General features: G+C 44.4%; 2 protein-coding genes and 1 long non-coding RNA gene across 5 annotated transcripts; 2 read left to right on the top strand and 1 right to left on the bottom strand.

Moving 5' to 3' along the window:
- Positions 1–15809: 15809 nt before the first annotated feature.
- Positions 15810–22109, top strand: LOC144706141 (zinc ion binding/nucleic acid binding/hydrolase). Of its 2 annotated transcripts, XM_078579038.1 has the most exons (14): positions 15810–16136; positions 16389–16942; positions 17016–17120; positions 17236–17497; positions 17574–17636; positions 18168–18242; positions 18319–18440; positions 19200–19270; positions 19366–19453; positions 19531–19671; positions 19734–19939; positions 20401–20674; positions 20771–21004; positions 21529–22109. In XM_078579038.1, exons 1-14 carry the CDS (start codon positions 15923–15925, stop codon positions 21976–21978), a joined length of 2859 nt encoding a protein of 952 aa, XP_078435164.1. In that variant the 5' UTR covers positions 15810–15922; the 3' UTR covers positions 21979–22109. The 2 variants fall into 2 exon arrangements, with proteins under 2 accessions (XP_078435164.1, XP_078435165.1); XM_078579039.1 differs by lacking the exon at positions 18168–18242.
- A 39-nt stretch (positions 22110–22148) lies between these two features.
- Positions 22149–25368, bottom strand: LOC144706142 (uncharacterized). The gene is made up of 2 exons (XR_013582181.1): positions 24930–25368; positions 22149–22589 (listed from the first exon to the last, which is right to left on the bottom strand). It is a non-coding gene; the product is annotated as an uncharacterized LOC144706142 (long non-coding RNA).
- Positions 25369–26836: 1468 nt separating this feature from the next.
- On the top strand, positions 26837–48273 carry LOC144705764 (uncharacterized). Of its 2 annotated transcripts, XM_078578578.1 has the most exons (8): positions 27286–27452; positions 27526–29231; positions 30595–30681; positions 47232–47294; positions 47369–47439; positions 47572–47644; positions 47723–47828; positions 47968–48273. In XM_078578578.1, exons 1-2 carry the CDS (start codon positions 27422–27424, stop codon positions 29121–29123), a joined length of 1629 nt encoding a protein of 542 aa, XP_078434704.1. In that variant the 5' UTR covers positions 27286–27421; the 3' UTR covers positions 29124–29231; positions 30595–30681; positions 47232–47294; positions 47369–47439; positions 47572–47644; positions 47723–47828; positions 47968–48273. The 2 variants fall into 2 exon arrangements, with proteins under 2 accessions (XP_078434703.1, XP_078434704.1); XM_078578577.1 differs by having other exon boundaries at positions 26837–29231.
- Positions 48274–70695: the final 22422 nt, after the last annotated feature.

Here is a 70695-nt window from a genome sequence, read left to right as displayed (position 1 = left end):
TTTTATCAGTGGGCCTCCTCCAAATTAGGAGAGCCCCCGTAAATATCTCCCACCAAGCATCTGTGAAGAATGCTATTGCATCTTCTTGCGCTTTAGCGAGTGGCTGGTCCACTTGATGGTCTTTAGTTCGGATCAACTGCTCTGTCTGAGCATTTGTTCCATCATCTTTTCCCTCCCCTTGACGACAGTTTGCTTGGCGATGGCCTGCCCCAATTGCATCTACGACAAATCACAGGCTCTCTGCACTCACATGCGTGACATCCTAGTACTAAGCACCTGAAACATCTGTTGGCCTCGCCGAATGATCCCGAGGGGAGCAGCGTGTTCATGGTATGTGTCTTCTTAGAGCGTCGGGGTCTTATGGTCAACCAACCTTACTCATCCTCCATCATGCCGCATCCGTTGTCCACCCACGCGCGCTCCATCGCTCCCTCATGTGTTGTCGACACCGGCCAGCTTGAATTGGCAGTGACTTGCTTGACTTCAACCCGCCGAAGCCCTTCTTTTATGGAACTTGCATGGACACCGCGATGAGAATCATGGAATAAGTCCACGCGATGGCCTTCATGGCAGAGCTGCGCGTCGCGCCGAGGCGTTCTCTCATCTTCTTTGCAATGACAGTTACGTCGGGTTGGCCTCCAATTCTCATCAACACCGTCGTCGCGTCATCCTTTCACAACATTGCGCCAGGGGGAAGTGTGTGGGACAACATGGCGGGACCTTCTGCCTTGGTCGCGGTGGGACCTTCCGCATAGATGAAGACTTGTCGGACAAGCACCTGGACAGGTAGTCCCTTCCGCCTAGGTCACGGGAGGACCTTCCACCTTGATCGTGGTGAGACTTTCCGTCTTGGTGATTGCATGTCGGACAATTGTCGCAATGCTCTTCGTCGCCTCGCAATGTTCATCTCGCCATCAATTGGGTTATTGATCTTTAATTTTAAAGGATAAGCACTGAGTGATTAGTCAATACATTGGACTTTCTGTTCTAGAGGAAGCATTTAGTTCATGTTTGTATTTGAAGAGTGGAAGCTTCAGCATTTTTTGTGATTCCAATTCTCTCGTAGTCTTTGATGGAATGCTCATTTTTTTCTGGTGCTAATGAGCAAAATAGAATTTCAAACCAATATTCTATTCTCATTGTATTTATTTTGAAATATATTAGTTACAAACTCTTTTCAAAGAAAGATAGGGGAAATCACACAAAATCGGTGAGCCTTTCGATGTTATAAATAAATATGATATTATGGTATAAAAACAAATCGATGATCACACATAATCGCCACTGGTTGTACAATATCATCCATTCATGCTTCCCCTCCGTTGAAGATGACCTCATTCTTGTGCAGCCACATTTTCCAGAGCACTACCAAGGTTCGAGCATGCCCCTCTCACCCCATGGTGTAGCACCTTGTATAGAATGCCAAAAAGACCTCTGAGGAGTCATCCACCCCTGTGGTAGTCTGGTGAGTCCATAGAGCTCCGAAAAAGATCATTGGAAGAAGAGATGGGTGCAGACTTCTTCGCGGTCATGCACATAACACACTGCACCAAGGGTTATGGAAGCCACCTCTTCTTAAGGACCTTCGTCACTAGTCTTAGTCGAAGAAGTAGCCAACAGAAAAACTTCACCTGAAAGGTGGTCTTTGTCTCTAAATGGTGTGGCACGCATTGAGGATCCTGGATTCTTCACATTTGTGTCTGTGACTGAGCCTCGCATTAGCATCCCAAACAGAGAAGGATGTGCCGATCCACCCACATCTGTCATGTGTCGCTCCTAATGGACATAGTTGGATTAGGGTCTGCTGCATCCTCATATATTACTCAACTCTTTTGTCGGACAGGGTGTGGACAAAGCATAGATTTCGCATGCCATCTCCACACTCTCAAACTGTGATATGAAGACTCTATGGAAGGGCAAACGTGTGTTGTTTGTCGGAATGCTGTTTGTCCCATAGTTGGGCTATGAATGGAGGAAACACACAACTTAAATCCTTCCAGAACACAAAGAACACATGGATCAAAGCCACGCGACTCCCCAGTCAAAGCTAAGTTCATAGATGTCCGACCTGTGTAAGTATAACTATCTCCGTTCCCGTAAGTCTGCTCCCCCACTTGGCCATTAATATAATGTTTGCCTCTTACATTTAAATACCCCTAGACCCCAAATGGACTGGTTTGCACACTGTCTTAGGATACAAGAGCCATCCTCCCTCCTCCTTTCCAGAGCTTTTCCATAGTAATCTTTTCATCATACCTTCCAGGCACTCGCCAAGCCCTACTAGTAATTTCAACACCAAGAAGTAGAAGATGGGTATCGCAGTGAGCATGTGCCGCGGCAACATCAATCACCCCCCACCTTCAACAGCACTCTAGATCGCCATCCCTCTAAGTTTTGTTCTACCTTCTATAGTACTCTTTGCCGTTCTATGTTCTTGATGCGAACTCCCATCAATGGCAGACCCAAATATTTCAGGAGTAGTGTACCACTCGACATCCCCGAGGCTCTAGAGTATACACCTTCCTCTCGTGATAATCCAAAGCCAACTAAGGTTGTCTTGGCTTGGTTAATGTGTAGTCCCAACAGTCTACAAAAAGATCTAGTATGGATAGATTGTTGCCCTCCTCCTTTGAAATCCTCCATGAAAAATGCGGTATCGTTCGCATACTGTAGTAGAAGGATACCCGCTGGAAAACTAGGAGTCTGAAATCATTTCAGTGGGCCATTGGAGCAAGCCTTTGTTGTGCTTATGGCATGGGCATCCAGGGACAAGAGAGAGCAGCACGCTTGAGGGCATCCCCATCTTACCCCTTGTTGTGGTTGAATTCAGCCCCCTTTGGGCACCATTCACCATCACCAAAAAAGAGGTGAGATGTAATATATTTTACTCCACCCCACCCATTCAGTTGGAAAGTCTCAACGTTCCAAAGATGCCCATAGGAAACCCGGTCAAGGCGGTCGTACTCCTCTGAATCCGTCTTCCACAAAAACCCTTTACCTTTGTTCTTTTCTACATCGTCAAGATTTCTGATGCAACAAATGCGCCATCAACCTGTTTTCGTCCTTCAATAAAGGGGAGAGAACGAGATAGAGAGAAGTGGAGAGGGAGATCAGGAGAGAGGATGAGAGAGAGAGAGGGAGAGAACAAGATAGAGAGAGGAGGAGAGGGAAATTGGGAGAGAAGGTGAGAGAGAGGGGGAGAGAACAAGATAGAGAGAGGGATGGAGGGAAAGAAAATGAGTGGAAGAGAATGAGAACGGGAGCAATGGAAAGAGGGAGCGAGGGATGGAGAGTGAACGAGAGAGAGAGAGAGAGAGGGAGAGGGAGGGAGTGAGAGAGGAAGAGCAGGTGAAAGAGTGAGGAAGAGAGGAAGGAGAGTGGGAGAGACGTCAAGAGAAAGAGAGGGAGAAAATGAGATAGAGAGACGGATAGAGGGAAAGAAAATGAGAGGGAGAGAGTGAGAACGGGACAGAGGGCAAAAGAGATGGACGGGGGGAGGGAGAGCGACCAGGAGGGAGAGCGACCAGAACAGAGGGAGAGAAAGAGAGGGAGAGAGTGATAGAGAACGAGCGGGAGAGAGGGAGAAACAACGAGAGATCAAGAGAGAGAGATAGAGGGAGAGAGAAAGCGCAGGTGAGAGGGAAAGAGGATGACAGAGAGAGAGAGAGCGAACGGGAGTGAGGATGAAAGAGAGAGAGAATGCTTCTGCAAGAAGATGCATTTAAGTCGATTCATTACGACCAGCATGGTTGTTCGTCTTTCATTTTTTTTCTTCCAATCCAAGCCCTAAAAGAAAGCACTCACTGAATGACTTACGGAGTCTCAAATCTCTCTAAATGCCAATAAATTTTTATGTATGTGTCCAGGTCAATCAGAGGTTCGGCTTGCTTCTCCCCCACCCTTTTTAGCATTTTGGGGAACGCTAAAAAGATGGAGAGAGGGGGAGGGGGAGAGGGAGAGGGAGAGAAAATGGGAGAGAGAACAGAGGGAGATAGGGGGAGAGGGAGAGGGAACAGGTGAGAGAGAGAGAGAGAGTAATGGTCTTCGGTCCGGTTCGATGTGCGAACCGGACCCGGACCGGAAGGCTTGGTCAGCCCTAAAAGGGCTGACCCACGGTCAGGTCCGATCTGACCGAACTTTGGTCAGACTGTGTCCTTCCCTACATGTGGATGCTCCAAATTTTGATTATCTCACTTTTGAGCATGATCATTGATAGCTCAGTGGTTTTCTACTTGCAGACCTTAAAAAATCTCATTTCCATCTAAAAGAGCCCTCTATCCTAAAATGCATGATCTCACTTCTGGGTTGTGAACTATTTTTTCTTTGTCCATGATATTTTTATGTTGGTTAACATACTATAATGGCCGGCAGTCCATATTCAAATATCTGTCTTCTGGATTGTCATGCTGGTATAGAAGAGGAGATACATGTCTTACATAAAAAGTGATAACAATCTGGTTACTACTTAAATCAGAGCTAAATCTTTTACTGTGAGCTTTAATTAATCATCAATAATTTAACTCTCAGAATCACTTCAAGAATTTCTCTACTTTGTGCTTAGTAAATTGAGATCAATAAACAGTAATATTAGCACATTATTAGCTTATCTTAAATAGATTTTTAGCTTGATTCCTTTGTGAATGTGCAAGGGATGTAACCTAATAAAGACAAAATTTTGGGAGTCAATCGAAGGTATTTCAATCACCCATAAGTCCAAGTTTTATAAATGATGAAAAATCAAGAAACTGGGGTTAAACGATGAACCTAATCTTTTTTTCTATGTTCAAATATGATCGCAAATAGGGTAGGGAAGTTCGTGTTTCGTCAACGGGCGAACACTGTTCGTTGACAAACAAACAGCCGAAAAATCATTTTCGTGTTAGCGTTCGGTTCATGTTAGTTCGCGAACGAACACTAACAGGATGAAAATTTAATAAAGAAAAAGGGGGGCACTCTTTGGGAGGGGGGCAGCAGAGAGAGAGAGAGAGAGAGAGAGAGAGAGAGAGAGAGAGGGGTGGAGGTCAGAGGGGAGCGGAGCGAGAGAGAAAGAGGTGGAGATCGGAGGGGCAGTGGAGAGAGAGAGAGGTGGAGGTCAGGGGTAGCGGAGGGGGAGAGAGTTTTGGAGGTCGGAGGGGGGAAGCAGAGAGAGAGAGAGAGGTGGAGGTCGGAGGAGGTGGAGGTTGTTGACGAACGAACAGCCGAAAAATCATTTTCGTGTTAATGTTCGGTTCATGTTAATTCACGAACGAACACTAACAGGACGAAAATTTAATAAAGAAAAGGGGGGGCACTCTTTGGGAGGGGGCAGCGGAGAGAGAGAGAGAGAGAGAGAGAGAGAGAGAGAGAGGTGGAGATCCGAGGGGGGGCAGCAGAGAGAGAGGTGGAGGTCGGAGGGGGGGCAGTGGAGAGAGAGAGAGAGGGGCAGGAAGAGAGAGAGGGGGCACGGTCACACGGGAGATAGGGGCGAGGAGAGAGAGGGGGGAGGCCACACGGTAGAAAGGGGTTCGGGGAGAGAGAGAGGGGGACACGGGAGAGGGAGCCGGGAGAGTGAGTGAGGGAGGGAGGGAGGGAGAGGGCAGGTAGAGAGAGGGAAATCCCCGTTCTCCCTCTTTCTTTCTCTTTATTTAAGTGTAAAAATAATAATTCATATTACATTACTTCGGGAATGCCACCTGTTCGTGAAGGATTCGTCTGTTCGCGAACATGTTCGTGTCCAATTTGGACCATTCGTGTTCATTCGTGTTCATTCGTGTTCATTCGCATGTTCACGAACGAACGAAAAAAATTTTCCCAACCCTAATTGCAACCAAAGTGGGAATGACTACCTGACCTGCTTTCCTTCTGAAGACATCCGTCTTTTGATGGATTTTTGGATTTAAAAAACTGTCCTATAGAAAAATATATGCTGGGTTCAAGCAGTGATATCTCCTTCATGTACTCTTGGATTCAATGGACTTTCATGGATATCACATTTTTAAAGCCTATAATAATATGATACGGCATAGTGCGTACATCTTGCACGGTTAAAATTCCTGGAGCCAATTGATAAAATTTCCTTAAGACAGGCCCTATCTTTAGAAAGAATCACCTGAGGAGGATTGACGCCAGAAGCTGTTGATCAAAAGAAGAGGCCGAAGAAGAGGCGAAAGGCAAGAAGCGGAAGAGAGGATTTAGAGAATAGAGAAACGCCATATCAATTCATTAGGGGAAAATGCCAAATATAAGGTACATATTAGGTTGGGATCTTAAGATTTGAACCCAATAATTACAACGGTCTTATTTGTAGCTGTTAGAAGGAGATACGTGCAAATATCAAGCAATATAGGGGTGCGACATTAATTTGAGATTTTAACACCAATAATAAAGGAGGACATTAAAATATTAAGAATTAATATGGTTGTCTTATCGAAACTTACGGTATTCTTCATGGGACATGGCTAAGATGGTCCTCTCTGTCTTAAGTTATAAACAACAGGCCTTATCTCCAGATCTATCTTGCCAGCTTTTGAAACCCTCTAGCATATTCTCGTTATCCATGACCTGCCAAGCTGACAATGCATCCCTCAATTCCCAATCCAATAAGCCCAAAATCATGAAATAAATAAATATACTCCATTTAAAAAATAATTCAGTTTAAATTAATTCCAATAGCTATGGGAAACTTCTAAAAATCTAGAAAATCTTTATTCCAAAATTATTTTTATTTTTTGAGATTATTTATTTGTCTTTTACAAAAAAAATAAAGCAGGAATGGAGATGATCATGCTCGCAAAATGTAAACATGTATACAATAAATAATAGCACGAATTATTTCAACCATTTATATCTATGATAACATGTAAATGCAAAATATTTGTTGCCTAGAAGTGTATGAGCATAATGAATATTTGCTTGATGGTTGTTATAGACCAGCTTAAACATACTTTGGCTTCGAATAGGTGAATATTACATGCAGTCCATCTAATTAGTGGATTAACATTACATGTTTTTTGTCTCAACCACTTGTTTTGTGATTGTTGTAAAAAGTGGACATAAAAACAGTCTACTTAATGGTGAATTTGATGAAGACATCATAATGGTAAACCATCAAGTTTCATCTAATTGTAAACTCCTTATATACTTCATCATATTTACATTTGAGCTATATTGTTATATAATTTGTTCATTGTCGTTGTAACAGACACTTGGCTATTTTTCCTGAGAAGCTTTTTATATCTGAGTTGAGCGATGAATATTATGTGGCTGTTAAGTCAAATCACATCAGCATGTTTTATTTAAGTTCATTCAATAAAATATTACATTCATTATTATTCTAGTGTGATGTTTATCATGAAGTCTATGAATATGTGGAATGACCTAGTGAATTATGATGATATCATGATACAGTGATCACTAGTCTTTAAACATCTATTCTAAATATTCCTATTTGGTGGATAGTTGAGATGGACATCGAATTATTTGGATATAATAACACTAATGGATTTTACTTGTAGAATAAGTATAGTTGATCATGTAGCTATTAGTGTGGTGACACTAAGGACATATAGTGGGTCCTCTTTGGACCCCCTCCCTTTCTCCTTTGATGTTTCCTTTTCTCTTATTTTGTTGTAATGGGGGCCCATTATATAAGGCCCTCTCCCCCTCCCCCCCTAATGGACCAGTTCCACCCTTTTGGACTTCCTAGGGCCCATTTGAACCCCACCCCCTTCTTTATAAGGGAAGAGGTGGCACCCTAGGAAGAGTTAGACCAGGAATAATATCGTGTGAAGTGTTTTGTTTCTTGGTCTCGCCGTAGAGAAAAGAAATAAAGAGAGAGGAATGAACGAGGAGAGGAGAAGAGGCCACAGAGGCTGAGGACGGCCGCGAGATACCTAGCTGCCAACTAAGCTGGACTGCGGTCCTCGCTGACCCTCAAGACAATTCGTGCACCCCGCGGTGCATTGGTGGTTCGTTCATCCTCCTACAACGTCCCCGTTTGCACACCGTGAGCTCACAATGCCGCCGGGAAGATTAGGAGTTCCCGAATTCGGGTACCCGCCATACGTGCGACTGGTCCATGACGTACCCCACCCCACAGTAAATTTAATTCTGCGATCCCTCTTGCGGATTGACTTCGACCTGGGATTGAGGCACACGCTCTCAACCATGCGATGACCGGCTCCCACCACGCCTAAGTGACCATGCGGAGGTCAACTAGGCCCCAAATCGATGCTCGGATAGTATCCTGTGGGCCCATCGAACATACGATCCACCGTGAAGCTTGGCTGTGCATTTTTCAGGGGGAGACTGGATAGCATGCCGACCTTCCGACCATCGGAGTGCTCTTCTGGGCCAGTCAACGGGTCACCGCCCGCTTCACCGACGCAGGTCACAATGCTACCTCTTACCACGAGAGCCTGACCGAGCCGCTCGTGAGCCACGTTGAGCCACCGCATGGCTGCTCGAAGGAACCATACGACCTTGGTCTTGCTCCCTATGCCAACCATCAACGGTTCTGAGAGGGTCGCCTCGCGCACTGTCTCCGCACCATCCGACACGTGTGCTCGCCATGCACCACCGTCCACGTTGAACTCTTTCAGGCAGCCCCATGCTGGATCCGTCCGGGTGTTCAAGCCGACATCCCATTCACTCCTCTCACCCGCTCTTTTCGTCGTAGCTCCTGCGCTACGCCACCAGACAAGCACGCCGACCCTCTCCAGCTCCTCTCCATCGCAACCCACACCGGCTGCCGCTATTGAAGAAGAATCTGCACAACATCGAACGGATAGTCACGTCGGGCAAACCAGACCAAGTAAAAAAGCAACAGAAACCCAAGCCGGCACTCGTATCCATTTCGCCTATCCTTTGCGTCTGTTTTCCCGATTTTAAGAAATCGCAATTATCGCTTTAGCTGCAAGAATTTAAAACTCCAAAAGTGCCGAAGAAAACTACCCGAACCTGTTTTCTAAGCCACGCGCCGACGAGGTACGGTGTTCTCCCGGCCCCTTGTTATATTATTCTATGCAGTATATTGTCAATCGTCTCCACCATGCTCGGGCTAGATAGGTGAGAGAGGAATAGAGAGATACCTACGATACTTGAGCATCTTACCAGTACGGGTTGAGCCCGTTCATTTTGTACGAGCCCCAACGGATTGATTTCGTTCGGCGCCGTAGAAACCCTCGTGATAACTTGCAAATTAACATCATTAATTAATGTATTTTTCATTATATTTGTGTGTTTTAATGACTATATTTGCATGTTATCATATTAAAATAAAGATAAATCACTTACACTTTCATTTTACTATTATTTCTGATTTTTTTATCATTTTTACATGGAATTTAACCTCATTTCAGTGAATAAATATTTTTTTCAGGGCTTTAAATACTTGGCTAAAGGTTGGTAAGTGTTTTTCTGATTTTTCTGGAATTTTTCCATATTTTTATATAATTTTTTGACCATTATAAAGCCAAGAAATGATTTTTATATATTTAAATAATACATATTTAATTTATTTGGCATTTATATATATATATATATTAAAGGGCATCCACGTCATTAGCCCAAAATTCGGGCGAATGAGTGGATAATTATTATTAAATAATAAGAGAGAGAGAGAGAGAGATTATTTTTTTAAAATACGCCCACCGACATGCACGTGCGCAGCGTGCATACGGCGTCGAGTTGCCACGTGCATTTAACGCACGCGGCAACCGACACACTTTATGCAAAAGAAAAAAATCAAATATTGCGGCTATTTTTGTCTTCTTCCGTGTACTTTACAAAAGAAAAAAATAATAAAAAATTGAAACAGGGCGACGTGGCCTCTTTCTGACCATTTAAAAGGGTTTCAAATACCCAATGATTGCGCGCAGACATGGATATCGACGATGAAAATGTCAAAAATTGTGGTGACTTTTGTTTTTTTAATTATTTATTTTATTTAGAAAGTGACGTGGCTTCTTTGTAGCCATTCAAATAGAAGCATTATTCTCCAATCATTGCGGGCGGCGGACGCGCACCACGATGTGTCAGAGCACGATCCGAGAAGGTGGAAAACGAGAAAAAATATGCCGACCAATAGAAAAATGCCACTTCCAAACTTCTTGGAGGAGAGAGAAATAAATCCAACGGCCTAGATTAATCCTCACTAAAACATTGATATCTAGACGTCCGATTGGGCTGAAATTTTGAGGGTATGTTCGTCTTTTCTCCCTCTATAATCCAGATGGTTGGATGTTTAAATGGAGGTCTGGAAATGGGCGAAAATCACTTTTGGAGGCTCTCCCAAGCATTTGGCCAGGAAGGACACAGGAGTGGTTCTTGAAGTCGACAGATCTTGCTTCTGCACTCAAATTTGTAAGTTTTTGATTTGTATTTCAATCATCTTCTTGAACGATTCTAAAACACCAAGGCATGGGCGAAATGTACATGCCCTAGAAGTTTGTTTTGAATGAAATTAGAACTTCATTTTGATTCTGATTCAAAATCTGATTTTTGATCCTTAATTCTACATCAATTTTAAACATTTCTGCTTCATTAGATTTTTAATTTAGGGTCGGATTTCATCTTTTCCCTAAATTCTTCACTTTCTCTCTCTAGATCAATTTGTTTAGTTTCTCTCTCTAGATTTCGATTTTTATTGTTTAAGAATTTAATTTAATATATAAAAAATCTAAAATGAAATTTGATTCGAAAATTGATCCAGATTGAAGTCCAATTTAAAAATCCCTTTCTTGATTATTTAATTCCCAATTTTAATTCATAAAAATTGTTTTAAAGTTTTATAATAATTGGGAAATTAATAATCTGAATTAATCTGATCTTAAAATTAAAATATTCTTATCTTGAATTTTCTGACCGAAATATTTAAAATCAAAATTAAGTCTTACTTAATTTTGATTAATTAAAGAATATTATCAAGCATAATTAAGATTTATTAATTGCAAAATTAATTCATCTTTGAAATAATTCATTGAAATTGGATAAAAAATCTTATTTGTTGCCTCCCTGTGGTTCGACCCCTTGCTTGCTCTATATTCTCTATATTTAGTGATTAAGTCGAAACGTCAAATCAACGACAAAATTACGTGTGTTTTTAGGCTTATCACCTCATCCCTCCAACGAGGCTCGAGAGGCCACCGTCGCCGTCACCCGGTGATTGGTCAAAACTAAGGGTAAAAATTGATCTCAAGTCGTTTGTAAGGATAGTTAAGTACCAATCAATAATTTTATTTCCTTACTAGTAGTATTTTAGTAAGGGTCGATCCCTCAGGGAGCTAGGTAACTAGCTAGGATGAATTTCAATTAGTATTTCAAGTTCAAGATTTGTATAAACCTCTTTTGTAATGTTTTTAGTGATTAAGCAGGTTTATGTTCAACTAATAAAGATGATATGAATTTTAGCAAGTGTGAAAAATTTTCCGTAAAAAGCTTAGACCGAGAATGATTTTTGAGAAATTTTTTCAGAATTTTTTATCGTCTCTAGGGAGAGATAAAAAATTCTGAATTTAATTGAGTGAGAAAAGGAGAGTAAGAGAGAGATAGTGCACAATGTGGGCGCTTCCGCCGCTGAATGGGTGGGCGGAAGGGCCTCTTGTGCGCTGATGCTTCAGCGCTGATGCTGGTCACGCAGGCGGAGGTCCTCTCACGTGTGGTGGACCAAAACGACGATATCTGGAGTTCCAGATATCTGTTTGACACGTGTGAGTAGGCGTTGGAAAGCTTGAGATGTTGGCTATCTGCCTAAGGATAGCCAAGAAGCTTAGGAAAATTTCAGGAGGAGATAGGATGAGAAGAAGCATGTAACCTTTTTGTCACACCCCAAAGGGCCCAAGGTTGTTTCTCCAGCTCCCTACCAACTGGCTTGAGATCCAGGACGCTCCTAGAAGATCCTTGCACCTCCAGAATGAAGGTGGACCCAAGAACAAGCTCAGAAAAGAAAGAAAGTGAACAAAACAATACTGAATTCTTGGATGCCCTCAAGGAGGGTGAGGGGGGCCCTTTTATAGGGATACATGTGTTTGTTTCAGCCATTCTTGGTGGTTGGATTATGGATGAACGTCCAGGATTGAGTTCTTGAGGCCTCAATCCAGGTGATCAGGCCCCAACCAACTAGATTACAACTGGCTATAGTTAGTTACAACTAACTCTAACCAATGGGAAGGGAAAAGAACAAGTTGGTTAGAGTTAGTTACAAGTCATCTCTAGCCCTTGGATTCGGGCTGGAATGGATGGGTGGATGGGTTCCACCTCATGGATCCTGGGCTGGATCTCGACCCTGGGCTCTCACCCAAACAGGATCTGCCAGCTGGAGTCACCCTCATGTGTCTTGATCAACCTGGAAGCCTCCAAGGACGTTCTAGAAGGTCTCCTTCAAGCTCTTTCATACCAAGCCTATCGATTGAGTCAACTCCACTGGTTAGCATTCATCTTTTTATTCATTGCTCCTTTTGACTTGAAATTTTTTCCCAAGCCTCAAGACTCCTTTCTTGACTTCCCCATAAAATTTTGTAATTTTATGACCATCAAAAGTCAACCTTGACCTGAAGAGTCAACGCACTAGGGAAATCGTTAGATTCATATCCCACTTGACCCAATGAGTCAAGTGGGGGTTAGAAATATCCCTCAAATCCTCTTAAAGGTAAATCCCAATCTGTGTAACTTGTGAAATGCATGTCAAAGCATTGATGGAAACATTAATTAAGTAGAAAATGTAAGCTTTTTAATCATTGGGAAAGTGAAAAGGCATGATCTCATTACTATGCAAAATAAGCATTTTTGGCAATGTTGTACTTACTTTTACGAGATTTAAGATGAATAATACTTGGAAATGACTACCCTTATTTGAGTTTATCACCCGGCGACCCCTCGGAGCTCAGAGCTCGACATTCTCATCGAATCGGGGCCCGCAAGTACGACCACGTAGGCGCATTTACTCATTCGTAGTTACACACCCATTAGGGTTTATCCATCAGATGACGTCGTTGACGATGTCCGACCCCACTATCTTGGTAACCGAGCATCAACTCAGTACCGACCTGACGACATCCTAGGCAATGTCCGTCATCAACCTATTTGTTGGGTTTAGTCGATCCTTAATTAAATAATCTATATGTTGATATAGTTAATTAATAGCGTTGGCCAATAATTATTATTGTGCCACTAAAGTTATTAACAAGAATAATACATGGGCATAGAGGGTCACACGCATAAGATCATAGGGGCATTGGTAAATATATTTCACTTTATGGGTTTTTGATAAAAACTTAAGTGAAATATAAATCGGTAAGGTGCGCTCCTTTAAGCACCCAGGCCAGCCTGAATTGGGAGCCCCCCTTTATCCACTCTGAGCTTCTCTCCACTCAACCAAGAAAAGCGTCTTCATGGTGAGAAGATCTTCAATACTTTCAAGGAGAGTTGAAGAAAACGTGGAGATCCAAGAACAACATGATCACGTGGATACTTCTAGAGGTTGAGCATGTGAACGATTTCAGAAAAATCTCAGAGTGAGCAAGTCAAGGGTGGAACATGTTTCCCACAAGGTACATGTGATGTATGATTTTAAATATTAATTATATTAATTAATAATCAGTAATCGCTTCCGCATTCATGGAAAAACCTATTTTCATGATTGAAACAAGGCACAAACCCAATATTTTCCAGCAATATTTCCTTGAATAAACATTACATTACCAATGGATGTTGAATTATTGAGTTTCAAATACCGTAAATTCATTGTTGGCAGAAGCCAATTTCTCGGGTCCCTGGGACCCTATATTTCACTGTTGGCAAAAAACAACTTTAAAATCCAAAATTTCTGGTTCAACATTTAAAGACACACCTCATTCTTTCATTCAAAACTCAATAATTTCTGTGGGTTTTGTTAAATTACAAAGTAAATGAAGGGAGTCGGGTAAAGAAAAATCCCATCTTGGACGAGCATGGAGCTTAGTCAAGTAGAATGGTAAATTCTTTGATCTTCAGCACATTGAGACCAATGAAGATAAACCTTAAAGGGCCCCTAGCCAATATCACCCAGCTGATGAGTCCGTTGAGCTGCCACAATTGGCGGGCGGAATTATCCTAAGAAACAAGTCCACACCATGCATTGCACAAAACTGCACATAGGAGATCATTCTTATATATAACTAGGGGGGCCTGCTCGTAATGCTCGCTTGACTGTCTCAGTCTATTGTCAGCCAATCAGCCTCACTCTCTTATCTGTGTACTGCGACGTGGGGTGAATAGACAACAGCTGGCTCAAGTCCCCCCTGCATCCCCCCACCCGTAGTAGGCTCAGCCCTTCCACACACACAGATAGAGTGAGAGAATAAAGAAAAAGTCAATGAAGCGAGCCCGAGATGTTGACTTACTCGTAGTGAGTCTCCTTGTCAACGATAATGTTCCAGCTCTCCCCCGTCATGCTCTTCCCGTATTGATGAACATTCTGCAAACGGAGAAGCGTTGTGACTAACTAAAAACGTAATCAAGGATAGCGAGCCAAGGAGCTACCCCTTTCCGAGGTGCTCTTCTCCCCAAGCTCTCGTCCATCCTAGAGATACTAAATATTCATGAACCAGTGGTTGCGGGCATCGGTGGGGGATGTATGCCACGTGGGCACCGACGCTAGAGAAGAATCTCTCTTCCCACTTGTCCCCCCACTTAGAGCTGATTTCTGTTTCAACTCCTCTGTAATCAGGGAGCTTGATCTTTGTTTCCGTCTGCTAGGGGGGCCCGCTCGCAATGCTCGCTTGGGGTAGAGAGAGAAAATGGTGAGTGAGAAAGAATTTCTTCAGCACCGAAGATTGAATTTAGTGATTAGAGGCATTCAGGCTAATCATGTGTAAGACGAACAATAAAAATTGAGGGAAGAGCATCCAAGAGTTCTGAAAGAAAAAGTGAATTTTAGGAATATTATGTAGAGAGTGAAAAACAGAAATTTTGTTAGAGCTATTCAGGAACTTCAGCAGAATGATGGAAAACATTGATGGAATAATAGATGAATAAAGAGGCCTAATTGATCTTCAAACTGAAATATCTTTGATTTTTTTTCTTTTCTTTTTTACGAAATATCTTAGATTTCTAAGGGGCGTTGTTTCTCAGATACTCCCTATAGAGAGTGGAGTTTTGAGATGTAGAAAAACATGATGAAAAAAATTAAATCAGAGCATGAAATTCGTGAGAGAAAGACATAATTGACTCACTTAGGGAAGGGAAGCTATCGACTAATAGAGGGTGTTATACTGGTGGATGTCTTTTTTCTGAGTGAGGAGGCATTCGAGGATGCACTCCTTGCAGAAGACGTGTCCCTTGGGGCAGCAGAGAGGGAAGACGAAGGGCTTCAGGCAGAAGCCACACACATCGAAGGGCTTGATCGAGTCTTTGCCGAGTCGTTCCTTATGCCTGCCGTACCCGAGTTTCCTCTTCTTGTCGTATGTGAAGAACACGAGGTTGTTGTTGTTCTTCGAGAAAGAAACCGTACACCGTCACAAATTTCAGGATCGAAGAACGGGAAGGATACACGGAGCGAGAAAGGATACACAAAGCGGGAAGGATACGCGGGCCCCCTCTTCTCTCTCACTCTCTTGTCAGCCAATCAGCGTCCAGAAGGGTACACTAATTCCTAGTAGTAGTATAGTAGAGATATTAATAGTATAAAACTGCCCTAAAATGGAGAGAGAGAGAGAGAGAGAGAAGGGGAGGGAAAGAGAGGGATACAAAAATATTATATATAAAATATAAATGCAAATAAACATATAAATGTATATAAATAAGAAGTAAACTAAAGAGTGAGAGGAAATAAAATGAAAAACCTCTGCTGTCAACTCCAAGGGGGTGGGAAATCGCCGAAGAAGTTCGCCTTCAGAGGTCGTAAATATGCGGCGAAGGCAGGCGGGGGGGGGGGGGTCTCCTTCTCTCTCCGTCCGCCGCCATCGCAATGTTAGTCGGACGGGAGAGCCTCTCTCGGCTCGTGGGGAAGAGGAAAAGGACGCTCGCCTCCCCTGCCGCCGCCTCTCTCCTTCACAATATCGAAAAGCTCGAGCCTGATTGCCATGCCCTAAACGACGGCGATGTCGGCGGCCGTGAATCGTCTAAGCGTCATGAATTCTCATCTGTTTTCGGCTCCAACTCCCCCAAGAATTCTCATCTGGGTACTCTTTTTCTTCTTGTTTTGTCCGGTTCATTGCTTCGGATTGCTCTCACTGATCGGATATTAAGGAGAAGAGTTCCCCATCTATTTATTTTGGACGTTCTTTGTTTCGAGTTGGCTTCTTGTCCAGGTCTAGTGTTCTTTGTTTCTTGTGCCTTCTATGTCAGTCAAATAGTTGCATTTAACATTTCTTATCATATGCCTTTCTATCTTTTTTACGAACTTGACGTTTATTTCTGCTATGTATTAACAGATATTTGTCTCTCGAGTGTCAGAAAGCGAAAAACATGTCAGCAAACTCTCCTCCAATTCAATTTTTTCGCAAAACAAAGCAAAAAACCATGTTCAAGTGGTTCACAGATACCTAATAAGCATGCTGAAGAATGTGAAACTGCTGTTGACGAAGAAGGGAAAATATCTGGTTATTTTGTATCTGAAATGCTTTTTGATCGTTCTTCTGAAGTTACCACATGTTCATCTGAATCGGAAATCTACCCTCCCAACAATGGGATGATGCATGATTATCATCCAAATGAGAGTAATGATGAAAACATGCGTGAGTTTACAAGCAGCCCGACTTTAGGAGCAGAAGGTTCCGAAGTTCTTTCAAGACCAGATGCCAACGTTTTGCCCAAAGACAAAGTTTGGAAAGGTGAAAAGTGTGTGGCTGGTTATGATGAGGAAGTGATTGTTTTAGACACATATATTGTTGGCCACAGATTCTATAATTTTGCTGATTTATGGCCTGGAGCCTGCGTTTCAGTTTCAAGGGAACCAGAAAATATTGTTGATCAGCACGCAATCAAGGTTTGCTTCTAAGGGTTCAAATAATATATAAGTTTGTTTCTTTTTTGATTGGTTTTTTTTTTTTTTGAACTAGGTTGTTTATGCTTTGTCCGGCCGGGAGCAGACTATTGGGTACCTTCCTCGTCAGCTGGCCAGATGTCTCTCACCTCTAATTGATAACTTTGGCTTGAAAGTTGAGGTATTGTGGATAAAAATTTTACCTGGATTTGACTTCAATGTTTACCAAAGTTGACCTTGTTTCTAAATTTTATATTGTCCTCGGTCTGATAGCGTATCCTTACCGTGCTTTGCAGGGATTTGTGACTTCACTGCCAACACATGCTCATGATGTGTTTCGCATAGACCTTGTTTGCCAGCAAACGATGACATACTGTGAGATGGATACTGAAAATATCCAGATTTTCCAATCCCTCTGGGAAAATTCTATCCACATCGCTGAATCTGAGAAATTTCTGCCAAACAGAACAAAGTATCAGCAAAACTTTCGTTTGATGATCAATGAAGTTAGAGGACAGTACCACCAGTTGTTAACTGATGAGGAGAAACGCTTATTGGGTATATTCTCATGTTGCTTCTCGCTATTTAATATTTGGGAGCTTTGTTATCATACTAAAGACTTCTCTTTGTTTAGATTCCTTTGGCGCATTGTCTGACGACAGTCAGAGGCTTTTTATACGTTTATATTCTCGAAAGGGTATGATCTAAAATTTTGTTTTTATAAGGGATGATTTCCCTCGTTTAATCTCTTTCATACATTATTCAGTCTAGTATATTTCCTTTGAAAAATATGGTGATGTGATTCATAGATATGTATCAGTTCTTGCTTTGAAGAGAAATCTTGAAGAAGAATGATCAATGTGGCAGAATTCAGAGTCCAAATCTTATCCATAGTAGCTGCAATCTCTAAGAGTTTGATAGAGGTAGAGAGAGAGAATCTGCAAATGACAGAGGCGTCCTTGGTAGATTCCTCCAGCCGCAGTGCCGTCCTGCTGCTCCAGCCTCCGATTTTTTCGACTGCCGATCTGGTTCGAGTCTTGAAAAATATCTGAGTCTACCTTCCTGTGCAGGACAGTCTATTGAAAAGTGGTCGGTCCTGTGACCGTCCGCTGATGGCTCGAGCAGCTGGCCATTTCCCTTGAGCTTTCTATAATTCGTTCTTGTGAAGAATGTATCATGATGTTATGAAGGTTCTGATCAGAACTGAGGTAGTAAATTCCTTATGTAGGTCCATGGTTTCGGCTATGCAACGTTTCTTACGCCGAGGTGGCAGATTCTAAGAAAGCAGTTGAGGAATTACAGTGTAATCATCTCTGAAAATGTGATGCACCTGGCGATCTATTTTGTCTTAATACATTACGCTGATGTTTCATTTGCAGCTGCCGGCTACGTTTCCCTATTTCAAAATGATCAAAATCTAGACAGAAGCGATCTAAAGGAAGTTATTTGCACGTTGACCGTACTCGAATTGCGAGAAATTTTGAGAATGATGTTGTTAAAGGTAGGTACCTTCGTCATGGCCAGAAATTTCACACTCTGAGTTGATTTATCCCATCTCCGGCTAGAGTTGGGGGCTTGCAAGAGTACTTCAAAGCCGTTTATATCATTTTTCCTTGTTTTTGGGCCCAGGGCATATCCACAGTTATTGGTCCTTTTTTCTCTCCACTGCTTTTCACAATTTCAGGGAGCATTTTGGATGACCCTTCCTTGATATGGATGTTGATCATAGAGCTGCTCCTACATTGATTCTTTTGGCTTCTGGTGACCGTGCATCATGAGTTATACTGCACGGACAGATACGGGTCAAACAATATCATACCCCCTCAGGAAAAGTATAGTTCTTTACTAATCTGATATGTGACTTGATCCCCAATCCTACGTGAGGGCAAACTCGCATTTTCTCTTCTACATATTCCCTTTAAATAGTGTGTCCCGCCCTTTAGGACGGCAGCCAGGAAGTATTTGAAGAAGTTTAAGCTCCTTGTCTCTTATCCTCTCAGCATCTCACTCCTGTCTCTCCTATGACATTCATCCTTATCATCGTCTTCAGATTGCTCATCCCTGGTCAACCCCTACCTCCTCCGTTTGGCCTCTCCCCTGACCATTCTCATGCCTCTTCATCCCAGGAACTCTCTTGCTCGTATCCCTCTTGAACTGCGTCCATCTCTATCCAATTGAGGTTTTCATTATTGGAATTACATCAAAGACGATACTACCAGCTGGTATGTACCAATATGTTCTAAGATGTATTGTTTTTCAGAAAGGCCCAAGGAATCGCAATAAAGATGACCTAATAGATATCCTCTGCACTTCATATGACGGGGGAATTTGGTAGGTTATACATATTTGTCTGGCCCATGTTCTTTGGTTTCCTAGCAGATGAACTGCTGAAGTACTTCTCAAGGGTTTTTATCTGGTCAGCACAGCCCTTCACTTCCTGGAGCAGTTTCAGAGATGGCAGGCAATTGTGTGAGGATATCTTCAATTGCCGACTCACTTTTATGGCGGGTTCAGGTAATTTGTAAAAAATATTAATCCAAAGTTGTTGAATGTTCATCCACTAATAGTTACTTTTTTTATTTTCTATACAGCGTCTTTTCTTCCTTAATGGCGAGCAGGATCTCTCATCTTTTCTTTTAGCTGATTTGGGGCTGGTGAAATACCCTACATACACTTGCAACATCTCCCTACCCATTTTTCACAGCCGAAATGATTTCATAGCATATGAAGAGGTAAATATTCTCTTAGAAACTCGTCAATGTTGTCAATAGTGTACTAAAAACGATGTCAACAGGCCATTGAAGTTGCTCAGATAATAGACGAGTCCCTAGAGAAAAACAACGTCGATATAGTAAACAGATGCATCGAGTTGGCTGAGGCATACCTGTTGAGGGGGTATGAAGCAGAAAATCAGAAGCAGTATCTGTACCATTTTTCGGCCTCATGGGTCTACGCGAAGGTCATCACTTTGGGGGTTTCATTTCTGGAGAGTGAGAAGAGGTATGAATATCTTCTGAAGCTGCCATAAGAGACTGGATCGGATCTATCCAATCTTTGCCAAATATTTCATGATCAAGAAAATCGATCGATCAGATTGACATGATCGTGATCTCTTACTGGCCCAGTTGATCACTTCAACAATCAGATGGTTTAAGAGATTGAAGATGGAAGATCTGTATTCTCCCTCTCCCCACAATCCTCTATTTTGGGGTCCTCGATTTGATAAGCGATCGGACCACTGATGGACGGATCACGTCATGTAAGCTGATCACTCATGGCGATTGATCAGTCATCATGATCCATAATCTAATCATTCATTATTGTTTTTCTCCGTATCAGTTCCGGATACCCAATCATGACCTATCCAAACTGATCTCGTAGATCCATGATCGGATATCCGTACCTTGCCATGATACATTATCTCCTCTTTCAACCTTTTCCGAATACTTCTGACTATACAGGTATGAAGATGCCGTAAAGCTCCTGAAGAGCCTCTTGCAAAACTGCCGACATGACAGAAAAAGAGGTTACTGGGCTCTCAGATTATCCGTTGATCTGGAGCACTTGGGTTTGGCCCACGAGAGTCTTTCAGTCGCTGAAGAAGCCATTCTTGATCCACTTGTGCGCGCTGGATCAAGACTTGCACTTCAAAAGAGAGTGCTGCGCTTGGGAAAGCCGCCCAGACGCTGGAAAGTACCTGCATTTTCTTCTGTTATTAGAAGAAAACTCCCCGAAGTAATCTCCACTTGGTTAAACTGATCGTAATTCTCTGACCCATGAATGGAAACTTATCTTTCGAAGACCAGCTAATGCTTTAGAACTTGGCATCAGGTGCATATTGAGGGCAGGCCGTTGAACTGTAAAACAGGAGCAAAGAACAGGTATTATGGATACAACGGTGAGCAATGCGGCGTGGAGCAACTGGCCTTGCAGTACTATGCTGCTGAGGGAGGGGGCTGGCGTGGCGTGCATACTGAAAGTGGAATCTGGTTGACCATCTTCGGATTGATAATGTGGGATATACTGTTCACGGATATACCTGATGCTTTTTGCACAAGATTCCAGGTATGATCAGACTTAATGTTGAGAATGGACTATGGAACAGGACAGAACGGTCTTCCGTTCTGTTGTCCGTCACAGGGCTTGTTGTTTTGTGCTGCTTGTAAGGGGTTGAATGGTGCGAAAATGAAGAGTATGACTAATTTAGTGGAGTTTGAGTCTGACGGAATGGAACAGGGCAAAACTGGACAGACCTGTAGTTTGTAAGGGTTTCATTCCATTGCCGTTACAAGGTGAGGACGGATGACCATTGCAGATTGGGTTTTGGCCGGACCCCTTTGTCATCTGTCCGCAAACTTGAAGATTCAAACTCAAAGCTTACTAAAAATTAGTTTAATGGCTTATGTTTCCCGTTGATCTCTGAAAGAATCGGAGGCCGTCAATAACTTTAGCTTTCATCTCTTCTGTAGAACGATGCTTTTGTTTGCTGATATTATCAGTTCTTAGTCTTGCTTTCCAATCTAGAAACTGTGAAGCCAACTTCTGCCATACTTCATATGGAAGAAAGTTAACTGATTTTTCTTGTCCAGACTGCTCCACTTGATCTCGAATCAGACAACTTTTACTCATCTAGGAGGGATTTGATCGAGTCTCATCTCCAGAAGATCCAGGACGGCATGGCAGAAGAAATCTTGATAATATCTTGGGAGTGCCACCGCAGCACAGCCTGCCGGGGTGTGAACTGGGACCGTCACGAGCTGTCCGATCTTCGTGCTGCAGTTTCATGCATTGGAGGGCGCAGCCTGGCCGCCATCTGCCGCCTTCTGGCTACCGATTACAAGACCTGGTCCAGTGGGATGCCGGATCTTCTTCTGTGGCGCTTCCACGAAGGTGTCAATGGCGGGGAAGCAAAGCTTGTCGAGGTGAAGGGGCCTAGAGACAAGCTCTCTGAGCAGCAGCTTGCATGGATGCTCTTCCTCTTGGACTCTGGAGTCAACGCCGAGATCTGTTGGGTTCGTCCGACGATCAAAGCTATTTAAAGCTCCCTACTTATCATTTCCAGCCGTCCGATTAAATCATCACGAACTTCTTCCCTCAGCCTCTCAATTTCAAATTTAATTCCTTTTTGAACTTTCCAGCCATTTTTAATACCATATGATTTTTTTTACTACTTTAGCCATTTTTTGTAAGACAACAAAAGGCAGTGAGCAGCAAGCAGCAGGTGAAATTTCACTAATATTTATTAATAAATATTTACATTGTCGTTTTATCAGATTTTTATATAATTTTGAAATCTGAGACTAGATAACAGGAATCCAACCACTATGAAATTAAGTTCCCTTAATTGACCTCCCTTTTCTATTCGCAATCTTCAGTCTATATATTCTTGACCACATATTTCTTTTATGATGAATTGACACTTATTTTTAATCTGCTGGAATCAGAATTGTGATATTTTCTCAATTCATGTACCAAATTGCATGATTCTAAATCCCGTTGACTCTTCTGGCCGCTGGAGACAAGTTTTTCTTCAATCTGATTCCTGAAAGTCAAAAATTGACCTGTAAAAAAACTATAAGTTACTGCATCGGTTGAGTTGACCGTAGGATTTGTCATGGGCGGTCGTTGTGTTCCTTCAACTTATTCTATCCTGCAAAAAGTTGAACCATTCTAAATGATATGGATTTAAAATTAACAATTTCATAGCTAGTAACATCTTGAATGGTCAATAAGCTCTTAAAAGATATTCATATTGAATAATTTCATCAAACGATCTTCCTACAAATTTATTAATCTCGCATCAAAAGACATGATATTAAATTCTATGGATTCATGCTGAACTTAAGAATAACTTCTATGTTTCAATAAAAACCTCAAACTTGTTAGTAACTAGCACCATGATATTATCTTCTCTCAAAGGTTTATGACCATACAAATCTGCAAAAAGTATTCATGCCCCCCTGTATCTTCTAAAAAATTACACAAAATGTAATAACTATGGATCCTATGGATTTGGGCCAATGTTAACAAGAATAATCGAGTTGGGTAAAAACACAAGGAGGCCTGCAGATTGCTTCGATGAGTGAGGTATCTCCCTTGATGTTTGATTGTCATTTTACATAGAGAGAAAAGGATGGGAGAGCCTCAAAATTAGTTCAAATTAGCCTTCAAATACCAGATGGGTTAGTCTATAATTTCTACAAATAGCAGACAATAAATGCATTACACATAAGACATAAACTAAGATGGGGTAACTCTAACTTTGAACTTGCATAATTGCAACTTGATCACTCATTTCATTAGCCATAAAAGATAAGACCAATCATTGATTTTTCTCTAGGAATTTAACAGTGACAATTCATGAACATTTCTGGAAGATATCTGACATCATCTTATTCAATATATTAAAATGTTTAAGTTTATTCATCTATATCGAAGCTCTATGAGATAATCCACTAAGACAGGTAGATAGGTCCACATTGGACATCAGGTTTCACTGGCTAAGTGAGGTTTGAGAGGCATACACATTTTACCAACATTATAAAATATGGTTATCTACAAGATGTATGATTACAGATAGTCTTAAATCAATGACGTCCCATTGACCATAATGTCAATTGTTAGGTGTCTGCAAATACATGAAAACAACCATAATATGCAAAAATTGGAATTTCTAGCTAATGCATATATATTTGGTTAATTTAAATAATAACATGATAAATTCTAAATTAATAATACCAAAAACATCTAAAATGTATGGAAATATACATTCATTTATCATGTTATCAGAGGCGGACCGGATCAGCGGGCGTGGTGTGGCCTGTATAGGGCTGACTAGTGGGTCAGCCCAATTGGGCTTGGCCCAGCTAAAAACATGATTTTTTAAAAAACATTTTAAAGGGGCTTGTTCGACCAGGTCAGACCGGTTCAACCCAGTCTACCCCCTCCTGGACTTAGCAGATTTTCAGCAAAGTCTCATAGTGGGCACCACTGTGCTTGTAGGGCGCAGCGGCGGCACACGCACGACCGGCAGTCAAATGCACTTGCTGGCGCACACGCGCTGCCGTGCAACTGATGTAACACGAACGCCAAGAACGGATGAAACATGTACACCGCAGGGGACAGACCCAGAACATGATGCAATGCGATGTAAATGACGAGTTAAAGAGTTAACGGGAAATATGTCATAAGTCAGGTGATACGAGATGTAATCAATTGACAACATGTGACGGGTTTTGACACGATCAAGCTCCCAATGACCCGTGTGTCAGTTCAAATGATCCAACGTAATAGGGAACGAAGGTTGTCCAAAAACGTCCACATTGTGAAGTAATGAATCCAATCAGGCACTGTCAAAGAAACTTACTACTATGATAATTGATGGCTATTTCTCAACAGGAATAGATTCGCTCAGGGCAAAGGAGCAGTTGGAGACCTATATTGAAAAATGTAATAAATAGTGTAAAATAATTAGGGAATGAACGAGATCTGCAGTCGTGGCCTGGAGTCTTTAGCGTTCGTTGTGGCTGATCAGGAAGTCTGAGGAGAGACACGGGCGCGAGTCGAATGCAGCAGGGCCCGGGAATGTCACCAAAGCAATGATGGTGGGAGGAGCTGAAGATTGCCACACACCAGACCAGAGGTTCTAGCACACAAACCCATAATAGTGAACACTGAAAATATCGGTGGCAGCAGAGATCCACGGATCCACATCAAATAGAACAGTCCAACCAGCCAGATCGGCTGGATCGGTAGGGCCGAGTGCGGTAGGAGGGCGGTCGAAAGATTCCGGCAAAATCACAGTAGGGTTGATCGCAAGGTGCGGACGGTGGGAAATTAACACAAAGTAAAGATAGCACGTAGGGGCTTGAAGTTCGTGTAGCGGTGAAGATCGCTAGCCGTTTGTTGGAAAATCAGAACATCGTCAATTGCCTAATTCAGAGTGATCCAAGGCTGGAGGCTGCGAACAGAGTGGAGATCGAACACTTACTTTCCAGAGAGGCCAGCGATGCACGGCAGAATGAACGATAGTGGAGCACGACCAGATGAGAAGAAGTCGCCGGAAAATACACTGTGTTCGTCAATCGTAGGCGGGAATCCAGTCGGCAAATCTTTCTTCGACTAATTGGGGCTAGAAGATGATCGGCGATTCCTCCGTTGAATAAGAAGGGAGAAGACGAACCATGACCCCGTTGCTATGGCAATGTCGACAACAGTTTTTTAGTTTGATGAGGTCGACACTGTGGGGCGAATCAGCGCCGTAGTTAAACACCAACACAATGATCAAATCGAGTCACAACTCTGACTGAGATAACTTCAGCGATCTCTTCTTCTTCTTTTGAAAAATCTTATTGAGAAAAGAGAAAAAAACAGAACAAACAGATAACTTCCGATAACACAAATGAGATATGGATTTTTCAACAAAGATAAGCATGCCTTCCCAGTTCCCACGTCCACCCCTCCCCCTTCTTTGTAGAGGAAGAGTGTCAGTTGTGGGAAAGCCCAATAGGCTTTCCTAAAAGGGCCCAATTAGGCAATTGAGTTTTTTAGGCAATTTTTTGGGATTTGAAGAAGGAAATGATGGGAATCTATAGAGAGATAGGAATGGATATTAGAGAGAGAAAGAATGAGTTTAGAGAGAGAAAATAACTAAAATGAAGAGATAGATGGAGAAAATGAAGAGAGAGTGTAGGAGTTTGATATGGAATTTGAAGGTGTAAATGAAGGATAAAATATGGATATGGATGAAGGTTTAGAGATAGAAAGAATCATTCTAGAGAAGTAAAGTAAGGAGAATCGGTGTTTAGAGTAAGAAAGTGATATTATTAAAGGGAAAATAGATAGATAATGATGGGAAAATGTAGATCTAGGTTCTTAAAACCTCAATGCAAGTTTATTGAGCCCTCAATCCAAGTTTACTGAGTCCTCAATGTAAGTTTACTTGATCCTTATATTTCACTAGGATCAGGCATTTTTCAATGCAAATAAGAGATGGGATTAACAGAAAACTCCAATGAACTTACATTAAACAGGTTGAACAACCTGGATTCTGAAATATGCCTTGTCCTACTGGCCAGCGACTTGCTAGAGCACGTCCAGAATAAGGGGAAATGAGGGAGAAAAATATTATTTATACATTTGAAAAATTACTAAAAATACCCTTTTAGGTATTTTTTATTCTCTTTTCTTGCCATTTTGACTCTTTTTCTCCATTGGTTGAGAGCTTTGCCTTGTAACTTTCAGCTTCTTTCTCTTTGCAAGGTGTTTGAAGTTCCAATAGGTAGGTCAGGTCGTGGCCCAACCCCCTCTGATTTCTCTTTTAGAAGCCCACAACACCATTTCGACCCATTTTCATAATCACTAAGCTCCCAAAAATTCTCCGACTCCTTAAGAATTGTATCTCCTCATTCCAGTAAATTTCTGCATAGTTGGAACTGCAAACTACTCATCAGTAATCAAACTGGTTGACTTCGAAGAAGTCAAGGAAGTTAGTTAAAAAAATAACCATAATGTGCAAATTTGGAATTTATAGCCAGTGCAGAAATATTTTGTTAATTCAAATGATACATGATAAATTCTAAATTAATAATACCAAAAAATCTTAAATTTGTGGAAATATACATGCATTTATCATGTTATCAATATGCAAGTATAATCTTCCCTTTGCCTCTAAATTTCGAATGAACTCTTTAATTGAACTTTCCTCGGCCTCAAAATCTTCCCCCAGCCCTTTAGTTCTATTCATTTTTTAGACTTTTTAAGCAGTCATAAAGACTTTATTCATCTGGCAGGGTTTAAAAAAATACTAAGTGAAATGGTGGTAGAGACTATAAGACTTTCTGATTTTGACTTTAATAAATGGTCAAACACTGACCTCCGTATAGCTGGCTTGACCAGTGTAGTTTGTCGATCAAACATGGGCCCACCTCAACAGACAAAGGCTCGAAATATATATTTTTGAAATGAAAACTTGAAAAAAAGAAATAGATTCGAAATATATATAACTGTAGATCTCTTCGTGATTTTCGATCGTTATGTAGAAGATCGATCGTTAGCTGTAATCCTGGCGGCGGAAGTCCCGGGCGAGCTGTAGATGCTACCAGCAGCGAGATCAATGGTGAAACGGAAGAGAATCGTCTGCCCTAGCGCATCTGATCGGTTCTTCGCCGGACCAGACGGCGGCGCGGCGGCGGCGGAATGCCCCGGTTGCCGACCAACTCCGGCTGAAGTCGGACTCGGACTACTCGGGAAGATCATCAAGAATGGACATCGCCCTCGCGAGCCGTTTTGCAGCAAGCTGATCAGAAACCTGTTTATCGAAGATTGCATTGCCGACGCACGCAATTTGTTCGACCGAATGCCTGAAATAGGATGCAATCATGATCGATTATGCTATAGCTCTATGGTTTGGGGGCTATGCAGAGAGCGGGAGGTTGAGGAAGCTGCGTGCCTTGCCAGACGGATGATCACCACGCGAGGTGGATGCCGAGGAGATGGGGTTATCTTCAACATGGTAATTGATGGTCTCTGCGAGAGGGGATCCATGGCTGACGCTCTATCACTGATTTTAGAAATGGACATTGCAGGCGTTCCCCCGACTGCGGTCACTTACACTGTACTTGTTAAGGGGCTCTGCGCGCTGGGGTTTGTGGAAATGGCCGACCAATTGTTAAGGGAGATGAACAGGCCTGAGAGTTGTTGCAAGCCAGACGTCATCACTTATAATACGATCATTAACGGGATGTGCAGGAGGGGATCTGTAGATGATGCTCTGGCTTTGACAGAGCAGATGAATGCCTCTGGGATTTCTCCTAATGTTGTCACATACACAACTTTGATTAATGGACTGTGCAAAAGAGGGGATTCTGATGCAGGATTTCGGCTTTTCGAGGAGATGTTTGAGCGGGAAGGTTCATGTAAGCCCGATGTTGTTGCTTATACTACCGTAATCGGTGGGCTCAGTGCGATGGGATCTTCTGATGATGCGATGAGGCTGATTGATAAGATGAACGCTGAAGAGGTGCCGCCAAATATCATGACTTTTGGTTTGCTTATCAAAGGCTTATCAAGAACAGGAAAGGTTGAGATGGGTCTTAATATTATGCGAGACATGGGTATGAATGATGCGGATCTGAAACCCAATGTTGTCATCTACAGCATGTTAATTGATGGTCTCTGCAAACAGAGTTCCATTGAGGAAGCTATGAAAGTATTTCAAGAAATGAAGGACGCAGGCATCTCACCAAACACTATCACATACAACGTTCTCATCAATGGCTTACTTAGCTCTGGGAATATAACAATGGCCTTTGTACTTCTGCGAGAGCTGGAGGCGTTTGGAAATTTCTTCAAGCCCGACATCATCACATATTGCACAGTGATGAATGGGCTGTGTAAAGAAGGCCTTTTTAGGGAGGCATTGTGTGTGTTTGAAGAAATGAATGTGCGGGGCGTGTACCCAAACATTATTGTGTATAGAACGCTTATCTATGGTCTCTGTAAGAGGGGGAAAACAAATATAGCTCTTGCAGTACTGCGGCAGATAGTGTCCCTGGACAAAAACTGCAAGCCTGATGTCTTTGTGTATGGCATGTTGATCAATGATCTCTGTAAAAGGGGGTTCATTGGCGATGCCCATAAATTAGTTGAAGAAATGGGCCAAGTGGGAATTTCCCCAAATACGGTTATACATAATATGCTTGTTAAGGGGCTGTGCAGAAAGGGAGATATTGGGATGGCACTTCGGCTTCTTCGGCAGATGGAAGCAGCTGACAGTTGGTGCAAGCCTAACGTTATTACCTACACGACAATTATTTCTGCACTTTGCAGGGAGGGTTATGTAACTGATGCTTTCCGGCTGTTTCGAGAGATGAATGTTGGGGGAATTTCTCCTAATTCTTTCACGTTTAACTCACTCGTAAAGGGCCTGTGTAAGATGGGCGACACGGTTATGGCCTACAGATTGCTCAGGAAGATGGAGATGTTGGGGTGTGAGCCTGAGATTGTGACGTACAGTATGATAATCTGCAGTCTATGTCGAGATGGGTTTGTAAATGATGCTGTGAGGCTATTTGTTGATATGGAGGAGAAGGGGTTTTCTCCTGATCCATCCCTTTCACACGTGGTTATCTATGCTTTGAAGAAATGGGATGCTGCCCCAGTGAACGTGGATAGCCAGCCGTGATTTCTTCTGTTGGTACTAGGTGCCTCATTTTGACTATATCTTGCTCACGAAGTTATGGACATGGGATTTGGTTCCTCTTGTTACGGACACTTCAGCACTATGTTACAGGTGAATCATTGTTTTAAGCCTATTCAATTCAAACCATCTCTCATGACTAGTGTTGAGTAGTATTTTTATAAACTTCTTTCTTCACATTCTGAGAAAATGTCACAAACAAAGATCCTGAGACTCTTGATGTGTATTTTTATCTACCAGAGCTTTCCTTCTGCTGTTATTATTAGCCAGCTATTTTATTTCATTGACACCATGTTTCTAATTTTCCTTTCTGTCCTTTTATTTGTATATGGGCCATATTCTATAGGTGGACCCTGTTATCAATCCTCAGCTTCGGATGAAGATGAGACTGATAAAGGATTCACAATGCGATGAATACAGATTTAGCAATCGAAGAATGTTGAGAGAGAATTCTCCAATACAATGTCAGAAGGAAGGAATGGAAGAATCAGTGATCAAGATAGAAAAAAAAGAAAGAAAAAGGAGAGGACTCCATGCCCTATCTCCCCGATCTGGATGGCAGGCCTGATCCTGCTTCCTCAGCCTCTGCCACTCTTGGCAACCAGTTCTTGAAGATGACCGATGTCCCCCTGGTCACCTCCTTCAGTTTATTTATATCTGACTCACACGTGCATAGTCAACGCTGAGTCTTCACACGTGCCGCCGTCTCTTCCGTTGATATTTCTTGGAGAAGAAACGTTGTGTATCAGACCCACATGGATATGTTACTTATTCTCTCACGTGAGAGAATAAATAACCTAAGGTTGGTGGGCCTAGCCCATTTAACTGTACTAGCTGGTATTAAACCAGCAACATAAGAAATCGAAAATATCCTTTTTCCCTATTCATAAACTGATAAGTTCTTTTCAAGAACTTATAAAAGATGGAAGATCAGCCGCTCCAACCACGCCACGTCAGCATGGAGATACTAACGGGGTCAAGGGCCCTATAAATAAAGACGGGAGCTATCACAAGGGGAGGACCATTTTTTCAAGAAGTGTCAAGGCCCATCAGCGCGCGGGAAGGGCTGGAGAGCGGGAGAAGCCTGCATCCAGAAGGGGATCGCAAGATAATGGTGCTATAGTATCGTTTCTTTTCTCAATTGTTTTCGACATTGTTCTCTTTGGTGGAGTCCTCTCTCGATCCACCTAACTTTGATACGTCATTGCTACTCTGAATTTTGCCTGAATCCGAGAATATCGCTATTCTACTTTGATTTGGTTCAAGAATCCTATCATAAACCCTAGCTACACAACGCAGAGAGGCTGAAGGAGCTGCTTAGAAAGGGCGATTTTCAACAATAATTATTATTTATTATTTCGGTTGACTCTTCCTTCTTCTCACATTAGTGGTTTAAGTCAGTTCTGTTCTCGTTATGTGGGGTAGTTTTTGTAAACAGATTTTGATTTACTTTCAGCCAAGAGAACCATGGAAAGGCCTTCAATTATTGCTTGATGCACAAGACGATGGACAATTAGAATTCTGCGCACTGGAAACAAAACATGTGAGTTTGAAGTTTCTCAGTTTTTGTTAGCAGAGATTCTATTTTTAGTGCTTTCTTTCTTTATCCTTTCTTTCTTTCCTTATGTGTACTCTCTATACTTAAACTGGCCTTTTACATTAGGCCCAATACTGTACAGCCCATATTAACATCTATATAGATATAGATGTGTGGGCGTCAGAGTAAGGATGTTGTTGCTTTGTTCCTTCTGTTGACCTATTGTCGGTCTAGGGTTTCTGCCGTCCAACCACAACATGGTATCAGAGCAGACGTGGAACTGATCGAGCCTTTGGAGCGTCGGGTTGCTGGATCGATCGCAGTGTGAATCACCAGCGTCGGGTTGCCGTATCGGGCGTCAGGTTGACGTCGTATTGGCCGTTGGTTCTATCAAGCCCTAAAGCGTCGGGTAACGTAAAAGTCTGAAGTTGTTTGGAGCGTTGTGGGACGCTGGTGAGTTCGTACCTTTTGGCCAAGGTCGTGTCTTAGTTGTTGCCATTTGCCTAGTGTGTTGCAGTGGCATATTCTATAAAACCAAGTTGCAGTTGCATATGGATTGTAGTGAAGATGGCTTCAGCAAATTCCAGCACTGTGGATTCTTCACGAGGAACAGAAGAAGAACGAGGCATCACCGCTTACACAGTGTCATCAGTCATACCCCCAGTGGCCAAACCTCTTCGGTATAATGGGCGTAACTTCGATCAGTGGGGGCAGATAGTTGAGCTCACACTTCTTGGCAGAGGGCTGGATGACCACTTGACCACTGAGGTTGATCCCAATGACCCAACATACAAGGTGTGGAAGCGGGATGACGCCAATGTTCATGTATTCTTGCTGGGAAGCATGACTAAAGACATGCTCCCCAAGTTGTCCTTTTTGAAGACTGCCAAACAGATCTGGGACTATGTTCGGAAGACAGCCCTGAAACGAAGTACTGTGTGGAGGACTTATGACTTGGTTGTGAAGGCCTGGAGCGTCCAACAACAAGAGCGCCTGAACTTAAAGTTGGTCTGTAATTGAATATGTAAATGAACTACAATCTATATGGTTAGAACTGGATTACTACAGGTCAACTTTAAGTTCAGGCGAGTGGGAATATACACTTCGCGATCGGATGTTTAAATTTCTGATGGGACTAAATGCTGAATATGAGACATTGCGAGGACAGATTCTCAACTTCGAGCGAGTACCTGATCTGGAACAGGCAATTAGTATTGTGCTGGAGGAGGAGAGTCGCCGGCAACAAGCAGTCTCAGGAACCTCCAAGGAAGAGAATGGAGCAGGGTTGATGGTTAAGTCCAAAGAACAGAAGCATACAACAGAGCAAAATCAGAGTGGTACCAGTCGGATCAATACGCAAGGAACTCATGATGCACATCGCAAGGAGAAGTCTTATCAAGGGAAAGGCTATCGGAACAATGTGGTGTGCCATTATTGCAAGCGGAAGGGACATACAAAAGAGAATTGCTGGAATCTACATGGTCGGCCGCCGAGGATGCAGGCGCACTCTGTCTCTGCTCAAGAAGATCATAAGAGAGAAAAGGAGATATGCGACTCCAGCTCAGGAGGATCCAGTGGTACTGGCGTTGAGTTCAAGCAAGACAAGGATGAAGTGAATATTCTCCGAGAAGATTTAAAGAAGTTGAAAGCACTAGTGGGATCTACATCCATGGCAAAATCCAACTGCTGGTCCAGTAAGCACATAAACTCTAACAATCATCTTTACTCGGACTGGATCTTAGACTCCGGAGCTACTGATCATATGACACCATATCGATCAAAGTTCCATTCCTACACCCCGTATGAAGGGAGCAGAAAGGTGTTCACTGCTGGAGGTGAAGTCCTACCTGTCGTTGGTATCGGTGATATTCATCTTGATACTTTGGGAGTACTTAAAAATGTTTTACATGTGCCTAATTTGAAGGCTCAATTGGTGTCTCCCCAGCGCTTAGTGCAGGATGTCAAGTGTTCACTAACTATTGATTGTGCTGGCTGTTTTGCATATGATAAGGCAAGGAACTTGAAGATTTCACCTTTTAAGGAGCGGAATGGACTTATTTACATGACGGATGAAGCAAAGGCAGGAATGATGGTGAATGCTCAAGCTCCAGGAAGGAATCATGACAAACAGATAGAAGACTTTAAAGTTTTACATTTCCAATTGGGACATCCATCTTTTGGTTTGATGAAACAAATATTTCCTTCGTATGCAAAGAATCTTGATATTTCGAAAATAATGTGTGAATCATGTCAATGTGCTAAACACAAAAGAGCCTCGTATAGTGGGAATGGAGAAAGAAGTAGAATTCCCTTTGAGTGTATTCATGCAGATGTGTGGGGACCAGCACCTGTAAATTCCCTCACTGGTGCATGGTGGTTCCTTATCCTGGTAGATGACTGCACCAGGTTGTCATGGGTGCATTTACTTAAACACAAATCAGAAGTAACAAGTGTGGTACAAGATTTCTGTGCCAGGGTTAAAAATCAATTTGATGTTACAGTTAAAAAGTTTCGTTCTGACAATGCTAAAGATTTTTTTAATGAGAGGTTGGCCTCCTTTTTCCGGGTGAATGGAATTGTACAAGAATCTGATATGATTCTAACCAAATCAAGAAACGAATTCTTGGAAATATAGAATTGACTCACAATGTAGTATATGGCCGGATAATTCTTCAGATAGAGAGTAAGATCCAGATCCGTGGCGCCTCCTCAAGCTCCCGCAGCCAAATACAGCTTAAGCTTCACGACGGCTCCCAATCTCCCGGCCTTCTCTCCAAAAATGATCGATGCCCCCTCCTGCCAGAGGGGTTATTCTTTATATAGGAGCAAGGTGTCCTTGCTCCTAGCCCAGGCAGTTAGTTACTGCCCTGGGCAGTTACCCTTCACTTTGGACTACATGGACTCCACACATGTGGGCCCTACTGTGGTCCCACGTGCAGAGTTATCCCCTCTTTCACCTCCTTTCTTCTTTCTCTTATATGTAATCCAAGGTATCGTAACATTACCCCCCCCTCCATCCACTATCACCTTGTCCCCAAGGTGAAAAATCTGGAAACCGTTCTTTGATTGTAGATAGTGGTTCCCATGAAGAGTCCTTGTAATTTCCGGGAGATTGAAGAGGAGATTTAGGAAGAAGAAGAAAGAATTTTTATTCACTCAAAAATGCCCCCCCCTTCAGTACATTTTCAATTGTCCCTTTTAAAAGGACTACATATTCGACCGTTGGGGCTTTCACGATTGAAGAGGAATATGACCGTTGGAATCAACGGTCGTATCTTATGACTGTCTAACGGATCAGTCATAAGAAGCCTCTGATCAGGCCCAATAATACATGACACAATGTCTAATAATGGGCCTCATTTGGACCACATGATCTAACACCCCCCCTCAAGTTGGGTATAGATGTTGATCATGCCCAACTTGGACACCAAGGCTTGGAACTGCAGGCCAGGAATGCCTTTGGTGAAAATGTCTGCAATCTGCTCCAGAGAAGGAATGTGTGAGGAATAATGAATCCCTCATCGATGCTTTGCTTGATATAGTGTTGTGCCACCCGTGTATGCTTTGTCCTTTCATGCTGGACTGGATTTTTGGCCATAGCAATTGCTGATTTACTATCGGAGTACAGAATCATCCCTCTGCCAGGGAACACCTTCAAATCCTGTAAGATACCCTTAAGCCACATCCCTTCACATACTCCCTTCTTCAATGCTCGGAGCTCAGCTTCTGCGCTTGACAAAGAAACCTCCTTTTGCTTCTTACTACGCCATGTAACTAGGTTCCCTCCTATGAGACTGCAATAACCAGATGTAGACCGGCTATCCTCAAAAGATCCTGCATAGTCAGAATCCGTGTAGAGGACCACACTTGGCTCATTTCCTCTGTTAAATAGTAGGCCAAGTCCGATTGACCCCTTCAGGTATGTTAAGATGCGATCTGCTGCATTCTGATGTGATTCCCGAGGGTCATTCGTAAACTGACTCAGAGAATCGACTGCGAAAGCGATATCCGGCCGAGTGTGGTTGAGATAAAGCAGCTTGCCAATGAGTCTTTGAAATGAAGTCTTGTTTACTGGTGTGTCTTTTTCATCTTGTTCTGCCTTTAACTTAACATTATTATCCACTGGCGTAGCTGCTGGTCGACAATCCAATTTTCCGGTTTCTTTTAACAGGTCAAGGATGTACTTATGCTGAGAAAGTACGATCCCTGACCGAGAATAGGCCACTTCAATTCCCAGGAAATACGTCATTAGACCTAGGGCCTTTATGTCAAAGGATGATGAAAGGTGCCTTTCCAGATTCTGAATTTCAGTGTGGTCATCCCCAGTGATGATAATGTCGTCAACATACACAATTAGGATTGCAATCTTCCCATCCTTGCCATGCTTTATAAACAATGTGTGGTCGCCCTCACTTTGGAAGAATCCCACTGCTAACATTACCTTTGAAAATCTCCCAAACCACGCTCTCGGGGATTGTTTCAGTCCATATAAGGATTTCTTGAGGTGACATACGTCCCCTGAATTTTGACTTAAACAGTACCCAGGAGGAGGTGCCATATACACTTCTTCTTTCAATTCTCCATGTAAGAACGCATTTTTCACATCATATTGGTAGAGTTTCCAATCAAATATTGCTGCAAGTGCTATTAAGACCCGAACTGTATTTAGCTTTGCAACTGGGGCAAAGGTCTCATTGTAGTCAATTCCATAAGACTGGGTATATCCTTGTGCCACCAACCGAGCTTTGTGTCTGGCAATTGACCCGTCTGAATGATATTTAACAGTGAACACCCATCTACTTCCCACTAACTTTTTTCCGGGTGGGAGTGGGCCCATCTCCCAAGTGCCATTCCTCTTTAGTGCTGCCATTTCTTCTTCCATAGCTATCTTCCATGCTGCAGATGACATAGCTTCCGTCACATTCTTTGGAATAGATACTGTCATCAGGGCTTGAACCACCTGATTATATTCTGGAAAGAGCCGGGAATAAGATATGTAATTTCTGACTGGATAGAGTTTGGTCTTCGTACAGCTACGAATTCCCTTGCTAATAACAATGGGCCAACCATCGTTTCCTGAGTTTTCTTCACCTGCTGGCAGTTTTTCTTCACTTGAATCATCTTGTGGTCTGTAAGGCTCCTCCTCCTCAAGAGGACTCGGAGGAGTGCTTATAGCCATTTCCTTATCACGAGTTTCTGATTCTGATGCTGAAGAGATGCTTCGCTGCATACTGTCATTTTCTGGCTCAGTGGACTCTAAATACGCTTCTGATCGTTCTGAATGGGCATGGAACATTCTGATTTCGTCAAACTTTACGTCTGCAGTGATGAAGATCTTCCTGGAGCCTGGGTGGTAACATTTATAGCCTTTCTGGGTTGGCGAATATCCCAGAAACACACATTTCAGGGCTCGATGGTCCAATTTCCCTGCATGATGTACTTGAATATACACAATACAGCCAAACACCTTGGCTGGGAGGTTAGTTCTTAAAGATAAATGTGGAAACTCAGCAGATAAGAGATCAATAGGAGCATGATAATTTAGTATCTTTGAAGCCATCCTATTTATGAGGTGAGTGGCTGTTGCGACTGCCTCAGTCCAGTAATTCTTGGGACAATTTCCTTGAAATAAAAGAGCCCTGGCTGAAGACATTATATGGCCAATTTTCCTCTCAGCAAGACCATTTTGCTGAGGGGTATTTACACATGATGACTGGTGTATTATCCCCTTTTCCTCCATGTAATTATTTACTTCTCCACAAAAAAATTCTGTCGCATTATCTGATCTGAACATCCTTACTTTCTTCCCGAATTGAGTATGAATCATTTCACAAAATTTAATGATAACAGATGGAATTTCAGTCTTGGATTTCAGTAGATATACCCATGTATATCTAGAGAAATCATCCACAAATAAGATGAACCATTTATGATGGGATAGTCCAAGTATGGAGCAGGGCCCCCATACATCACTATGAATACATTCAAATGCCGATTGAGTTCTGTGATCTGAAACTGGGAAGGAGGATCGTTTGTGTTTAGCAAACTGGCAACTTTCACAATTTAAATGATAAAAAATAATCCCTTTAAACAAGTTGGGATGTGAATGTTTCAAAATATGGAAGGAGGGGTGTCCTAATCTCCTATGTAGGAGGGTGATCCGTTCTTCACTCTGGGCAGTATAGGTGGCTTTCTGTTTTTCATCCTCCTCCAATCCATCTAGCAAGAGAAGCCCTCCCTTCCTCTTAACAGATGAAATCTTCCGTCCGGTTTCCTTAAGACATAGGAAACAAGAATCTGAGTCCAGGATAAATCGCCATCCAGTATCATTAACTAACTGAATTAAGGACAGCAAATTCGCTCTTAGTTCAGGTACATGTAATACACCTTTCAACAATTTTCCTTTGATCTCAATTGATCCCCTTCCTGCCACTTCTAATATTCCCCCATTAGCAGTAAAAACTCTGAGATTATTAGTTTCTGGTTTGTAATTTTTAAATAGCATTTTGTGGGGTGACATATGGTCTGTCGCCCCAGAATCTAAAATCCAAAAAACTGAAGTGGGTGTATTATTAGTAGAAGCAGTAAAGGCAAACTTTTTACCTGACTGCACGAGTGATGTGGAGCTAAATTTTTGAAGAATCTTGTTCATTTCCGACTGAATGAGTTTCTGAATTTCACCTCTGTCCTCCCCCTTCCTTGTAGCAGACGGTTCCTCTCCTTCACTGGCCACATAGGCCTTCTTGTGCTGCCCTGGGTTCCATGTACCTTTTCTGATTTGTTCTTCCTTCCAGGCCAACTTTCTGCAGTCCCTTTTTAGGTGGCCCGGTTTCCTGCAGTAGCCACAGATAAGTTCTGAGGAGTTACCTTCCTGTGGAGTGGACTTCGGGTGCTGGGAAATGGGAGAGGATGTGGCTGCAGGATTCAAATTGCTCCTTGGTTCTCCCTTCTTGGCCAAGTGAGCCACTGAGACGGGTAGATGCCTCGCCATCTTTGGAGTTAAGCTTCTTTCGCTGCTCTGCCCCCTGTAATTCAGAGATAGCCTCTGCCAAGGTGGGGAACCTCTCCCTGTGCAGCAATTGACTTCGAAGATTTTCATATTCCGAATTCAGCCCCATCAGAAAAGTGAGGGTTCTGAATTTGGTCTCTCTGAGAAAAGACGGGGAGTTCTTGTCACCTGTGGGCCAGAGAAGGTCGAGCTCCCTCCATATGGCCTTTAATTTTGCAGAATAAGAAGAAATTGATAAACTGCCCTGTTTCAAAGTTTTTTCTTGTTCTCGAAGATCATGGACCCGGTAGTCGCTGTGGGTTTCTGCACATGATCTTTGAACTTCTTGCCACAAGTCTCGTACGCAGTCAATAAGGAGATAGTCGTCTGCCTGATCTGGTTCCATATTCTTGATCATCCAGTTGGTGATAAAGGCTTCCTCAGATTCCCAAATTACTCTTTCAAGCTTGGGAGCGTCTTCCGAAGGGGCATCTTCTGTCAAGTGATTCCCCAAGTAGATAGCTTTAAGGGATCTTTGGGCCAAACTTATCCACTTTTGCCCATTGATCCCATTTTACTTGATATCAAGGTCTGGTAAGATCAACCTTGGCTGGGCAGGTGTCTCAGCAGCCTTAACGGTGGTTGAGGAGGTGATCTCGGATTCCTTCTCAACCATCCTTGTTCTGGACTTTCCCATCGGAAGAAAAGTAAGAGCAACACAGACTGCCAATAAGAACTGCTAATAAGAAGTTGACGGAGCGAGTCTTCACCGGAGTAGAAACTTCTCCGAAAAATTCGCCCAAAAAAAAGCGATGATCGGGCGATTCCGAGATGTGAAGATTCGGAAGGAAAAAAATGCCGATCAAGCACAATCCTTCCCTATTCGTCTGCACAGATCGCAAATTGCCCCAAAAACGGAGTTTCTTTCTGAAACGCGTGGATCGCGAATCAACGGACACTCCAGGAACGAACAAATACTTCCGGAAACGCGGGAGTTCGCGAATCACGGAAATACCAGGAACTATTCTTTCCGGAAACGCGGGAGTCGCGAATCAACGGAAAAAGAACCGTAGAGGGATAGCCGAAGAAGAAAGGAAGAAATCGTCGCCCTTTGATGCGCCTACGATCGATGCTCTGATACCATGTAATTGAGATTGAAGAGGAGATTTAGGAAGAAAAAGAAAGAATTTTTATTCACTCAAAAATGCCCCCCCCTTCAGTACATTTTCAATTGTCCCTTTTAAAAGGACTACATATTCGACCATTGGGGCTTTCACGATCGAAGAGGAATATGACCGTTGGAATCAACGGTCGTATCTTATGACTGTCTAACGGATCAGTCATAAGAAGCCTCTGATCGGGCCCAATAATACATGACACAATGTCTAATAATGGGCCTCATTTGGACCACATGATCTAACAGTCTTCAATAGGTAGGCCTGCCCATTTGATACACACCTCCACAAAACCATTAGACTCTCTGACATTCAACACTTTAGCTGGGGTTAATTGCCATTCCATCTGTGGTGAGAGAGGAGTTAACACAACTGTTTGATCCTTCGACCCAAGGGTTTTGCGCAACTGAGATACATGGAATACTGGATGTAACCCACAAGAAGCTGGTAGATGTAATTTGTAGGCAACTGATCCAACTTTCTCTAAGATTTCAAAAGGTCCAAAAAACTTGGGGGTCAATTTTTCATTCACACGTTTGGCCAATGATCTCATTCTGTATGGTCGCAACCTTAGATATACCATATCACCAATACTAAAATTTATGTCTCTCCTGTGTCTGTCTGCCTTCTCTTTCATCACTGCTTGGGCATCTGCTAGTCTTTGTCACAGAGTTGTCAACATTTGATCACGCTCCAATAACAAAGTATCCACCGCTGCAATAGGAGAAGGGGGACTACCATAGTGTAACAATTTGGGCGGATCTCTGCCATATACCACATTAAAAGGGGTAGTCTTCAATGAAGAATGATATGATGTATTGTAAGAAAATTCTGCCCAATGCAACCACTTGGACCAAATGCTGGGTGTTTCGGACGTAAAGCATCGTAAGTACCCTTCTAAGCATCGATTCACAACTTCTGTTTGACCATCAGTTTGTGGGTGATACGAGGAGCTCATCCGTAAACTAGTACCCTGGAGTTTGAATAATTCTTTCCAAAAAGTACTTGTAAACACTTCGTCCCTATCCGAAAAAATGGAAGTGGGAATGCCATGGAGGCGGACTACTTCTTTGACAAATTTGTCAGCGACCACTGACGCAGAAAAAGGATGTTTCAGAGGAATAAAATGGCCATATTTACTTAGTCTGTCAACTACCACCATAATACAATTGTAACCGTGCGACTGAGGAAGTCCCTCAATAAAGTCCATTGAAATATTGTCACAAATTTTCTCTGGAATAGGTAATGGTTGCAGCAATCCTGCTGGGGAAAGACTTGAAATCTTGTGCGTTTGACAAATGTGACATTGGTCTATATATGCTTTCACTTCTTTCTTCATGCCTGGCCAATAAAGATCTTTTATGATTCGGTTGTAAGTCCTTAAGAACCCCGTGTGTCCACCCATGGCTGAATCATGGTATTCTCTCAGGATGTGAGGTATAAGTGACGATTTAGCTGCTAGTACCAAACGGTCTTTATAGAATAAGCGGCCATGTGTGAGGGAAAAATTTGGATGAGACTCAGCTTTGACTGCTAATTCCTCCTGAATTTTATTCAAACTGGAATCAGATCTTATTTCTTCTTGAATAACCTGATGATCCAAAAATCGAATCCGGGAAGTAGACAAGTTGGACAAATTCCCAAATAAGGGGGACCTCGATAAGGCATCAGCTACTTGGTTATGCTTACCCGGTTTATATTCAATGTCAAAGTTAAAACCCAACAGCTTATAGGCCCACTTGTTGTAGGGTTCCTGGACTTGCTTTTGGTCAAGTAAAAATTTGAGGCTGTACTGGTCTGTTCTGATCAGAAATGGGAGGTGTATGAGATAGTGTTTCCACTTCTGCACTGCCAATACGATAGCCATCAACTCTCGTTCATAGGCTGACTTTACTTGACTCCTTCTTGGTAAAGCCTGACTGAAAATGCGATTGGTCGGCCATTTTGCATGAGAACTGCTCCAATTCCGACTCCTGATGCATCTGTCTCAATTATGAATCTAGAATTGAAATCTGGTAAAGCTAACACTGGTGTTGTACTCATGACTTCCTTCAAGTTTTCAAATACCCTTTGTGTGAGATCTGACCAAAGGAATGCATCCTTTTTAAGTAAGGCTGTTAAAGGAGATGCAAGGAGTGCATAATTCTTCACAAATCTTCTGTAGTAACTCGTGAGTCCCATAAATCCCCTTAGTTCTTTAAGAGTTTTAGGAACTGGCCAGCTACGCATGGCCTCAACTTTTACCGAATCTGCCATGACCCCATTCTGAGAAATCCAGTGGCCTAGGAACTCCAATTGGGAGCACCCAAATCGGCACTTCTTAGGGTTAATGTGCAGTGAGTTTGATGTTAATATTTGGAAGACTTGATGCAAGTGGCTATAGTGATCTTCCACAGTCTTGCTATAAATCAAAATGTCATAAAAAAAGGCTAGTAAAAATCGTCTCATATGAGGTCGGAAGAGGTGATTCATCAGTGATTGAAAAGTAGCAGGCGCATTCATTAGTCCGAATGGCATCACTCTGAACTCGTAATGACCTTCATGAGTTTTGAATGCAGTCTTAGCAATGTCTTCTTCTTTCATACGAATTTGATGATACCCTGATTTTAAATCCAATTTGGAAAAAATAGTGGAGCCATGCAACTCATCAAGCAATTCTTCAACTACTGGGATAGGATATCTATTTGGGACTGTAATTTTATTTAATGCTCGGTAGTCAACACAGAAACGCCAGCCTGAATCCTTCTTTTTGACCAACAGCACTGGGCTTGCAAAAGGGCTGTGAGACGGTCGTATGAATTCAGATTCTAGCAACTCTTGAACGAGCTTCTCAATCTCATCTTTCTGGATATACGAGTATCTGTAAGGTCAGAGGTTCACTGGTTGTGAATTTGGTAAAAGATGGATGGGGTGATCAATCTCACGGGAGGGAGGTAGGGTAGATGGGGTTTGAAACACTGATGGATAAGTGGACCTTAAACTGACTTCCAGTTCCTTGTTATCCTCGTCAGAATTTTGAATAGTAACCCCTTCCAGTCGATATAATTCCATCATCATCACTTGCTTTTGTTTCAATGATTTGTTTGCAGATTTTGGGGCTAAATTTCCTCTGGATAATTCTTGGTCTCCTTTGAGCGTTATGACACGGTTATCTGTCTTGAACTTGATTATAAGTTTTTCCCAGTGAATATGAGTCCATCCCAATGAGGTGAGCCACGACATTCCCAAAATCAGATCTGTGTTCCCTAACTGTAAGGGTAAAAAATTTGTGCTCATCACTACATCCTGAACCGAAAATTTGACCCCCACACACATGCCTTGCCCTTTTGTCGCCTGTCCATTCCCCAGAATTACTTCAAACAATACAGAGTCATCGGATCTAAATTGGAGTTCCTTACTCAATTTTGAGAAAATAAAGTTATGGGAAGCTCCGCCATCCAATAAAATTGTGACTTCTTTTCCTTGTACTTTGCCCTTCAACTTCATAGAATTTGGGCCGATTCGCCCCATAACTGTCTGAAGTGACACATGGGCTGTTAATAAATTTCCTTCTACTGGTTGTTCCTCATCTTCCGACCAATCTTCCTCCTCCTTGTCTTGTCTGTTGACTTCTGGCTCTTCCTCCGGTATGATTAGGATCTGCAACGATTTCTTGCACCTATGACCTGGACCAAACTTATCATTACAATGGTAACATAATCCTTGCTCTTTCCTTTTTAAGTATTCTTCTTTGGTCAATAATAGTCTCCTTTGCTCCTTAGCAACTTCATTCTGCCCTGGTTTGACTTGGCCTTTGAGCACATTTCCATGCTTGGAACCTTCTTCAGGTGTGATGAGCATCTTGCTAGATGACCAATTGGACTTTTTGGTCCCCTGGTAATGTTGAAATTGAATTTGTCGAGATTCATCATATGCTTGCCATATAGTTTCTAACCATTTCTCAGTTTCCAATGTAGCATCCATAATGTTCCTCAGACCCTTGGGTTTTACTCTTTTTAATTCCGCAAAAATTTCTGGTTTCAGACCCTTGGTGAAGGTCTCTTCTGCTATATATTCTGGTATCGGCGGCAGATACGCTGATAGTCTTTCAAATTCTTCTCTGTATTCTTTGACAGAGCCAACTTGTTTGATATCCATAAACTGATGCAAGATATTATCAGATAGTGTTTCGTCGAAGCGTTTACCAATATGTAACTTGAAATCTGACCAATCCAGAAAAGTGTATCGGTCTTCTGTCCATATGTACCATTGGAGCGCGTCTCCCTCTAAACACGGCATTACTTTTTCCAGTCTCTCACTTTCCTCAATCTTGTGAACTCTGAAGTACTTTTCCATGCTGCGTAACCATCCTTCAACGTTCTCGCCTCTGAACGTCGGAGCTTCAATCTTGCTGACGATAATGTGAGTCGGCGCTGCGGTGGTTGACGTTGACCCTTCTTTGTTTACTTCTTCCGTTCTCACTTCTGGCTGATGGACATCCCATTCTTTGGTCTTCCCTTTTGCCTTTTCTCCCGCTTGCAATGTATCCAACCTTGTCGTAATATTCTGCATCATTTGAATCAAGATATCTCTATTCTCATTCCCAGATTTCTGTAATTCCTCATTCGACTTTTTCATCTCATCTCTTAACCCTTTTTGTTCTTTTTTCATCTCCGCAATATCTGACTCCATTTCTTCAACTCGCTTCTAATGCCTTATAGTCATGGTGGCCAAGACCACGGCTCTGATACCAATGATATGATTCTAACCAAATCAAGAAACGAATTCTTGGAAATATAGAATTGACTCACAATGTAGTATATGGCCAGATAATTCTTCAGATAGAGAGTAAAATCCAGATCCGTGGCGCCTCCTCAAGCTCCCGCAGCCGAATACAGCTTAAGCTTCACGACGGCTCCCAAGCTCCCGGCCTTCTCTCCAAAAATGATCGATGCCCCCTCCTGCCAGAGGGGTTATTCTTTATATAGGAGCAAGGTGTCCTTGCTCCTAGCCCAGGCAGTTAGTTACTGCCCTGGGCAGTTACCCTTCACTTTGGACTACATGGACTCCACACATGTGGGCCCTACTGTGGTCCCACGTGCAGAGTTATCCCCTCTTTCACCTCCTTTCTTCTTTCTCTTATATGTAATCCAAGGTATCGTAACAGAATCCTCGTGTGTTAATACTCCACAACAGAATGGGGTGGCAGAAAGAAAGATAGGCCATGTGGTAAATACAGCTAGAACACTTCTTCATCATTATAGTGTGCCCAAGTATTTATGGGGAGAAGCAGTACTCACTGCAGTACATCTGATTAATAGAATGCCATCCAAAATCCTCAACTATGAGAGTCCAGTTGATATTATATCCAGATCTTTTCCTCTAATTAAGCTGAAGACTCATTTGAAGCCTAAAATATTCGGATGTACAGCATTTGTCTATGAACAAAGGGCTGTTGATAAATTCACTCCAAGGGCAATTAAATGTGTATTTGTGGGTTATTCTCAAGCAAAGAAGGGATACAAGTGTTATGATCCCAAGTCAAAGAGGATGTTCATCTCTGCTGATGTAACATTTCATGAAACAGAACCATTCTTCAAAGATGAGCCAAAAGGGAGAGTTCAATTATATGACATACCTGTGCATGTTAATGAGGAAGCTGCGGTAGAGAATCGACACCAGGTGAATGATAAAGAACAATGGGAGACACTCATTGATGAGGAAGTAACGGAGGAAGTGACTGAGGGAGCAGCCATAGTTGAGCCAACAACAGAAGAGATCAGAAATGATGAACCTGAAGAGGAAGTTGTAGCTCAACTTGAGGAGTCAAGCCAGAGCAAGGATTCCGGATGGCCTATAGCACTACGGAAAGGCAAACGAGCATGTACTCAGAGACCAAGGTATCCCCTCTCTCATGTTGTGACATATGAACACTTGTCCTCTGAGTTTCAAGCATTTCTGACCAGATTAGACACTGCTCATATTCCTAAGACAGTAAGTGAAGCATTGGCTGATGATAAGTGGAGAGAGGCCATGAATGTTGAGATGGAAGCACTGATCAAGAATGGCACTTGGGAGATTGTTGATCTTCCCCAGGACAAACGTCCAGTTGGGTGTCGATGGGTATATACCATAAAGTACAGAGCTAATGGAACAATAGAGAGGTATAAAGCCAGGTTAGTGGCCAAAGGGTACACTCAATGCTATGGAATCGATTATGAAGAAACTTTTACTCCAGTGGCGAAGTTAAATACTGTACGGGTAGTGATTGCAGTGGCAGCATCTCGTGGGTGGAAATTGCACCAATATGATGTAAAAAATTCATTTCTGCACGGGGAGTTGGAAGAAGAAATCTATATGCAATTACCTCCAGGCTATTACCCGCACATGACTGCACCCAAAGTTTGCAAGTTGAAAAGAACCTTGTATGGACTAAAGCAGTCCCCTCGGGCATGGTTTGGGAAGTTCTCTAAATCGTTGAAGAATATGGGATATACGCAAGGAAATGGCGATCATACTCTATTTGTGAAGCAGTCCCCAAGAGGTTATGTCTCCATTCTTCTTGTATATGTGGACGACATCATTATTACCGGTGATGATGAGCAGGAGACAGAGGCATTGGGCAACGATTATCTGAGCTATTTGAAGTTAAATTCCTGGGACAATTGAGATATTTCTTGGGTATCGAGGTCGCGTACTCAAAAGAAGCCTTCTTCAATTGTCAGCGGAAGTATATTATGGACTTATTGGAGGAGACTGGTATGAGTGACTGCAAGCCATGCGCAACTCCAATGGAGGCAAATCTGAAATTAGGCAACTGTGAAGATGCAACTCCAGTGAATAAGGAGATGTACCAGAGATTAATTGGAAGACTTATCTGCTTGAATCATACGAGGCCAGACATCGCATTTGCCGTTGGACTTTTGAGCCAGTTTATGCAAAATCCACAAGAACCTCATTGGCGGGCTGCAACTCGAGTATTGGCTTACTTGAAGGGTACAGCAGGACATGGGCTGATGTTTAGAAGGTATGGTGGAATTAATTTGGAAGTTTATACAGATTCAGACTATGGTGGTTCGCTGATTGATCGAAGATCAACCACTGGATACTGTTCATTCCTTGGGGGAAATTTAGTTTCCTGGAGAAGTAAGAAACAGTCTGTTGTGGCTTTATCAAGTGCGGAGGCCGAGTACAGGGCACTAAAGAAAGGCATTTGTGAAGGACTTTGGCTGAAAATTATCTTAAATGATCTACGGATACCGACAACGGAGCCGATCAGTGTATATTGTGATAGCAAGTCGGCCATAGACATTGCCCATAATCCAGTGCAGCATGACCTTACGAAGCACATTGAAATTAATAGACATTTCATCCGTGAGAAGATTGGTCAGAAGAGCATCCAATTGCTGTATGTACCGACTACTCGTCAAGTAGCAGACCTTCTTACTAACGGGTTGCAAGGGAATTACTTTCAACAACATATGTCCAAGCTGGGAGTTCGAAGCATCTACCTACCAGCTTGAGGGGGGGTGTTAGCGGAGATTCTATTTTTAGTGCTTTCTTTCTTTATCCTTTCTTTCTTTCCTTATGTGTACTCTCTATACTTAAACTGACCTTTTACATTAGGCCCAATACTGTACAGTCCATATTAACATCTATATAGATATAGATGTGTGGGCGTCGGAGTAAGGATGTTGTTGCTTTGTTCCTTCTGTTGACCTATTGTCGGTCTAGGGTTTCTGCAGTCCAACCACAACAGTTTTATTAACGAACGGTGTAATTTTCTTTTGCTTATGGAAAGATATGTCATGACTTAAGATTGAAATTGACGTCTAATCCCTGATAAAATTTTTTTAGTAAGCCCATATCTTTCGGTATTTAATTATATTTTATAATTATGTACATCTTCTGAGTCAGCTTAGTTTTCGATTGTCATTTTTCTATTATCATGCAAGCTCCCATTCGTCATTACGCTAACATCATGATTACGCAGACAATACTCTGTAATATCTTTCCAAAATTACCTTGAAACGGAAGATATTAAGATGATTTGCTTTTTGTTACGCTTCTCCTTAACTGATTTTACTTTTGTATAACATGCATTTATCTTTATCCTTCTTTTTGGAGGGTAATGAAGTTTTTAAAACGCACTTTTCTCCCAATTTTTTCTCAATTACTAGCTTAATGATGACTTCTACCTGAGATAGTTTTATGTATCGAATTGTTTAATTTGGAGGTTATGACGTCATGTTTATTAGTCATGTATTTTTTTTCTGTTTTGTCTCTAGCGTTTTATCCCCGAAAGATTTATTTAATCCATGTTAGAATGAGCAACGGATATGAGATCAACACTGTTTATTTCTGGAAAATCTAGTTTTTTATCATGTGTAATTATTGGCTGACAATCATTTCAGATGAAGATGCACTGCTGTCATTTAAATGGAGTGTGCCTTAATACGAAAGAGCATCCTCTAGTGGTAAATTCATCATCTTTCCACATTGTTCCTTAACAAATAACAACATCTTTGATCAACTCTCACGAATTTCACAGGGTAATTGTCCGGATGGGAAGTTTCTAGAACCCGCCCAGTTACTGTCTCGTTGATGAGTTGCCAATGCAAAGTATTTTTTTTCTCCATAAATTCTTATGTTATTTAAATCATTTTTTGGGAGCCGGTTTTCTTTGATTCGATCATTCTTTTCATTTTTACACTGATTCGGTCTGGTAAATATTGGATGTCTTCTAAATAACAGGAAATAGGGTGATTGTTGCAATTTTTCCTTGTTCAGCGAGCATGTGGATATTTTCATCATCTCAGAACTCTAGGTAAATAGAGCGACTCTTACGATTTGTGGCTATTATAATCCTTTTCACCTTCTATTTACTTTGTTGGCTGTCATGCAGATGTGCTCAATATATTTGTACGTTTGTTGTCTTCTCCACGGGGGAAAATTGCAGGAAGATGCCTCTGCCATTCTATAGATTCTTCACATCAAGAGATACCATAAAAGTAAGAAATTTAGGATGTGGAAACGTATAATTCTTTATTTATTTATTGTTCAAAAAGAAAAAAATCTTTATTTGTTTAATTTTCTGAGTAATCTTGCTAAATTCTTAGAATTCATGAAAGCGTCACATGCATATTTCAGGTTTTTGTATCTATAATTCGGATTCACCTCTGGACCTCAGATTTGGTCAGCCTGGTTGGATCTGACTGGGTCAGTCAGGTTGGCCATGTCATTTGGGTTGTGGTCAGTCGGTTCGGTCCTGTCAGTTCTTCAGGTCGACCACATCAGTTGAGTCTGTCCTGTTAGTCAGGTCGGTCATGTGGGTGGGGTCAGTCGGGTCCAGCACAGCTGTTCCTTGCTTCTGGTTGAAGTACGAGCTGTTTTCTTGAATAAAAGGATGATGAACAGAAAATGCAAAATAATTTATTTCAAATATTTACCAGGAAAGTAGAGGCGGTGAGTTAGATGTTTAAAATTTGTTGCTAGAGATGTACTAAAATAAGTACCAAGTTAATAGAATATGAGTAGATTATTGTGTATATAGAGAAGTAAAAAAGAAGGAATGTAAATAATCTATCAACATGAGTATATCTTTTTTTCTATTACACGTCTTGTGATCTCAACCAATCAGGGATGGGAAAAAGTTTCGTTTGTTTGTGAGGGTTGGCCTTCCCGAGGAACTATTTTTTTCAAAATAATAAAAATACTCATCCCTAACCCACCCTCTCCCCTCCCCCCCCTCCCTCTCTGTGCCCCCCTCTACAGTGCTCCCTCTCTCTCTCTGCCCAATCCCCCTCTACCATGCCCTCGCCCTCTCTCTCACCTCCTCTCTTGCTCTCTCTCTCTCTCCCCCTCTGTGCCCTAGGGTGTTACTAATGATATCCGTATCCGATATCCGTTATCTGGAAAATCCGAAACGTGTCCGATAACGATAACGGGTAACGGTTCGTGGTAGAAAACAGATAACGATGACGGATATCGTTAAGCAGGTAACGATATCGGAAACCGATATCGTTAAGTTAGATAACACTATAGATTACGAAATGATAAAGTTTTGACAACCGTTAAGACTATACCTCTCTCTCCCTCTCTCTCTCTCTGTATCTCTCCTCTGTCTGTCTCTCGCTCTCCTTTCAGCTCTCTAAATCACCTCCTACTCTCCCTCTCTTCCACTCTCTCTCTCTCTCTCTTCCTCTCGCATTCTCTCTCCCGCTATTGATCTCTTTCCTCTCTCACTATCTCTCCATCGATCTCTCTCTCGTTCTCCTGGTCCCGCTCTCACTCTCCCTCCCTCTCTCACGTTCGCCCCACTCTCCCTCCTTTCTCGTTCGCCCCAATCGCCCTCTCTCCCTCTCTCATTCTTCCTGCCTCTCCCCCCTCTCGCTCATTCTCAAACTCTCTCCTCTCTGGATCACTGTCTATTCCTCCCTCTCTCCGACTCTCCTTCTGGCTCTCCCTCCCTCTCTCTGCTGCTCTCCTGCTCTCTCTTCTTTCTCTCCCTCCAACTCTCTCTCTCTCTCTGGCCCTTCCGCTCTCTTTGCCTCTCTCTGGCTCTACTCCCCCAGCCTCTCTCTCTCTCTCTCGCTCTCCCGCTCTCTTTGTCTCTTTCTGGCTCTACTCCTCCAATCTCTCTCTCTCCCGCTCTCTTTGCCTCTCTCTGGCTCTACTCCCCCAGTCTCTCTCTCTATTTTCCTCATTTCTCTTTCTCTCTCGCTATACTCTCCCAATCTTTCTCTCTCTCTCTCTCCTGCTCGTCTGTTTGTCTCTAACTGTCGCTCGTTCTCCTGATCTCTCTCTCTCTCGCGATAGAGCGACGTACTTATTGGATATGGGAATACTAGTATTCAATAAAAGTAATATTCGATATCTGATATCCGTTCACGATATCGGATATTGAAACAGGTGAATCTCCAAAATCGAGAAACGCTCCCGGAATGGATACGATACCGGGTAACATACGAAACAATTCTGTTATCCGTTATCGTTATCCGATAACAGATAACAGATATCGAACACAAAATTTTGGATAAAGAACGAATGCGAGACGAAACAACTTCCGATGTCGTTTCCGACGTCCAGTTTCGTATGCGTTATCTGAACGGCAGCACCGTACTGTGCCTCTCTCTCTCTCCACCCCCCCTCTCTGTCTACCATGACATCCCTCTCTCTCGTCCACCTCTCTCTCCACCCCCTCTCTGTCCACCTCTCTCTCTGCCCCCCCTCCCCCCCCCCCTCTTGTCTCTCTCTCTCTCTCTATCTCCCTGATAATATAGTTTTTTTTTATTTTTCAAAGGGGTAGTTTTTGCGAACTGTTTGTGAACGAAAACCGAATGAACTGAACACAAAAACAAATAAGGATTTTCCCCTGTTTGTTAGTCGACGAGCAGCATTTGTTCAACGCCAAACAGGGAATTTCCCATCCCTACAACCAAGAATTATCCATCACTATCTTTCTTCTCAGCTCTATCACATGTCCTATCACAGTATATGTTTTTCCTTCTCACTGCATTTCTTTCAGTCTACCTCAATACTTTTTTCATCTAAAGTGATCATCAATATCTTTCAAATCTATTTATATCTAAATTATCCCACTCAACCAGAAGCTCCTTACGCTATCTCAATCTCAATTTTATCTCACTAACTTCCTACTTTTCCCAATGTCTTAATAGCTGTTCTTTGTTTATCATCTCAATACAAAGTAAATATTTCCTTTCTTTTGCTCTATATCAAGCTCACAAATTAAATTAAAATTCAGCAAAACTATATTATAGCTATTTAGACCCACTAAATAAATGACTTTTGCTGCATTGAAAAAGTAAAGTAAATTGGCCACAAAGTTTTCTTGTACATAGCTTGCTGACTTGGCCAGAAACAGATTGCATCAAGAGATCAGGAAAATGTGTCAAGAGAGGGTGAGTATGCAACTATAGATGATGGGGGACCATCTCGACAGCAAGACGGAACGTTGCCAGCAACCACACTGAGCCGCGCGAGCTGTCGTCGGCGACACCTCATTCAAGTACTCCAAGTGAAGACGAAGCCGCACATGTTTTCACTTATTTTCTTTATGTCTTGTGTTGTAATTTCCTTGCTGAAGTATGGACCGGGCCGTTCGTGTTTTGGACTTGTCCATTTCAATCGATTTTATTTTTCTCGTTGTTTTGAAAGAACCGCTCGTGTTGAGACGGTTCCCTCCAGTTACGCCCAATTGGGCATGCCCAAGATGACAGACAGACTGACTTTGGAAATTAAGTGAATCGTTTTCTCTCTGTCTTGATTAGTTTCCTCCATAGCCATACCCATAGATAGCCATACTTCTTCAAGGTCGAGGTAGTTACTCTTCGCGATCGTGCATTACGTGGTCGCCATCCTCGCCTCTTCTAGTTGATCGATTGCCCACATCGGGTTTCCAATTCCTATCTGATTACTCTACGTTCGAGAGCAAGTTCCTTGATTGAGAGTCTCTTCAAGGCATCCAAGAATCCGAATTCTTGATCCGGTTGCTCCAAGAACCTGCGTCGAGAAGCCCATCAACTCAGATTCACGCTTGGAAATTCCGTCGTCATCATCTTGTAACGCCGTCGCTTCACCTCGCACCCTCAGAGGCATAAACTTCCTGCACAACAAGGTCGGCCTTACCAGAGTTGATCTTTGCCGCCGCCTCCGCCTGGGATCGTGCCTGCAGTCGTGACCTCCGCGCGTGCTTGGCGATCGTACCATCGCCAGCTTCTATCGCCGGTGCCCGTGCATTAATTTGTGGCGACACATTAATTTGTTTTCGCGGAAGGTCGGACACCGACGGGTAGGATTACTACCTCTCAACTTACGCGTCAGATTTGGTCTTAAGGGACGTTGGGAAGTTGATTGTAACCAATCAATCTTCGCTAACTTAATTGATCGCCTTGCTTTTGGTGTAATCATTGTATTTGTCGTTGTGATTTTCTTCAACTTGCATCTAGCCAAATAGATATTCTGCCAATTCATCATCGGCATCTGTAGTGTAATTCGTGCCGATCGATCCCGGCTTATAGCGTTTTACATCAATAGAGAGATAAATTGTTGGATATGTAAGGCAACAATCAAACATTCTTGATGATGTAACACGAAGTGCGCTGGGATCAGACAGCTCGTGTTACAAATAGTTGTGATAGTGACTAAATCGATCAATGCAAACGAGGCGATGATATTGTAAAAATCAATGATGAAAAATTCGACAGCTTTGAGTTTAGTTCGGCAACCAGCTGAAGTTGTGGGAATTGACTTGTCACCGTCAGACTCCAAAATGTCCCTTCGGTCCCGCTAGACAGTCTAAGTAGAGAGGGGCACAAAGTGCCCAGAAGCGTCCATGTCCTCTACAGTTAGAGAACTACATCATATCACAACAAGATTCCTATCCCTCGACACGGTGGCTAGTCCTATCAAAGTCGTGAGAATCTAGGCAGAGGAACACATAGGTATACAACACTGGAAGAAATAAAACTACTGTGAATGAAAGAGGGGGGGGATGGTATTCAACGTAGATCTGTGTTCCTCTGCAAGTAGGGATACATGTAAGGTCAAAAGCTGAAGTCTGTGGCGTGATGACCGATGGTCATAGTCAACATAGATCTGCGCATGCGACGAGGTGCAGCACGGGCGACGGCTCGGTCCTAGGCTCCAAACGTGGGCGGGCGATAAGCGTGGTCGTGGTCCTGCGCACGGAGAGTGCGCGGAGGGCGTGAAATGCGCCCAGAGCGCGCTGAGCGTGCGCGGGTCGACAGTCGGATGATGGAAACCAAGAATGGGTTTCTTGCAGGCCGACGGTTGGGGCAGGACGCATTCTTGAAAGTGCTCCAAGAAGGCGAGATGATGACGAGGTTGATTCAATGACGGGCAGTTCTTCCACAGAATGATCTCTTGTGGTGAATCTGACGACATGCGGCATACTCTCACGATCTCTATCTAGAAAGCGGTAAAGATATCTCCAAACGGGAGGAGGCGGGTGATAACTTGCAAATTAACATGATTAATTAATGAATTTTACATTATATTTATGTGTTTTAATGACTATATTTGCATGTTATCATATTAAAATAAAGATAAATCACTTACACTTTCATTTTATTATTATTTCTGATTTTTTATCATTTATCACATGGAATTTAACCTCATTTTAGTGAAGAAATATTTTTTGCAGGGCCTTATATATTTGGCTCAAGGTTGGTAAGGGCTTTTCAAATTTTCTGCAATTTTTCTATATTTTTATATATTTTTTTACCATTATGTAGCCAAGAAATGATTTTTATATATTTAAATAATACATATTTAATTTATTTAGCATTTTATAATGCATTTATATATATACTAAAGGGCATCCACGTCATTCACCCAAAATTTGGGCAAATAATTGGATGAATTTTATTTAAAAATAAAAATGAGAGAGAGAGTGAGCATTATTGGCTCATTATGGCATTGCAAATCGCGATGCCATAATGAGCCAATGATTAGTTCGTATATAACGCCGCCACCAACACTCTGGAATAAAGTGCATGCGTCGTCGATTCTCTGCGTGCACGCGGAACCGATGACGCGTGTGAGTCCAAAATTGTGGCTATTTTTGTCTTCTTCTGCGTGCTTTTTAAAAAAAAATATATAAAAAATAAAAGAGGGCGACATGGCTTCTTTCTGACCATTTAAAAAAAGTTTCAAATACCCAATGATTGTGCGCTCTACAGACGTGGATATCGACGAGGAAAAAGTCAAAAATTGCGGCTGCTTTTGTTTGTTTTGTTTTGTTATTTTACAGGGCGACGTGGCTTCTTTATAGCCATTCAAAGAGCCAATCATTTCCCAATGATTATGGCTGTGTGAAGCGGCAAACACGTGTCGACACGCGATCCAATTCGACGAAAACAGGGAAGAAGAGGCTCAGCCAATCAGAAAAACTGGTTTTTTAGATAATAAAACAATCCAACGGCCTAGAATTATCCTCCCTAAAACCTTGATATCTCGAGATCTAGACGTCTGATTTGGCTGAAATTTTGAGGGTAGGTTCGTCTTTCCCTCCTCTACAATCCAGACGGTTAGATATTTAAATGGAGGTCTGGAAATGGGCGAAAATTACTTTTGGAGGCTCTCCCCGAGCATTTGGCCAGGAAGGACACATGAGGGGTTCTTGAAGTCGACAGATCTTGCTTCTGCACTCAAATTTGTAAGTTTCTGATTTGTATTTCAATCATCTTCTTGAACGATTCTAAAACGCCAAGGCATGGGCAAAATGTACATGCCCTAGAAGTTTGTTTTGAATGAAATTAGTACTTCATTTTGATTCTGATTCAAGATCTGATTTTTGATCCTTAATTCTACATCAATTTAGAACATTTATGCATCATTAGATTTTTAATTTAGGGTCGGATTTCATCTTTTCCCCAAATTCTTAACTTTCTCTCTCTAGGTTAATTTGTCTAGTTTCTCTCTCTAGATTTCGATTTTTATTATTTAGGAATTTAATTTAAGATTAAAAAAAACTTAAAATAAAATTTTATTTGAAAATTCATCCATCTTGAAGTCCAATTTAAAAATCCCTTTCTTGATTATTTAAATTCCCAATATTAATTCATAAAAATTATTTTAAAATTTTATAATAATTGGGAAATTAAAAATCTAAATTAATCTGATCTTAAAATTAAAATTATCCTATCTTGAGTGTGTTAACCAAAAATATTTAAAATCAAAATTAAGTTTTCACTTAATTTTGATTGATTAAAACACAATTAAATATAATTAAGGTTTATAAATTGCAAAATTTATTCATCTTTGAACTAATTCATTGAAATTGGATAAAAATTCTCATTTGTTACCTCCCTGGGGTTCAAACCCTTGCTTTCTCTATATTCAGTGATTAAGGGAAATTATTAATTTTATTGAATAAGTCAAATTGTCAAATCAACGACAAAATTACGTGCGTTTTTAGGCTTATCAGCGGGAGCCCAAGATGAAGAAGATTTTCTAATTTTCAAAATGAACTCCAAGGGCTTCCTTGGGCATGCCTCTGTTTAGATAGGTAAAAAGGATGCCGAAGTGGGCCAAATTAGGAGAAACCATCTCATGACGAGAGATTTCCCCTAAACGTACATCAAAACAAATAAAGAGGGAAAAAATCAACGGACAAGGCCCAAACACAATGCCCATCCGATCGTTTCAGAAATAAAAAATGCAAGAAAATATCTCATCACTCTCGACTATTGCTAGGCCAAGTATTTGAAGTTGGGGTCACGGGCGTCGACTCTAGCTGCTCTGTGAGGTTGTTGACGTCCCGTGGCGTGGTTGGCGAGATGGTCCCCCATCACTTGACCACCTTAAAATCTTGAGAGAGGGAGGGATTTCTATCTTTCCCTATACAAGATGTCCTTACTTCGTTGCCACATCAAGGATGTTTATTCCTTTGATTAAGACATGAATTCAATCCATTTTGAGGCACACAAACATGTATATCTTAACAGCTATTTTGGTATCAGTTCATTGATTTTTTATTCATTTTCAAGTGAATTTACAACTCATACATCAATTGGCGCATTATCTTAAAACAACACTTTTTAATGTTGATTTTTACATAATTTACATGCCCATTAATTCTCATAAAAAAATATGTTTTGATTGTAATGGGTTTAACTTTCAAATTCGTTATTATTATTTTTTTTTTCAAAGCTAAATTGAAATAAATAACTTAACTGTTTTAGCGAGGTTCCAACCGTACATAGGCGAGCACATAGCTCTCAGACTTGCCCACTGCCAGCGAGCACTTACACGCAAGCAGCGGCACCCGACAACATCATCCACACAAGGCCAGCCTATAAAAGGCCCACTGAGGCCTTAGGATAGATATTATGAATTAAAATAACTTCATTGAATGACATTTATATAGGGGAAGGTATATCTGATTTTTTCGATATGGGGTTGTGATGGCGAGGACGCCAACACTTCAGCACCGAACGCGTCACCACGGTCAACCAGAGTCAACACGCCTGCTATGGACCACGGCCAACTAGAGTCAACCAAAGTCAACATGCCACAACCGTCGACAAGCGCGTCTCCACCCACGCACGTCCCTACGCGCTTCATGACACGACGCTAGAGGCAGATCCACAACTGCCCTTTGGCGTGACACAGCGCACGTCTTTATTTTCTCGTCTTTATTTTCTCGTCATTTTCTCTTTCCTCCAAGGCCTATACATAGGCCATTGTTTTCACGAAACATCAGGCAGTCATTATTTCAAGAATTGAGTTTTGTTAACTCTTCTTGGAGGACTGCCCAGCCTCCCTTGTCCCTCTTAACCCTAGCCTTCGTCGCCGCCGCCGCCGCTGCTGCCGTCGCCACTGCCGCCGACACTGTCGCCTGGCGACGTCGGCCTCCCGTCTCCTCTCCATTCTCTCTCTCTCTTTTCTCTCCCTCTCACCCTCTCTCTCTTGCCCAAGGCTGCCCAGGTAGCCTGCCAAGGGGCCACCCAGGCTGCCCGCACGCCGCCCGCACACCGATCGTGCGCCGCCCGCACACCGACCGTGCGCCGCCCGCGCGCCGCCCGCACCGCCCAGGCAGCCTTCGCCAGGGCCGCCCAAGGCCGCATTTCGGCTGCCCCTGTCCGGATGCCGTCGGCGCTTCAAGCCTCGCGCGCTGCGGGCGCTCGGGTGCTCCGCCGCACTCCGCGCACTCCGCGCGAGCGCTGGCACTCCGCGCGCTTCATGCACTCAGCGCCCGCGTGGGCTGCTCCGTGCACTCCGCGCACCCTTCGCGCGCGCGGGTGTTCGCCCACGCTTGACGTTGCGCCCACGACAACCGCACTTAACCAGGGCCGTTCAATGCCCGGAACGTCCAGCCTCGTCCTCGTCCAGTGGGCCGCTCAACGCCCGGATTCGCCCAGCTTCGTCACGATCAGAATTGCCCGCAACCTCTTCACGCACTACGGTGCCGAGGTACGCCTGAAATCTTTGGTGTCGAAGTGTTTCTCATTCAATGTTTTCCCGAGAAGTTTCCACCGCCGTCAGATTTAGATTTGGTTTGAGATTCTATCTCTTCTCTCCTCTTCTCGAGTATTCCCTTGCGACGTGAATTCGGGTATTGATTTCGGTGCTTAGGCATCGTCGCGGTGGGGGAAGACAGTACTCCCGCCCTCGAAAAGGGTCAGAGCTGCACCACCAGATTTTCATCGGTTTTTTAAATCCGAATTCGATAGTGAATTTCTGTGGACTGTTTTATCCCTACCTGTAATCCGCCTATTACCCATACCTGTCGTCAACCCATCCATCCCCTCAGTCACCTTTTCCTTAGTTGTCCTACGTCAGGTTGTGAAACTAGTGTGTCTTTCATATTCACACCAGCTCAGGCTAGCAAGATGAGAGAATTCTCATAGCCCAATGAGGTATGATTCTAAGAAAATAGAAAAGGAGACGTAACTAGGCTTTAAGTTGATTGGCCCGAAGAAGAAGAATCTATGATAAGATTCTTCAGACATATGATTGTGACATATTAAATATAAAATATTAAGATTGAACTATGAATCTAAAATGTCTGACATAGGCATATGACAATTAATGATCATAAAGTCATCAATAGGAATAAAAAGAGGAGCCAAAAAAAATTATGAGTTAGAGATTTTAATTAACAATTACACAACAATACTCATAAGTAGCTTTTAAGATGAAATTACCTCTCAGTTTCGAAGTAATGTTGATGTCTGATAACTTGCACATTAACTTGAAAATTCATGCATATTACATAAATATATGCGGTCTAATGTCAGTATTTGCATGTTATCAGAATTAAACAGACTGAATTAGCCATTACTATTGTTTCACGTTTGCTTTTATATTTTAAAGTATTTTTTACATAACATCTTGACCTTAATGCATCGAATAATTAATATATGAAGAGAATAAAATATTATTTAGAAGTTATAAGGCATTTACTCATTTTTCTGAAAATTTACATATTTTTTAATATAATTTTCTGACCAGTATTTAGCTATAAAAATATTTTTTTGAATTAATGGAACATAAATGCATTTAATAAATTTTTAAAGGATATTAAACTTACCGCCACGTATGTGCCTTTTGGGAGGGCGTTCCCAATAGGCGGCATTCCCTACCGAGAGGAACGCATATTCCTATGTGTTAGGCCCCTAACTAGGCGGCATTCCCTGCCCTAAGGCCTGCATGCTTTTCGGGAGGGCGTGTTCGTATTTTTGGTTCACGACATTAAAGGACTGAGTCATTATGGGTAGCGATGCCCAAATACCTGATCTTTCAGGCCATTTCCCCTGTAAGTGGTGATACACTACAGACGGTACACGTGCCCAAGGCGGGATGGATCAGGTACAGTTCGCGCGTGCTCGGCGCGCGAGCTGATAGGTGTGTGCGCGTGCGCCAAGCGTCGTGCACCAATGCCAAGCACCACGCGCAGGCGCCAACGCTATGCGCAAGCGCCAAGTGCCACGTTGGAGTGAGAAGCGCTATGCGCGGGTGCGGGACACGCAAGCCAGGCGGCGTGCTGCGGGTGCAGCGCGCGGAGTTGTGCGGGATGCTGCGCAGCGGCCGCGCGCGCATTGCGTGTGCAAGGCATAGGCCTGGGAGACATCCCACCAGGATACTAAGGCATGTGGCGCACTAAGAACGCCGAGATGACACAGAGGGCGCATAGCGCTCAGCTTGGGGCGTCAAATGTAGCGGGGTCATGCAGACTGTGCGTGAGGGTGTTCACACTGGTGCTAGTGGCATGTGTGATTGTCAAGGCAGGGGTAGCGTGTGTGATCGCCACACCCTCAGGCGCGCGGCTCTCGGCCCGTCGCACCTGTGTAGTGGCAGAGCGGGTGCGCGTGCGGAACGGCGGCCCTGGGCGGTGTGGCGACACTATCCTGGCGCGAGGCACCTCGTCTCGTTCTTTGTTTCACGCCTCGTCTTCCCCCATGTAATGGTCCCCATGATATTAATGCAATGACCCTATTCCCTGACGGGGCTGCGTCCCCACCATCTCCTCTAACCCCTTCTATGTGATCTTAAGCATCTGCAAAGCTTCCGCTGCAAGAGATCACGCCTGCTCAGTGTTTTGCCCTGAACATTGAGGCTGGCACACGCCAGATTCCAGCAATAAACCTAGCTCGAGATTTGACTGTGTGATAATGACCTTGGTTGAGGAGATGGAGTCGTTTTACGCACAGTTACGTGAAGAGGGACAAATAAAGGAGAAAGAGTAGAGGCTGAATTCCCGCCTACTGCAGAAGACCATGTTGGATTTGAAGACCTAAGTTGAAAAGAACTACGATGAAGTAAAGTTGGATGTAAGAGACTTGGAGGTGGAGAGCCACCAGAGGCACGAAGCCCTCGAAGAAACTATGAGACAACACGAGGACATGATTCTGATGTCAGACATCGTCTAGGATGTCGTCCGGTCGGCACCGAGTATGATGTCTCGGTACCAATAAATGATGAAGAATCAGAAAATGGCGGTGTCATCGTCCGGCAGTTAACCCTAACATGTTATGTAACTACGATACGATGAATACCCTATGTGTCGTACGTGCAGGCTCTGACTCGAGGGAGGCGCTGAGTTCGAAGCTCGGATAGGAGTCGCCGGGTGACGACGACTGTGGCCTCTGAAACCTTGTCAGAGCGACGAGGACGTCTACGACCGAACAGATTCAATCTGTAGGGCTCGCACGAATGGACGTACTCGTCCGTACCGAAAAGACACTCAAATTCATAGTTTTCTCTCGTTTAACGTCATTTACCTACCTAGCCCGAGAGCGGTGGAGTATGGCGTACCTCGACGACGTGGCTCGTGGTGCAGTGAATCATAAATGGTCGGCGATCGGAGCGGGTGCGATGAAGGGCGCCGGAGCGATCACGACAACGAAAAGAGGAATGTATGTTGGAGCGAGGGAAGAAAAGAGAGTAGGGCGAGCAATGGCAAGGAGTAAATAAATGAGCGACGGGGTAAATAAATGTGCTCTATCATCTACTGCAGCTTGGCAGGCACGTCCCTTGGCAGGCCAGTGCATCCGGAGATGGTCGCAGTAGTGCACACCAGGTTTATGCGGGTCAGCCACTAACCCAAGGTCGGGGCACGACCGTAGAGATGCCAGCGGAATTTGCAGGACTTAGGTCGAGGAGGTGTCGATCACCTTGAGCGGTTCTGGCAAGCCAAGGCAAGTGAGTGAGGACCACAATCTTACGATGGACCCATGGGGCAGCAAGACGAATGTGCGCCAGGAAAACTAGGAGTCCCGGTCAGGGTGCATGCTCACGGAGTAGACTCACAAGGGTTGCGACACTAGTGACACGAGCGGGCTCTTCCCTCTTGTAGCCGAGTTGTCTCGTCCACGGTTCGATCTTCAGTTCACGAGGTGAGTGGGTGAGAAGGTTGCACGATGCGTGTCACGATCCCAGATCGAAGGCACGGCGTGACCTCAGAACCCATGTGCCAAAGCGCACGTTGAGAGAGCTCTAGCGAAGGGGGGTCCACCACCGCGGACGAAGGTTCTAGCACAGTCAATGCGCGCACGAGGACCTATCGCGTTCTCCTGTCTCAGAGCTTGGTGCAGGTTCGTCGCAGCACAGGCACCGGGAAATTAAGGGGGAGAAAAGAGAGGGAAAGAGGGACGGGCAAGGGGAGAGGGTTATAGGATGACCCCTCCCCCTTGACGACAAAACATGGACGAACGAAAGACATTGCAAACGTGAAAAAACATGACGAAAATGGAACTAACGAGACAGAAAAAGACAAAAACACGCGAGAGAGAGAGATGAGAAACAAAAAGGGTAACTCGAGTAGCTTCACCCAATCTTCAACATCGAGGGCACGCAGCGTGGATGGCGTCAATGATGACTCTTATGGCGTGCGCCATCAGATTCGCCAGCTGACCGAGATGGTCCTGACCTTGAAGATTAAGGTGGAGAAGTTGGAAGAAGGCCCCAACAGCCGTCCCAGCAATGACGATGGAGAAAAGCACACACTCCCTCCACTGCGGTTTGGTGGGTCCCACAGGGAAGACGTAGTGGCAGTTTTCCTATACGGTTGCGACCGATACTTTGGCGATAGAGAACTCTTAGATGAGAAGAAAGTACTTTGTGCTAGCTACTTCCTCACAGACAAAGCAAAGTTGTGGTGGCATCAGCGAGAGGAGTGTGGAAATTGGCCACCTCCCACGTACAAAGACTTTGTGCGGGAGAGAAAGGAAAACTTCATACTGCACAACACGATGTGGATTGCAAGGGGAGAACTTGAAAACCTCAGGATGACAGGTAATCCAAGAGAATATGTAGGCCAGTTTGTGTCCATAATCAAGAGGATTACCAAGATGTCTGTGGTGGACAAGCTATACCACTTCGCTAATGGCCTTCCCCACTGGCTCTAGACAGAGCTTGAGTGGATACATTGTAGAGAAATAAACTTGGCCTACAAAGTCCTGGAAGGAGTGGAGCTCCGCCCCCGAAGACCCGCCAAGGTGGAGGAGAAACCTGAGAGGGGAACAAGCTGCGCCAAGAACGTAGTGAGGCACCAGCAACCCCGAGCAGTTAAGGCCTGAAGAGGAAGGTCAAGCTAGGCCATGACAAGAGCCAAGACAAGGGCAAGAGCCCGAGACTATGGAGACATAGTCCTGGTGGTGGGGGCAACAAGTTTACTTGTTTCACTTGCGGAGGCCCCCATCTCATGAAGGATTCCCCGAGAGGTATGTTGTTGGCCACCAACATCAATGTGATGGTCGTGCCGTTGGCCCAACCGAAGGTTCCCGTGGGTAGCAATACAGTGACCCTGAACCCCCTCCGGTGCCTGGTGGCACTACAAGGGGTGCCCTAGTCCAGTATGAGGGTTAGAACCTATTGCACGTCCCGATTCTGGTTAATATCAAACCCTCCACGGCCATGGTCCACACGGGGGTGACACACAACGTCCTCGCAGAACGGTAAGTGAAGAAGCTCAGCTTGAAGCTTTCCCCAAGTGCGGGTGATGGGGGACCATCCGGGGGAACTCGCGCCGGACCGCAAGCAACCTCACCGTGCAGCTCGAGTTGACGCTAAGGACCCGCGAATCAAGTACGCCGCGTGAGTTATTTTCGTCGTTCATCATGAACCTATGCTGTTTCCATCTTTCCTTTGTTTTGGCGGAGCTGCCCACATGCATCGGGGAACTCCATGTTGTTCTTTCTCTTTCTTTCTGTTTCTTTTAACTATGTTATTTTCAGAACAGATGCCTGCACTAGGGTGGCGCCGTTAACTTAAATGTCACCCCAACAAGGCGGAGTAGGGCACTCTCTTCCCCACCCTATAAGAGGGGAGAGATGCCGTTTTTTTAGCAGGGAATTTTTGAGAAGAAGAATGGATTCTTGAATGTTCCCCCCCCCTTCTCCTCCTCTCTCGTCGATTTCCCCTTGATCCCTCCCCTTCTCTCTCGCCATCAGCCTCTCTCTCTCTCTTTCTCTCGCTCTCTCCCTCTTCCCCATCATCGTCGCTCCCCTCTTGATCCTTCCCCTGAGATCTTTCCCTCCCTCCCCCTTAATCGTGATTCCCCCTTAACTTTTCTCCCGACCCGACCTCTGAAGCCCTCCCACCGTCCCTACTCCTGCCTTGCAACAGCTCCGTTCCCCTCCCCTCGGATCCCTCTTCTCCACCCCACAAACCACCCTGTCCATCCCGCTCCAGCCATCCACGACCATTCCAAAACCCCCCCTCATTTCCCCCTCCTTCCATCTCTTCCCTCCTCGCCGCGTCCTCGTCGCTATTTCCCTACGCCCAGTCGACCTCTTCCCCGCGATCTCCCCACAATCTCCCCCTCATAACTCTCTCTCGATCTCTCCTTTTGGTATTCATCTGACAACCTCATCCCTGACTTCGCCCGCCGAATTTCCCCAACCTTTTCCCAGCCCTGCAATCTCAGACTTCACTCCCTCACGACCACCCCAACCCCCCCTCTCCTTCTGCAATCTCAACCCTCTTCCGCGTCCATGGCGCTATCAACACAGATCTCTTAAAACAAGCTCGGGTTTCCTCCCGTGCCCAACATTCTCTATTGGCATCATTGGCGCTGCGGCACACGGATCTGCCAACGCTGCCCCAGCATTCGCCCCTGGACCGGCCTTCCCTACGCCAACCACTGAAGGAATTTCTTCCGTGGCTTCTCTGGGTAGTTTCTGTGCCGTCGGGCTCTCGTGGCCACACAGATCTTCTCCGCGGTTCCCCCGGACGTCGGCTCCTATGGGCCTAGTCACACGGCGGGCTGCTAGAGGCCCCTCCGCCCTCCGCTTGGTGGTCCTTTAGGCACGCCCCAATCGGTGAACACGCCTGACCATCCTGACCGGCGTGATATTCCCCTTCTACAGCCGAGGAACGATTCCCGCCAACGTGGGTTGGCCCCCATCGCGACCACTGGAACCTTGTTCCCCCAAGGTCACTCTGTAACTCTCCTCTCCTAACTTGGATGTTACGTATCTCTTTCCTCGCATTTGCTGAACATGAATTTCTACCCTCGTCCCCACACCCTTCTTTGTCCTCTCACCCTTAAACGGGTTGGGTAGTTGATAGGGGTCCCTTGAGTTGAGAATAATCGCCAAGAGACTTAGCCACCCCTAATTAATCTCTAGGTGAAGACTTCAACACTGACCGGAGCACCCACCCGTAGGTCTCGCGTCACTCGCCGGCGTTCAGGCATCCGTCCCCTACTAGCCTGTCCTGACAAACTAGAAGAGCCAACTCCCACGCTCGCGACGGTCTAGTGTTTTCGTGCTTTCTTGCATCTGATCCATTCTTATTGTCATTCTCCGTTCACTGTTAATAGCTAGCTGAAATTACTGTGTTGCAACACGCGCCGCTCGATCCCGGCCGTGGGCGTGTTGCATCAGCAGGGAAGATCAAGGCCATCAATTTGGCGGCCGAGACATCGTTGGTGTGGCCAAGGGGGTGCTGCTGCAGGTGAGAACGTGGAGGGCCGGACCAACTTCATGGTGTATACGGCTAGAATAACACTATCTAGCCTCACTCATATGATGAGTATGGCTTGTCCCGTAGCCATTAGTGTGGCGACACTAAGGATAGATAGTGGGTGAACTTTAGTGGAAAGAGTTCACTGAATTGATCGGTACGAATCCCTGGATGGTATTATACCAAACTGTCAAATAGGTTGATTCACGTCATGGTTGTGTAAGTGGTCCTTAGACCTGAGACACCCAAGACGTCTTGTGGACAGACGGTTGTACTTTGGCTATGGCCAACGATTCTCTAATCATGGGATTCTAAACAGCCTTAGTTCAGGTGCATCAAGAAGTACACGAAGGCGATTGAGTGGTCAAGATGGGATCGTCCACCCTGGGTATAAGAGGTGACAGCTCAAGGAAGATGATGCGATGAAGTTTTTGGCCAAGGCAGTGAAATATCAGAGAAGAGTTCTCCAATGATTTTGGAATGCATCAGTACTAACTCGGATGATCGATTAGGGTTTGACAGTTAACAATACTCTAAGTCATCCAAGGAGCGTCAAATGGATGAGGGATTATACATACACGGTAACTAATGACAGACAGGTTCCATGTGTGAGTCGATACACACTCCTTTGTATCTTCTAGGACACGAGGTGTAGCTTGGCACCCCACGTGTCGGAGTCTCGACCTATCGATTGGGTTAAATCGATCCGGCGTTAATTAATCTATATAATGATATAATTAATTAATTTGGAAGGCCAATAAAGGTTATTGGGCCACTAGAGTCGTTAACTAGCCTGATACATGGGCCTAGAGGGTCACACGCAAATGGTCTTTTGGACGTTGGAAGAGATACATAAGTTTTGGGGGTTTTTATGAAAAATATCCACTTAGTATAAATAGGGGAAGGCCTTGAATGAAATTCACCCAGGCTAGAATTGTTCAAGGGCCTTTCCCCTTCTTCTCTACTCTCCCCACACCCCCTCTCCATCGGTGATATGATCGGGACGACGTAACAACGCCGACGGAGAAAGAACGGGGCTCATCAATGAGAAAGAGGAGATTCGACGTGTAGAGGACCGCGTGGATACGTCTAGAGGCTGCACACTTGAGCAGCGCGTGGACGCTGGCAGCATGGAGCCGAGCGGCCGCGGCGGGCGGTCAGCTGAGACGGAGGCCCAACGCCCGCGGGAGCTGAGTGGTCGCACCTGGGGCTGGGGCTGCGTGGGCGCGGGACGACACGCTCCGGAGTAGGGGTGCGCGTGGGCACAGACGGTGCGCACGGCGCAGGAGCGCGCGAGCACAGACGGCGCCGGGGTGCGTGCGGGCACGGGGTGCACGCAGGCATGGGGCCGCGCGGGTGCGGTACGACACGCTCCAGAGTAGGGGTGCGCGTGGGCACGGACGGTGCGCACAGTGCAGGAGCGTGCGAGCACGGACGGCGTCGGGGCGCTTGCAGGCACGGGGTGCGGGCAGGCATGGGGCTGCGCATGGGCGCGGGACCGCACGTGGGCACGGAGCGCGCGCAGGCTGGGGCGCGGGCAAGCGCCGAGGCGAAGTGCCGGCGCTGGACGGCGGGCGCGATCGTGCGCGCGGGCGCGGGGCCGAGTGCGGGAGCTGGGGCATGTGCGGGCGCCGAGCGCGCATGCAGGCGCTGAAGGGCGTGCGCGGTTGCTGGTCCCGCTCACGGCGAGCGGCGCACAACGGGCGGGATTGACGATGTGGAGGGGTGAGACACCGGCGGCGGTGACGACGACGGCAGTGAGGCACGATGGGGGGGCACCAGTGGGGCGGTGTTGCAGAATGGGCGGCGACCTCCAAGAAAAGGGATTTCTTTAAGAGTAACCAGCTCAAGAAATCCCAAAGGAGAGGGTGGTTTCTTGATCCGTTGAAGAACTCTGGATGGCGGATGGCGGGATCTTGACGGAGGATGATGACGGTGCTTCTTGAACCTTTAAAACACCTTCGGAGTGGTCTCAACAAAGGGATCTTCCGGCTTCAAGAAGCGACAGATTCTTGAATCTTTAGGCGACCTCGGAGTAGTCTCGACGAGGCATTGGAACATGTCTTCATGGAGTGGTCTCGAGATGCAGGCTCTAATCCACGGAGTAGTCTTGATGTAAGCGAGGATAGCCACTCCTCTCTACACTCTAATTCACTATGATAGGGAGACAACTTTGAGAAAATTTCCTTTAACAATTGCCTACCTTCACTCTGGCATGCTATCCCCTTATATAGTGAGGATAGGTGCCAAGTGAGAACATGGAGAGGACGAACCGTCACGAGACGTGGTTTGGCCTCTCTTTAACGGTTACAAGTAAATGAAAACATAACACAGACAAGGCCAAAACACTGTAAGGTCCGAAAACAAAATTACAACAAAACAAAATGAAAATACGAAAACAGAAATGCTTACGCGGAGTACTTGAACCCGGGATGGCAAGCGTCGGCGCGAGCAGCCCGGTGTGGTTGGACTCATCCAATCTCGGCGTCAGCTGGATGGTCCCCCATCACTCGACCTATCGATTGGGTTAAATCAATCTGACGTTAATTAATCTTTATAATGATATAGTTAATTAATTTGGAAGGCCAATATAGGTTATTGGGCCCCAGGAGTCGTTAACTAGACTGATACATGGGCCTAGAGAGTCACACACAAATGGTCTCTTTGGACGTTGGAAGATATACTTAAGTTTTGGGAGTTTTTATGAAAAATATCCACTTAGTATAAATAGGGGAAATCCATGAATTAAATTCACCCAGGCTAGAATTGTTCAAGGGCCTTTCCCCTTCTTCTCTACTCTCCCCACACCCCCTCTCCATCGGTGATATGATCGGGACGACGTAACAACGCCGACGGAGAAAGAACGGGGCTCATCAATGAGAAAGAGGAGATTCGACGTGTAGAGGACCGCGTGGATACGTCTAGAGGCTGCACACTTGAGCAGCTCAACCTGGCTCACTCCAGGATCCAATAAATCACAGATGTGAGCCGTGGAAAGGTACCTCGTTTAATGTTTTTGTTGATGCCATTCGATTCCTCCATGTCAAGGCCTCTAGAACCCAACAGGGAGGGGAGGGGAGAGAGCTGGGCTGGTCTTCTCTCTCCTCTTCTCTCTTCTTCCTCCTTTCTCTCCTCCTACCTTCTTCTTCCTTCTTCTTTTTCCTCTTCTTCTTCTTCCTTCTCCTTCTTCTACTTCTTCCTTCTTCTCTTCCTCTCAAGAGGCTGTCGACCTTCTTTTTGTTCCAAAAATTCAATAACGACTTACTGGCTAGGCTGCCCACTCAATTCCCTATATAGGGATGGTAATGGGCCCCTAGAAAGATGTCCATAAGGGGGGTCCATTAGAGAGCCCCCCCTTAAAACAAGAAACAAATATCCCCAGGGTGAAATAAATGAAAATACGGAAAAGGCTTGGCCGTGCAATCGGATATGTCCCAAGATTTAAGAACGCGGGTGTACATTTGGCATGCTGATCTGGCTGGGTTCAAACCGACGGCTGTTGATGATGACGGTGTGGGCTTCGACGTTGTTTTTGATGGAGTAGGAACTCTTGCTCCATCATCTTGAGATCTAACTGTCTGATATAGCCCAAATTTGGCGGGTATGCTTTTTCCTTTTTACCCTATACGATTTAGATGATTGGATCATAAAACAGAGATTGGGAACAAGCGACAAAACACAGAGGAAGCTTTTCCCCAACTTGTCTGGCAAGGAATGACACACGGGCCGCTTCTGAAGTTGATTTTTCTTGATATCTGAGTTGATTTTGTAAGTGATGCAACACGGGTACGACCATGATCGATCGACGCCTGTTGCAATAGAAGTAGACGTTCAATTCAATTCAGGTGCAGAGTTATATGAATGATGCGCTTTATGACAAAACCAATGACAAACAAGACCGTCGCTAACCTGAGGAATTGACTCAATAGATTCATCGCGACGACTAGTAGAGGCCAAGTGCTCGAACCCTGGTGATTGGTTTAAGGCCTCCGAAGGAAGTCCCCCGGTCAGAGTTGAAGCCTTCACCCTGATATTAGCTTAAATCTCGAGATTCATATCGGGGCAAGTTCATTCCCAGGGTGGTCCCTATCAACTACCCAACCCTGCTAATGACGAAGGGTACATGAAGGGCAAAAGGGGTAATGGAGGTGGTTCACGTGTGGTCGGTACGAGCAAGAAAATAAAAACATCAAGTAAGGGAAGATTAGCGTGCTGACCTAGGGACGGGGTCCCGGTGGTTGCAGTGCAAGGCAAGTCCAAGTCCACGGAGAATCAACGTTGACTGAGGGGAAAAGGGTGCTCGTTGATGGTGTCTAGCAGCAGTCGATCACCCACCTCTCAACAAATGTCGGGGCGGGGCTCAGCACCGGCTTCTCAGCAAGTTAACTAGAGGCGCCATCACCTCAGTCGATCCTGGTGTTCACAGTCGTTCCACGACGAGAGGTGAGGCAGAGATGGTGGCCACAACTTCTCGATGAGTAGGTTGACGTCCGACAGTAATTGTGTCGGCAGGGGTTACTTTTGTCACCCATAACAAGGGTGAAGGCGAAGGGGTCAGTGTCATTTTCTCGGCGTACGACCCGACGATCGATGGCTGCTAATTCTGGCCCTGAGAATGACAAACCATTGTCCTTGTGCAACAGTGACAGATTTGGGCCAGATGGGGAATGATATCCCAAGAACAATGACAGTGGTTGAGGGTCTTTGACACATCGCGTGGAAGAGGTGAACGTCTGACGGCGTAGGTGGGTGTCCGGCAACACTCGGGGACAGCAACCTTACGAGTATACCTCTTCTAAGGGATAGTTTTCGACAACCCCCCGACAATCATTGAAAGGGGCTGGGGAAACTGGCAACCCTAGACGCTGGGCTCCTTGTCTGCCTTAAAATTAAGAGATCAGGAGGGAAGAGGTGGAATCCTGCCTGTCTTGGAGGAGCAGAAATGTCAAAGTTTTCTGTGTCTGGACACCGACATTCTTGGGTAGAGAGGAATCAAAAGAGAGAAAACCATAGATTGGAGGAGGTAGGAGGTTGGGAACTTCTTCAAGAACGAAGTCCTTCTTTAAACCCCTAAAGAGAACGTAGGGCACCTCTCCCCTCTTATAGGGTGGGGAAGGGGATTCCCTAATCGAGCCAGTTAGGATGGCGTTTAAGCTAAAAGCGCAGGGACGGCATCTGATGGAGGACCATTGGGAAGAAGACACCACTGGACGCCAGCAACCATGTCGAGCGGCTCGAGTCGAGGCGCGCCACCCGGGGTTTAAGTATGCCGCGTAAGTACTTTCTTTTTCTTTTGTTTATTTCTTGTTCGTTTGTGTTTCTGTATTTTATGGACTGGGCTAATGTTGGGCCCCATCCTTCGTCTTTCCCTTTTCATTTCATTTGTATTTCAAATTTGTAAGGAGAGGTCGAACCGCGTCTCGCGACGGTTCATCCTCTCCCCACGTTCACTTGGCACCCATCCTCACTATATAAGGGGATGGCATGCCCAAGGAACTCTTTGGAGTCATTTTGTTGAAGAAAATCACAATTGTGTCTCCCCTACCATAGGAAGTAGCGTAGGAGACATGGCTAGTCTCAACCACGTCGATATCACTCCGTGGCTTAGAGCCCTCGTTCGCACATCGAGATCACTCCGTGTGAACGTGCCCAATCGTTCCGTTGAGATTACTCCGGACGAAACATTTCAAGATTCAAGAAGTCTTCTCTGCCGGAAGCTGAAGGAGTCCTCGTCGAGATCACTCCGAGAGCTTCGGGCGCTACCGGCCGGCTGACGACTCTCGCCTTCTACGGGGTCGCCAAGGATCCTACCCAAGGCCCCTCAAGGTACCACAGAAAACCCAGTTATTGAAGAGTTCTTGGGTTGTTACACCCAAGAAACCCCCCCTTCTTGGTCCCTCTTCCACCTTTCTCTTTACCATCAAGCCACCATCTCTTCCCCACCATTGCCAGCCCTCCCCCACTCTCGCCCTGCCGCCTACGCCCCTCCACCTTGCCGTTCCCGATTCCTTCTCATCCTCTCTCACTTTCTTGATCCTCGCCCTCACCAATTTCCCCCTCACAACGCTTCCCCAGCCTCCCATGATTCTTGATCGTCGTCCGTCCCCATTCACACCACCTCTACCCTTCCCTACCACCTACGACCTCCCTCGCACTTCCCTCCCCCCCTTCCTTGATCCACCACCGGCCCCGTTTTCCGCTCTCGCCCAATTCCACTCTACACCGCCTGCCGGCGCGCTCACGGTTGCCAGTCACCCTTGTCCGGCGCCGCCATCTGACGCGACACCCGCCTGCCATCTGCCCCGCCCCGGGGTATTGTTCCTGCACACCCGTGCCCGCCTACGCGACGGGTTCGCCGCCGCATCCACGCGCTGAGCCACCGCGCCCGCGCACTCCAACCCGCGCTCGCCCGCCCGCGGGGTCGCCCTCCACGTGCACACATTGCACGCCCGCCGGGTGATTACCCAGCCACCCAGCCCGAGCGTCCAGGCGCCCGCGCCCCTGCACCCGCTCGCTTCTCAACTGGGCGTCCTGCTCTGCCGTGCCTGCTCGCGCGTTGCCCGCGCCTGCTCAACAACGTCCAAGAGCCCTACGGTCGCTCCGGGTCCGCGTTGTTTGTGACATATCAGAGACTGTCTCGACGACTTGGGTTCCTGATCAGCACGCCGTGGACTAGTGCTACCCAGGTACCTTCCCGTCTCCCCTCCGATTAAACCAGTATCATTACGTTCTACAGTCTCGTCATCCCCTATCGCGTCCTCTGCCCGACCCTTCAAATTGAACGGTTAGGTTAGCCACCTTGACGAGAGATAGGATATCTTTCCTGGTGCAGGGATCATTTCTGTCTTAGACGTTGAACATTCCTGGGCCGTCAAAGCCCCTCTTTGCGTAGCCGTCTAGTAGGTCTAGCGGGTCACCGGGAGT

The sequence above is a fragment of the Wolffia australiana genome, chromosome 7, assembly GCF_029677425.1.
Source record: "Wolffia australiana isolate 7733 chromosome 7, ASM2967742v1".
NCBI lineage: Eukaryota > Viridiplantae > Streptophyta > Magnoliopsida > Alismatales > Araceae > Wolffia > Wolffia australiana.
This window is presented reverse-complemented; position numbering and strand designations above follow the sequence as displayed.

Coding starts and splice junctions, on each gene's coding strand:
- LOC144706141 (XM_078579038.1), top strand. CDS start 15,923: ATGTTAGTCGGACGGGAGAGCCTCTCTCGGCTCGTGGGGAAGAGGAAA. Junction 17,637..18,167: donor ACGTTTATATTCTCGAAAGG/GTATGATCTAAA, acceptor TTCCTTATGTAG/GTCCATGGTTTCGGCTATGC. Junction 19,672..19,733: donor ATTTCATAGCATATGAAGAG/GTAAATATTCTC, acceptor CGATGTCAACAG/GCCATTGAAGTTGCTCAGAT.
- LOC144705764 (XM_078578577.1), top strand. CDS start 27,033: ATGCTACCAGCAGCGAGATCAATGGTGAAACGGAAGAGAATCGTCTGC.